General features: G+C 44.0%; 1 protein-coding gene across 1 annotated transcript; it reads left to right on the top strand.

The window, feature by feature from the left end:
- The first annotated feature begins 25,280 nt into the window (after positions 1–25,280).
- On the top strand, positions 25,281–46,148 carry MYLIP (myosin regulatory light chain interacting protein). Its single transcript, XM_080939450.1, has 7 exons — positions 25,281–25,509; positions 26,655–26,845; positions 38,329–38,514; positions 39,887–40,084; positions 40,597–40,773; positions 42,550–42,970; positions 44,564–46,148. The coding sequence occupies exons 1-7, from the start codon at positions 25,423–25,425 to the stop codon at positions 44,651–44,653; spliced, it is 1,350 nt and encodes a 449-aa protein (XP_080795576.1). The 5' UTR covers positions 25,281–25,422; the 3' UTR covers positions 44,654–46,148.
- Positions 46,149–72,089: the final 25,941 nt, after the last annotated feature.

Genomic DNA, 72,089 nt, shown 5'->3' with positions numbered 1-72,089 from the left:
TAGCCATCAGTCCCTCACCGGAGATGCCAGACACTCCTGTGCCCCACCCCCAAGCTGTATGTACTTCTGCCCCAGCTTCCTGTGGTCTCAGGAGCTGGTATAGTCTAGGGAGGATGGAGGAGTGAGCGCAGGACTTCACCCACACAGCCTTAGGAAGTCATCCTTCATGCTGGCTCTGATGGTTTGGTGATTCAGCTGTTTTGAGCATATCCGTAATCTTAAGTGACCTCAATAAACAATTTGGTTCACTAAGCCAGACTTGGATGGGATCACTGGTCTATCCTTGGTGTCCTAAATAGAGTTCATGTTTGCCCAGGAAAACTGCTAATTATAATAATTACTCGCCTAACAGCTACTCTCGGTCGGAAGTTGTGGTACAAGAATGCAGATGCCAGAAGTGCGCCTTACTTATTTCTGTTTCTCTTTTCTGTGCTGTGGGTGGGAAGTAGCAGCCTGGATAGCCAGTCATCCCTCTCTGACCTCCATTCACAGATACTCGCCAGGCATCTAGAATAGCAAGTAACAAGCCACTTGTTACTCAGAAAGCATGCTCTGACTTCCAGTGTCTCCCTGTGTGTTTGGCCTCAGCTCTGTGGGGCAGGAGGTCAAAGAGTCTGGTCCCACTGTGATGCAGTTTTGAGATCAGATGCTGGCAGTGTTCTTCAGCAGCATTTTACACCACATCATCTGGTGAGCCTTCCAGCTCTTCTCAAAAAACAATAAAAGGCTTCGTTTGATTGCTGGCATTTGAAAATAATACCACCTGACAAGCGAGTCTCTCCTCCATTCCAGCCAGTTCATTTAAGTATCTGTAGGTGCTAATTTCTTTAATTAAATAAGAACCATATGGATGGTGACAAGGATAGAATCCAGATGAATTCTTTACGGCCCAGTAAAGGAAATCCAGTGAGAAGACACAGATACCTGATAGGATTGAGGAAGCCTCTGTGACAAGGATCAAGGCTCTTCCTGCCAGGCCCAGTTGCCTTCTGGATAAACACAGGTTAATGAAGTTGTGCATGAGGGCAGTTATTTGCAGAAAGGCACTGTTGTGTTAGAAAGCGGCTCATATCCAGACAGATCACACCCAACCAGCATAGCTCCACAAGAGGAGAGTTCATTGGGGGAAAGCAGGGCAGAGAAGAGGAAGAATGAGGGTGAAGAAGAGGAAGAGGAGAAGGAGAAGAAGGAGGAGGCAAGGAGTCTGGGGTCTCTGCCTTTTATTTGCGTCATGATGTAATTGCACACACTACCTACCCCACACAGCACAGGTAAGGTGGAATGTGTGCTGGTTGCCATGGCAACAGTCATGCAGGTCCTTGACACCTAGGGGTGACATCATCGTTGAATTCAGAGGCTCTAGACCTCTTCTCATACCAACAGGTACCAGCCTGATTTTTATCCATGGTAGGAAGACTAGGTGTGACCTTGATTCCAACTTGAAACCATAGCTTTGCTAGACTATGCTCGCTAAAGACTAACTTGCATCCTGTCTGTAGAGCTGGGAGCAGTAGGCCTCCTGCTAAGCTGCTATGGTCAAACTCATATGGACAAATGAAATGAATGCACGAGACAAGTTGGAGGTCACTACCCATTTGTGTAGCCTTTACTGTGGAAACAAGGAAAAATTTGCCCTGTTCAGACTCCAAGGACAGGGCAAGGTGGAGGTTCCCCTTAGGTCTGGTTTGGTGAAACTCAGTGAGTTTATTAAGGTTACTTAAAAGAGCACAGGTTAAACAAGGAAGTAGAGCTGGGAAGAGGTGGCTCAGTGGTCAAGAGCACTGGCTGCTCTTGGGAAAACTGAATGTAGTGCCCAGCACACGCGTGTTGGCTCACGACTATCTGTAACTCCATTCCGGTGAGTCTGGTACCCTCTTCTGACCTTTGAGGGTACCAGATAAGCACATGGTACACAGACATAATGACAGCATAACATAGAATAAAAATATTTTATATTTATAATTTTTTAAAAGAGGGAGAGAACTTAAAACCTTTTAAAATTTTCTTACTGTGTTATTTTAGTTTCCAGTAAGCCAGCCTTCTATTCGCTGGTCTTACTACTTGAGAAATGATCTGAGCTTCAGTTTCTGGGTAATTCTGTCCTGAGACGTCTCCCTGAAGTCTTGGTACTATGAATATGACACACATTGAAGATGTCTGCTTTAGCCAAGTCTGGCTTTCTGGGCCTAGGGATTCCCATCACCCAGCCTCACACAACTCCAGGAAGCTTCTAGGTTCATGCCCTGGAGGATGTGCGCATCCCTTCTTTGGGTCTTAAGCAAACACAATCGCTGATAACAACTATTTACTTTCAACCCCACCATACCTAAATACGGCACAGTAAAAATATTTAACATGTATGTTTGTTACAGTATCTGTTATACCAGACTTCAAGTTGTATTGAGCATCTGTCACAAGTCACATGCGTTTTCCATATAAAGGGAATTTAGTAACATGCCTGTTGTGTACCATGCATTCAAGATGGGCTTTCCTGTCTCGGTCAAACCTGTCTGGAAGCATCCTCACAGATGTGCTCAGACATATGTTTCTTAGGTGATTCTAAACCCAGTCAAGTTGACAATGAGACCAACCATGATACTTTTGAAGTAACATGAATTTAAACCCTGACAGTTGCATTACTTACCTGTTATAGAAATGTTGACGTAGTCCTTGTATAGTTGGAGGACTATGCTAGGGCGTGGGTATTTATAAAAGAGGAGAGGAAGGACCAGACTAAGGCAATGGGGGAGGACAGAGAAGAGAAAGAGAGGAGAAGGGGAGAGGAGGTGGAAGGAAAGGAGAGGAGAGATAAAGACAGCTAAAGGCTTTCTCAAGGGTGCACTCTCTGGTAGGCACTCACTCTGTGTAGATGTGGCTTCCATCCTATTTCCCTCAGAAGCCCATCCTAACATGACCAGGATCCAAAAACCATGGGAAGTTCTCTCCGTGTCTTCTCACCAGTCTGGGCTGCATTAAACATGGAAACTGTTGGTGTGGATGGCTAAGGTCACAATGTAAAACTGTGATTCTGACGTGTAAAAAAAGGAAACATTTTCTTTAATTGGTCTTCCCTTGAGCTCTGAAAATGATTCTTTTTTTTTTTTTTTCAACTGAAAAGTGACAAATCCTTTTAGCGCCTCTTGCAGAAAACTACTGAACGTGGCGGGCCCGAGAGCGCTATCTTTAGACAGGCCGGCGTGCACGGCTGGCCTTTGGCTAGATGCTGAGAGTTTGGAAGTGGTGACAAGAACAGTTCCCCGTGCCTAAGCTGTTAATGCAAACAATATGGTCGCTGCCAAACACCTGCCTTCCTTCTGGGGGTCTGAAAGGTTTGTCTGTGCCAGAGAGAGGTGCCTGTGTGACCAGACTTCTGTACACACTTTGGGTCCCCCCCCCCAAGTGCTTAATGAGCTTCCCTGATGAGCAACACTAAAATTGTGGCCGTACTCACTGAAGGAGGAATCAAATGTTTCCTATGTGATTATAGCAGGAAGGGTTCCGTAGGAGCAGGACTTCTGGTTTCTTTGTTTGGTGTGAGTTGTGCTCAGTGCCCTCCTGCAATAGCAAAGGTCCCTGGACCAAAGGTGGCCCTGGAAATTCCAGACGTGCTCATCATTACTCAGGAGCTCCCATGTGCCAAGCACGTCCTGAGGAGTTTTGCATATATCCGCAAACAAAGCCAAGTTCCCGACACATAGACCAGTATTCTCTGGAGGACAGGAAGGAACCAGGTAACACAAACAAGTCAGTTATGTAGTGTGACTGATGGTGAGGAGGCTTTTGGAGAAAATAAATCAGACAAGGGGGTATAGAGTGCTGTGTTGGGAGCTCCACATTTTACACAAGGGGTTCTTTGCTTGTTGCTGTGATACTATACTCTGACTTCAGCAACTTCAGGGCCAGTGAGACAGCCCAACAGTAAAAACCCTTTCTGGCAAGTTTGACACTCACATTTGATCCCCAGGATACACATGACAGAAAAAATAGAACAGATGTCCACAGATTACAAGTGTGTCCTGGCACATAACACACACACAGAGAGAGAGAGAGAGAGAGAGAGAGAGAGAGAGAGAGAGAGAGAGAGAGAGAGAGAGAGAGAGAGAGAAGAGGAGGGGAGGGGAGGAGAGTAGAGAGGAGAGAAAGAATAAATAAAATGTGATTTAAAAAATCAAATTAAGAAAAGATTTATTTTAAATCACAGGTTCCGTCCGTCTTGGTGAGTAAGGCAGAAAAATGGAAGTCTGAAGCAGCTGTCACATCAAATTCACGTCAGGAAACAAAAAGACGAAAAGCATGGTGCTGAGTGGTACTCTCCCTGAGCTGAGGTCTTGGAATGAGTAACGAGGAAAAAGAAGAAAAAATGAACTGAGTCTTAGCACTGGTCTCTTCCCAACACTGACTACTGTGGGCCAACTGAAGAAGGAGGGAGAGACAGGAGTTTGGTTTTAAATATGCTGAGATGCTTAATAGCATCACGAAAACATACAGTCAACAGTTTCATCCCAGAAGAAAACGGGCACAAAGAGGTTGGATGGTTTGCCGGAGACCACGTATGTGAGTTTCAGATGTCTTGATCTAGAATGGAAAGAGGTATTCAAAGAAGGATGGAGTTGTTTAATACAAACAGCATAACTGTGACTCTGAGCAAGGATTAGCAATCGACGCTAAAACTAATGGGTGAGACTTTGCTTTTCTATATGTCATCTTAGTGGGGACGACTCTACTGGTCTCTGGTCTGGCTAGAAATGGCCGAAGTGTTACAGTTCTCAGAAGGGAAGCCCACTCAGGGCAGGTAGCAAGGGTCCCAGGCCACACCCACTATCATGGCAGCACCAGTGACAGCAGCAGGGGCAGTGGCGATGGTAGGCTTCCGGGGTGGCTATGGCAGAGGCAGCAGGAGCCGGGCCTGCCAGGCAGGTACAAAGTCCAGCAATGAATGCTTCAGGAGAGAAAACTCTTCCCCAAACTGTTACAGCTCGGTAAAACACTGTTCTCAGATGATTCTTGGAGAAATAACTTGTATACTTTATTCCATGTGGATAGGGACTTTATAAATATTGAGGAGCAGGACGGGATCCAGGGGTAGATGCTCCTGGTTGACTCAGAGATGCTAGTGATGTTCTATTTGCATGGAGAAGGGCTTTGGGTATTTTCCCTATGTGACTGATTGTCATGGTCCTCACAGTGGGGTGTCGTGGTTACATGTTGCATAGCAGATACAGTTAGGCAGGACTTTGCCCCACCCCTACCGTTCTCAACTCTGAGTTTCACAAGGTTTGGGTTCACTCAGCCTTACCAGTCCTTCTGTCCGGCAGCATGGCTCACTTGCTCAACATCTGTACAGTCTCAAAGTCTCTTTCTGCAAAGTACTTAGTAGTAATAAAGAGGAAAATAGATTTACGGTGGAGAAGACAGCTAGATACTACTATCTCAACCAATTGACTTGAGTTACCATCACCTACAGTGGTATAAACTAACATTCTCTCTTCTGATTCAGTACACTGAGGATGCATTGTATCCCTGCCATCATGGACCATGAATATGAATACACATTAATCATTAATTAAGACATAGTCTATAAAACAAACAAATCATCTAGACTTTTCAAAAGCACCAAGGGTGTGTGTGTGTGTGTGTGTGTGTGTTCCACATTATAAGATGCTAAAGAGATTTGGCAGTGTGTGATCTTGGAATGGACCCTGGACCAAATTGATTTCTTCCTCTCTTTGACCTTACTTTGTCATAAAGGACGTCACTGAGGGAATTGGCCAAGTCTGAATAAGGTCTGTAGATTAGTAAATAAATAGTATTTTATCAGCACTTATTTATGTTCCAATAGATTATTGTGTTGCTATTTTAAAACAATGACCCATTGCTGCAAATGCACCCTGAAATAGTTAGGAATAAGGCAAATAATCTGCAATGTAATCCCATGTGGTATAAAAAATACCACATGGCGGAAACATAATTGTGATAAAATGTTAATGATTGAAGCATTTGAATGCAAGGTGCACGGAACAACTTCTACACATCCTGCTTTTTTGTATTATTCTTACAGCTTGCTGCATATCTGAGTTTTCTCAAAATGCTACAGACACAACCTGTGTTTATTGTAGGGAAAAAAAAACACAAAAAATAAACACATAAAGTTCGCCATGGGGGAAGAAAACACATAAAATCAACCACAGTAATTATCTTTCAGAGTTCAGCCAGACAGTGGCAAATACATTCACATTGTCATGCAACTGATTTCTTGAATATTTTCATCTTACATTAAATGAGAACTCTTTACCTAATTACGGTCTATGTTCTATATCTATAAGTTTGATATATTTAAAGACCAGATGGAGGTGAGGCCTAATGTGTTTCTTTCTGGTGTGTGTGTGTGTGTGTGTGTGTGTGTGTGTGTGTGCATGTGTGTGTTGCATGTGAGAGTACAGTAGACCCACCAGTTGGAAGAACATCTCTATCGCTCTCCATATCGTTCTCTAGAGTCAAGGTCTCTCATTAAGCCTAAAGCTTGAGATTTTGAGCTAGACTGGCTGTCAGCAAGCTCTCAGGGCCTACCTGTTCTAGCCTCCAGGGTTGTTTCTGCATATGCCATGATTTTATTTTTCTTTGTGGCTGAATACAATTCCATTGTGTCTGTGTCCCATGCTTTCTTCATCCTATCATGGTGTCTTAGTTAGGGCTTTACTGCTGTGAACAGACACCATGACCAAGACAACTCTTATAAGGACAACATTTATTGGGGCTGGCCTACAGGTTCAGAGGGTCAGTTCAGAATCATCAAGGCAGGGAGCCTGGCAGCATCCAGGCAGGCATGGTACAGGAGGAGCTGAAAGTTCTACATCTTCATCTGAAGGATGCTAGCAGAATACTGGCTTCCAAGCAGCTAGAATGAGGGTTTTAAGTCCACACCCACAGTGACACACCTACTCCAACAAGGCCACACCCATTCCAACAGGACCACACCTTCTCATAGTGCCACTCCCTGGTGCAAGCATATACAAACCATCACACATGTGCTGATGGACATCTAACGTAGTTCCACCTATTAGCTACTGTAAATACTGCAGCAATAAACAAACATGGTTGTGCATGTATCTTTGGGCACACATGACCGGAAGCAGTACACTGGGTTACCTGTAGCTCAATTTTTAGTTTTACAAGGAATCTCCTTTCTGGTTTCCATCATTGTTGTGCTCATTTATAATCTCCCCAGAAGTGAATACACATTCTTCTTTGCCCATGTCCTCTACAATATGTGTTGACATTTTTTTTCTTATTAATAGCCATTCTGACTAGCATGGAGTAGACTCAAGTCATTTTCCTGATGGCCGAGAACACTGGGCACGTTTTAAAAACGTTATTGTCTATTTGTGTTTGAGAACCATCTATTCTTTCTTTAGTCCACTGGTTGGAAATTGATACTTTTGGGATTTGGTTTTTGCAGTTCTTCTGTGTGCTAGATATTAATAGCATTTCTGACTTTTTTTTTTTTTTTTTTTTTTTTTTTTTGCCTGCCTGTTCTGTAGGTTGCTTCTTTACTCTGTGCAGAAAACTTCTGCTTTTGTGGAACAGCATTTGCTGGTTCTTTGGGTTATTTCCTGAAGGATTAGAGTCTTTTCCAAAAAGTTTGTATTTATATGCATATCATGAAGTGTTTCCCCCTACCAATTCCAGTATCTCAAGTCTTACATTAAGGTCTTTGAAACATTTTTAATTGATTTGTGTGCAGACTAAGAGGTATGTATCTAATTCCATTTTCTATGTATGGATGCCCAATTTGCCTAACATAATTTGTTGAATGGGCTATCTTTTTTACAATTTACATTTAGACAACTTTGTCAAAAGTGAAGTAACTGTAGTTATGTAAGTCCCCCCCTCCCACACCCCTCTGGGGATCTATACTCTATATATAGATTGGTCTATATATAGAGTAATAATTGGTCTAAGTATCTGTTTGTGTGGCAGTGCCATCTGCCTTTTTCACCATGGTTCTCTGGGCTCACTTGAGGTCACACATGGACTCTCCAACATTGTCCTTTCTACTTTCAACTGTTTTAGTCATTTGGGTCTTTTGTGCTTCAATATAAATTTAAGGATTGTTTCCCCTTCTTCCTGATTATGCAAGGAATGTCATTAGAATTTGCTGGGGGATTGCATTGAATCTGCAGGTTATTTTGGATAATAGAACCATTTTGGTGGAACTGGTTCTGCCATCAGTAAGTGCTTAGAGCCTTTGCCATTCTACTGTGACATCTTTAGGGACTGCAAACTCAGTTGCAACCTCACGGCCTGTCCGAGTTACAGAGTAAGGACAGCTCAGGGACAGTGCTTGCCCAGGTGTGGAGGCTCTAATTTCAATTCCTGGTACAACAATCATACACAGATAGACACATATGCACACACACACACACACACACACACACACACACACACACACACACATACACAGTGGAGGTAAAAAATTGAAAACCATAGCTGCAAGTATAGTTTACAAAGCCTTAGATACAATGTAATGGTCATTGGTTGTTCCGTTCAACCCCAAGTTCTAAAGAATATTGACTGCCATGATACTGAATGGACAACCTATAAAACAAACAAACAAACAAACAAAGCAGGCTGTCACTAAGAAGGGAAGGCCCTGCTGTTGGCTAATAGGTTCTATTCAAAAAGTTGGTAGAAAACAGGGCAGCTCCTTTAACCCCATGTGACCCTGACAATTGACCAAATGCTGTATTTCCTCTTGTGACTTTAGACTGGATGTCAGCACACCCTGTAGAAAGCTCAGGACAATGCATAATCAAAGTCTCAATCAGGAGGGTGGAGGCCTAAACAGGAACCATCACTGTTCATAAGATAAAAAGATGAAATATATAACCACACAGTTTAAGACTGAACTTTATCTTAAAATCAGATCTGTGTGCTTGAGAGATTAGTTTGGCGCTGTTTGATAATGTGGGGGAGGTGCTTTTTTTCCCTTTTGCTTGTTTGTTTTTTAAGATTAAAAAGGCTACCTAAATCCATGGGTCTGAAATGGCTCATTGTGTTAGTACTTAGATAGTAAAACCTAATGCCATTAGAAAGACCCCTCATTAGGGCTGCCATCTTCCTTGCTCATCTCCAGGCCTCTCAGTTGAGCTTTGCATCCTCTTCATATCTGTATGCGTTCTTCTGCTGGCCCCTACCTTGTTCCAAGATAATTGATCACCACCCTTTGACAGTTTGTGGAGGTGATGGAAAGTGAAGGGTGATAGATTCAGGACCTGGGTCCTTTAATTTTGGGAACAAGGAGCATACGAGCAACTCTCTACAGTGCTGTGCATTTGACGTAATTGTATTATTAAAAGTCTCCATTTAGTCAGTTTAACTTATACTTTTGTTTTAGTCCTGAATCTTATGAATTCAAATTTTAGATCTCTCTAACTTACAGTTAACGGAGAGGTAAAGCATCAGATGGAGAAGTGTGGTTTAGGGGTTCAGGACAGGAAGAGGAGGCATGTCTGGAGGTGTGTGGCACTCAGAGGCAGCCATGTTCGGAAGCGGAAGCTGATGTCATGAACCCTTCTCTGTGAACAGGCCGCATGCCCGCTGTCATGGCAAGAAGATGGGAGACAAGCCTTGGTATAGAAGGAATTAGGATTTAATTCATCAGGAAAAAGAGGTCCACACAAACTGTTCATAACCTCTTCTAGGAAATACTAAATAAAGCGAGTGCTTCCTGGCTCATCCTCAGTATAACCCAAACCAGATAAGAATGTCAGAAAAGCCGGTGGTCACTTGGCTTTATCTGTGTCTGTGAGTCTGTTTTATTTGTTTTGAATTTTGTGGTTGTTGTTCTTGATACCCACTCTCCCCTTTAAATCATCAAAACAAGTTTTCATGTCACATTGATGTATACCTATAATTCCAGCTGAGTTGGGTGAGAAATTGCAAGTTAGAAAATACATTGAGCTACACCATCCTGCCTGGGGAAAAAAAAATAAAGTCACAAGGGACAGCAACGAAACCCCTTATTCATGTCTTCTATGATGTCATCCTCTATGATGTAATCCCTCCCTGTTTGCTTGAGCTGGTGGCAAGAGAGAGGCAGGTTCTTCCTGTCGTGGCCTTCCATGTTGCTATGCAGCTGAGCAGAGCTGGCAAAAAGGCTTTGCCTTTCCATGTGGTTCTTTGTAACTGTAAAATATTCCTTTTAATTTGAGCATCCAGTGTAGTTTCACATCATAAACATTGTAACATATATTTATAGACTAGAGAGAAAGTTTGGGAAAGCATGCAGTTTATATTTTTAGGGTTTTTCTCATTATAATTGCTCTTTATCAACTATTCCTTCCAGCTGGGCACAGTGGCACATGCCTGTAATCCCAGCTCTAAGAAGGGTATAGCTAGAAACCAAGGTACGCAGTTAGACCCTACCTCTAAAACACATACACACACATACATACATACACACACATATGCAAACATATACACACATATTTACATATATACACACACACACACATAGACATAAATAGACATACATATGCACATATCACTCACACACACTTATACATGTACATATTCATACATATACAGACACATTCATTCGTATACATATATACACACATACATAGGTATAAATACAGATATGCACATATATGTGAATATACACACATGCATATACACACACACATATATGCACATATGTACACATATACACATGAATATATATATATATATATTTTACTCTTGCAAGTGAAATGAGATCTTTTGAAGACCTTATCACTATAGTAACAACTGAATGAATATTAACCACTATTTATGATATTTATAAAAAGATAAAATATAATAACAAGCACTCACATTAGCATGTCAAAAGAATAACTTCCAAACTGCAATCCACATAAATATCACATAAACAAGTTTAATTACAAGAGACTTGCAGCTAAGATGTCAAAAACATTCTTAAGCTAATCACCCCAGGTTCATTTAGACAGAAAATGGGGCTAAAAATACTTAATATTATCCAAAGGATAATTTTAAATATAAACCCATGAAAAATTAACAACATTATATGGAAATAATATAATACAAAAGTTGAATACAGCCCCATACTGGTTGTTAAACCTGTAACCATGTTCAAAATGCATGGGACAAAGGTACTAAAAACAGTGCCATGTTTTAGAGGCAGGACACTCAACAGCAGTATGGAACGAATTATATGGCTTTAAAAAGACCAATCCATAGATTTTTGGGCTGCTGTGTAGTGAATAATTTTAAGTTATAGCCTTCTCCTATATTACAAACTTTGATCTTCTGATCCTTAATAGAAAATCATGTCCTCCACTGCATGCTAAACAGAATCTGTCACACATGTGGATGACACAGTCTGCTACCTGTGTTAGTTCTAATAACCCAATGTATACAAAAGATAGACAATTTTCCACTTTACAAGTGATAACATTGAGCTTCTGGTTGATACTTGTGGCTGACACCTTGCCGGGCCAGCACTGGCTTCTCATGTATAGTCTTTTGCCTTGTGGTTATACTGGAGTTTTAACCCACAACTTGATGCAAGTTAGATAAATGCTCTACCACCGAGCTACAGCTCCTCGTCTTCAGAAGACCACCTATAAGTTCATAAATGCATTTTTGGACCCCTTGAGCTTAAGTTTGGGAACTTACAGTGATCAAATTTTCATTGGTCTTAAGATCAGAGTAGGAACTCTTGAGGCTGTAAACAAAATGTCCTCCTGTTTAATCTCACACCTAAATGTTTAGAGAAAGCACTATTCCATTTCCCTCTTGAAGCATCTCAAACATCGTCATGTTAAAAGTGTGCTTCCTTTGCTTATGGAGAAAGACACATCCTTCTGGTTAAAGGGGGGAAAAATGTCTTTGGCTTGACAGAACTTGTTCTGGTTCAATTTGTTCCTGTCTGGCTACCTCAAAAAAGCACACTGACAACATGGGAGAAGGCTAAGAAAAGTTTTGTTTTACTGTTTGCCTGGGGCAGGAGGATGGCACTATTCTAATTAGCCACGTTCAGAGGAAGTTCTTAGAAAAACAAGAAAAAGGCATTTAGTGAAATTTCAAGTCAACTAGAATTCTTAGTCCAATTCCGGTAATCTTCTTGTCCATCTAAAAGTACCTGCTCTACGTGATTTAGGGAGCTCACCTGAATACTTAATTAGCACCTTAGCTTGATGGAGCGGGAAGAGTAGTGTTCATCCTCATCTTTTGAAGTGGAGCTAATGAAACTGCCTTCTACTCACACTAGAGTGCCATGTCAAAGTTGAATCCCATTGGCTAGTCTAAAATAGCTTGTCAAATAACACTCAAGAAATAACACACTTAATATTTTTCCCAGATATATCTAATATATAATATTATCTTAGGCCCATTAAAATAAATTTGTGATATTTAAAAAGCAAATCAAGTGGTTCTCTACCTCTACCCTGTCTCTCAGGGAGGCCAAGCGAACTACACACCTCCATTTTTTTTTTTTTTTTTAATTTGCTATAAATGTCTATGGCCCTAAACAATCTCAGCCAACACTTGGGTCCATTCCCTCCAGGGTTATTCTCATGCACAGATCTGGTGTGAGTTTTACATTTCCTTAATAATGTTCCCGTGGCTCTTAAATTTGAATCAGAGGGCAGAAAGAAGAAATTGCAATATGGCTCTGGGGCACCTCGAAGGTTCTCTCAGCTTGCTGTTCTCTTTCTGTGTGATTTGGGGTGAGCCTGGAGGAAGCTGAGCCCTTGTTGATGCTCCCCCGGGTCTGCAGGAGGATCTGGCTCTTGAGTGACATGTGGGGATAAAGGCTGTGTAGTTCGCAGTAAGCACCGGAAAGAGTAACTGGGTGTCTTGGTCAGAGTTACTACTGCTGTGATGAAGTATCATGGCCAAAAGCAACTTGGGGAGGGAAGAGTTTATTTTGCTCACATCAAAAGTCGTGATGGGGGCTGGAGAGATGGCTCAGTGGTTAAGAGCACTGGCTGCTCTTCCAGAGGTCCTGAGTTCAAATCCCAGCAACCGCATGGTGGCTCACAACCATCTGTAATGAGATCTGACACCCTCTTCTGGTGTGTCTGAGGACAGCTACAGTGCACTTAAATATAATAAGCAAATAAATCTTTTTTTAAAAAGTAGTGAGGGGAGGAACTCAAGCAGGGCAGGAACCTGGAGGCAGGGGCTGAGACTGTGGTTATTGGGGATAAAGTGGTGCTGGTTACTGCCTTGCTTGCCATATTTTGCTTGGCCTGCTTTTCTATAGAACCCAGGAGCACCAGCCTAGTGCTGACATCACCCACAGTGGTCTGACCCCTCCCCCACTGATCACTAAGAAGATGCCTCATGGCCAGATCTATGGAGGCAGTTTCTCAGTTGAAGCTCTCTCCTCTCCAATGACTGTAGCTTGTGTCAAGTTTACATCAAACCAGCCAGGACCCTGAGTGAAGGAGTTTGAAAGCATCCGCACACAAGGCTTGTCTCCTTAGTGGTTCTCCCTGCCACTCAGTCAGAAGGACACTTACTTCATTTTCCATTGCCATAGAGGGCAATGGGACTGCAAATGGAGTACAAACAGGGACCAGGGCTGACCAGACCCCCACACTAGAGAGGGCAGGCAGGCTGACCGTTTAACCAGGACATCTCAAGCTGTTCCCATGTATTAGCCCCCTTTCTATGTGATTGGGGGAGAGGAGGTGTGGGGGGGGAGAGACTGGGACGGGGGTTTCGAGCACATGAATGTACAGGTACACTTGTCTGTGTGTGTGCACATGTAGCAGCCAGAGTAGGATGTCATCTATTCTTCCTTTTCACTTGAGATACTCTCTCACTGAGCTGGGAGTGCACCATTATGACTACAGTGGCTGGCCAGGGAGCTTCTAGAAGGGTCACCCAACTCTGCATCCGAGCGCTGGAGTTAGAAGCTTGCATGATCACACCTAGATTTTTACATGGCTGTTGGGGAATTTGAACTCAAGTCGTCATGATCACAGAACAAATGCTCTTAGTCACTGAGCTACCTTCCCGGTCTCCCCCTTTTAAATTATTTTTAATATTTATTTACTTGAGGAGGGAGAGGGAGAAAGAGCATGTGGGCATTGTGCATGTCACATGACACACGTGGAGGTGATAGCTTTCTCCTTTTCCCTTTCAGAGGACTAAACATAGATTGTAAGGTCTGACTCATTTCAAAGTCCCTTGCTGCCCAAGAAAATTTTACGTGACTCGTGTCTGGCTATACAAATAAAACATTTAGTGGTAATAAATCATAAGTAATTTCTTCTTAGGATAATTCTTTGGTACACATATAATTTTGTCATTTATTTACAATGAATACAAATCTGCATGCTAATGAGTGGTTATGTCTGTTTATTTTTAAATAAAGAACTAAATCTTGGCTGGATATTTGATACTAGAAGACATAAAGCGTATTCAGTTCTGCAGAGTTGGTGGGTATTTTGGTTTAATTGTCATTAATGCTGAGAACACCACTTCACATAAAGAAACGTTGTTACAAAAGGCAATAGTATAAGACCACTTCAGAATTTGTTGGAATTCTGTCCTAATCCCAAACCAAAATTCATTTGCCCACTTCCTTCTTAGGAAAGTCAAGTCATTCACTCAAACAGAAATTGTGAAAATCAAACATGGTAACTTAATTTGATCCAAAAGGATGCTAGTTTGATACTTACATAAGAGAGAGAAAAAAGGAAAATTCTTTGATTTCCTTAATAAAAAAATAATAATAAATTTTTAAAAAAACCATTGTGTTTCTACGAGAGCAGGAAGAGTTTCGTGGACAGTAAAAATGCTGCAGTTGATAACAGACAATAGTCTGGAATCTGAGATGTGCAGGTACACTGGAACTGCGCATGTCGGAATGAGGGATGCAGAAACGCATGTGTTGTATGTTCAGAACTAGCTGACTAACTGCAGTGAAGTCTTGAGAGCTAAGGACCTTTCCTTGCTTTCTCTGCTTCGATGTGGGCTCTCAGCTTCCTGTTCCAGCCACTGACCCCTGCCACACCTCCCTCGTCATGAGAGTCCCATCCCTCAGGAACTGAGAGCCCAAATCAACTCTTTCTTCCATGAGTTGCCTTGGTCTTATTTTCTCACGGCAACAGAGAAGAAAATAACACAGAAACCCAGGACTGCACTCCCAGAAATCCCTTGGATTCTCTGTGTATTGGACTTTGCGTTACCTTTTGGTTCCTGTACATTCATAAACTTTTACTCCTGCCAAATATTTTCACAGCTTTCATACTCAGTTATGAGACCCTCTGTGGGGACACAACCCTTAGTTTGAAAAGCTGTGTGTGTGTGGGGTGGGGGGATGGGAATGGGTCGGGAAATAAGCTGTGATGGAAATAGGAAATAGAGAAGCAGGTTAGAGGCATTGATGGGTTCTAGGGACCAAGGAAGGGAGTGGCAAAGGGCAGATTCTCTGGTTTGATTCATATAGAGTCATCTAGAAGGTGTATGTATGCAGCTTTGAAAAACTTGCAACCCTAAGGAGTGCTCAGCTGGTGGGGAACGGTCAGCCCCAGCAAATAGACTATCCAACCACTGGGATGTAATGGGAAGGGGAGGGTGTTACAGCAACTAAAGGCACCGGTGTTCTTCTCCGTATGATGTCAGAATACAGTTCCGGTTAGGCAAGACACATATATGACCATTAATTTACTTGCCCCCCCCCAAAAAAAAACCAGCAGAAGACTTATGAGGAACCTCAAAAAAAGGCCTCTTTTTAAAACTTGTATTTATTCTTTTGCAGTCTCATACAGACACAATATACTTTGATACTTCCCCCATTGCCCTGTATTATCTCTCCCCTCCCCCTCCTATTAAATGCCTTCTTTTCACCAATCTCTCTCCTACTTTAATACCTCCCTCCCCACTCCCACCCTGCTGTAGCTGTATTTAATTAGTATTGCTTGCATCAACAGGAGTTTGAGAGGAGATTATTTACTTGAACAAGGGTAATTTTCCAGTGGCTACACCACGGAGGAATATGGTTTCTCCTCTCCCAGTAACCATTAACTGCCTACGACTTCTTAAGAAGGCTCAGGGTCCCCTGGGCTCTTATCTGTGATGGAATGTTATGGGCTCTGTCTTGATCAGGTAGCCACTGCTGCTGTGTGCAGTGTGACCCAGAGTCATCCCTCTCCCTGTATCCCTCTGAGCCTTAGAAGGGGAGAACTAGATGTCCCATTGTTACTTATGCTCAGTGCTCTAACCAGTTAGAATGGGGATCTACATTAACCATTGCACAGGGCAAACAGGAGTGTCTTAGACTAAGGCCGAGAGCTTCTCTAGTGTATGGGTGTGACCAAGGGTATTTAGAAGGCACTTTGACACCGTGTTTACTAGGGCGAGCATCAGCAGTATGTTACTCCCACAGGAGGAGGTTTGCTTCTTTTAATTAGCCTGTTTGCTTCTGTTGTTTGTTTGAATGGACGTGTTACAAGGCTGTGTCTGTCCTGGCTTAAGAGGATTACTCTATAATTCAGAGAGAGACCACAGAAATGAACGTTTCAAATGCTAAGGCCACAAAAAGCAATGGATGAATTGCCCCAGGTTAAGGGATGCTATTCAATAGGGGTGTTGGTTGGTTGGTTGGTTGGTTTGTTTCCTTTTGAAACAGAAGACATTAATGGGTCCATTGGTGGAAAATTAATAACTAAATGTGGATAGATAAATGTTGTACCAATGTTGATTCCTTGGTTATGTTAATTATTTAGGATTCTATAGAAAGTCTCTTACTTTTAGATTTATAAATTAATACTACCGTTGAAGCATTTAGGGTCAAAGGTGGCTTCATGCCTAAAATCTAAACATTTCAGAAAAAAATTAACATGATAAAATGTTCATAGTCGAGATCACCAATGTGAAACTACATAATCCTTTGTGCTATTATTTTCTATGTTGATTTAAAATTTAATAGTGGAGGCTTGGCATTTATTTCAGTGACAGAACTCTTGAAAATGTTTGATGCCCTGGGTTCAGCCCTAAAGCACTGCAAAACATAGTGATCATTAGATCCAGAGTCTTAGTCAGGGTCATTATTGCTGTGATGTAATACCAGGACTGAAAGCAACTTGGAGAGGAAAGGGTTTATTTGGCTTATACTTCCATAGCACTGTTTATCACTGAAGGAAGTCAGGACAGGAATTCAAACAGAGCAGGAACCTGGAGGCAGGAGCGGATGCAGAGACCATGGAGAGGTGTTGCCTATAGGCTTGTTTTCCATGGCTTGCTCAGCCTGCTTTCTTATAGAACCCAGGATTGCCAGCCCAGGGTGTCACCACTCACAATAGACTATGTCCTCCCTGACCAATCATTAACAAAGAAAACACCCTATAGGCTTGTGTCAAGTTGACATAAAACTAGGCACACACTAGGTATGGTGCCAACTACCTTTAATTTCAGCACTTTGGTGCAGAAGCTGGACAGTTGCCTTGTGTTCAAGGCCAGCTTGATTTACATAGTGAGTTCCAGGCCATCCAGAGCTCCACAGTGAAACTCTGTCTCAAATATGCAAAAATTAAGGCTCTTGGAGTAGCTTCTAAATAAAGTGCTTGCTGCCCAAACATAAAGACCTGAGGTTGATCCCCAGAACCTCAGAAAAAATGCAGATATGATGTCATGACCTTGTAGCTTCAGCCCTAAGAAACAGAGACAGGTGGATTATAGGGGCTCCATTGGCAGCCAGCCTAGTCAAATCGGCAAGCTCCAGGTAAAAGAGAGAGACTCTCAAAACACAAAGTGGACTGTGTCTGAGGAATGACACCTGAGGGTGATCTCTGGTCTCCCCCCCACACACACATGCACGCACAAGTACACAGGTGCACCCACCCACATGGACACACACAGACACACACATGTATGTGCACACACACATTCGAAGGCATACACACACATAGACAGACACAATATACTTACACACATATACTCATACACACATATACACACTCAGACACACACACATACTCATATACACTCACATACACACATGCACTCACACACACACTCTCTCAGGTATATGTACACACAGGCATACATTAACTTGTACAAAATTGAAAAACTAAAAAAATAAAAGTAAACATTAAAAGACAGCATTTTTAGTGTTTCTATTTAAGGTTATTTTGTTAATATCACATGAGATTTAAGCAAATGCTTAACATTCCTTTTTTAAGTATGTGTAGTTTTCATTTTATGTTTGTTTTCATTTTAATGACATATACAAAATCTCTAATTCAAAAATATAATTTTACATGTTTATGGGGTAATCTTATTGATCTCATAATATGTCACTTCGAGTGGCAAACCCTGTCAGTCATCCTGCAATAAGATTTGTCCCAGAAGAGAACTGGATGTCCCTTCAGAGAGCTGACAACCAGGGTTCACAACACATGTGAGCAGTTTAGAGGGAAACCATGGTCTCACCACAGTCTATGTGCTCAGTATCTTGCCTGAGTTTTCTTTCTATATCTTGCCTGTGTGCACCATTTTAGACTTGCAGCTTTTCAAGGAAACATTCGCAGCTTGATGAGATCTTAAAAAAAAAAAATTGAAGCTGCTTAAAAACAACTACAATCTGAAAAAGACTTTGAGTTGTCTAAAGTGGGACTAAGAACTGGGAGAAGGATTTTATTATTCTTCAAAGTACCCAGAAATGTTGACTTGCTTAATTTATATAGCCCATGATCCGAAAATCTAAAAACTGCCCCAAGCAATCTGTCAGTGATAAATCTAAGCATCTTTTCCTTGTGACAAGAAGACTGATGGTGACCCAACTGTCATCCTGTTTCCATGAGTATGTATTTGTCCTAATCCTTTATAGTTCAGCTAATTATAGCTTCACATTATAAGACCTTCCATCTAATTCAGGCTCCAAGATAAACAGATTTGCTATTTGTCTTCCTTGTATGTATCTAATCCAGCTGATGAGTTATTAATAATTTTTCCCCAAAGATAGTAATATATATTTGAACTTGCCACTAGATAAGAAATGCAGGAAGATAAAAAACTGAATAAATGTGTACAAATTTGCTGCCTTCCGGGTCAAAATTAAACACCAGATGAGAAAGAAAAGGTAAAAGCTCCTGAGTTAGTTGGGCTTTCTCATCTTGCTCTAGAATTTTGCTTTAGGTTGCCAAGCATGGCAGCTCACACTTGTAATTCTGGCACTTGAGAGGTGGGGGCAGAGAGCTCAAGAATTTGGAGGTCATATTCAGCTACATAGCAAGTTCAGGGCAGCCTGGGACCACAGGAGACAGTCAAAAACAAAAACCAAAGAAGGGGGGGCAGGAAGGGAGGGGCAGGATGAGGAAGTGGGGGGAGAGACAGATTCTCCTGGAGTTACTTCTGTTCTGGCCTGAACCTTCAGATTTTCTATTTACTTTAAAACTCATGGGGGCCCTGAAGCCAGTTTTCACTTACTCTCTGCACATAAAAGACCAATTAGCTAGTTGGCTGTTTTTAACCAAAGACAAAGGGCTAACCAAGTGTAACAAGGCAGGTATGTATCTGCTGCTGTTAGACTATGCTTTGCCCTGCTAAGAGTCCCATGACGGAAGCTTGTTCTTCGTGGAGGTTTGAATTTGTAGAACTTTCGGCAGCAGAGTCTGTTGAAAGGTGGTTATGTCTTGGGGGCACCATCTTCAGATGGGATAATGCAGGTCTAGTAGGATTGGATCCATTCCCTTGAGAATGGGTTGTTATAAACAGAGTTCTGCTATGATACATCATTCGCTTGCACAAATGTGCTGAGAGAATCGCTATAAACATCACCTATCAATAAAAAAGCTGATGGCCAATGAGCTGAGCAGAAAACTGGAGGTGGGACACTGGCAGGAAGAGAGAGGATTCTGGGAAAGTCCCGGGGAGATCTATGGGAGATGAGCTGGAAGACAGACATGAGAGACAGACCGGGGAAGCAGAGTAAACCAGCAGGCAGATGAATTCAGAGAGGCACTAAGAGAGACTCTGAGGAGACAAGAAGGAATAATCTGGACCTGGAGGAGAGGTCACTAAGCAAGTGGTAGACATAAAATATGTTAAATAGGTTAAGAACTAGTCAGGGAATGAGCCAAAGCTTATGGTTTAATCATTTAATAATAACTAATTAGTCTCAAAGTTGTCATTTTGGGAGCTGGGGCTGAGAAAGGAAAACTTGCAATTTTTTTAAAAAACGCAAATGCTCCATTTTCATTTCTCCTTCTATTTCTCTACCCCACTGTGCATCCAGAGGGCTCTCATCCTGATGTGTGATGTACTTGGCAAAACGTACTTTAGACCCTTCAACCACCAGAATCACTAACCAAATAATCCTCTATGTTTTATAAGCTACCCACCCTCAAATAGTCTGTGATAGTCCCACAAAATGCCCTGGAATATTTTTTGCTCAACAAAATGCTGTGAACAGTCTCTCAAAGCTATAAGCATCACTCAGCTGAATGACACATTCCAAACATGAACGAGATCACAAATGTGGCCTTTCAGGGCATTTTAATTGTCAGGGGACAAATAGAAGTCGTATTTGATTTTTAGGATGGAGGGGATTAGAGGATTGGTTTAGCCACTAAGAACATGTATTACTTTTTGCAGAGGACCCAGTTCAGTTCCCAACACCCATATTAGGCAGTTTACAACCACATGTAACTGCAGATCCAGAGCATCTGGTGCCCTCTTCTGGCAACTATGTGCCCACACACACACACACACACACACACACACACACACACACACACTTAAAAATAATTAAGTATTTAGAAACTGATATAACTGTGTGTGTGTGTTACACACGCCACATCATACAGGTGGAGGTCAGAGGACAACTTGCAGCTAGTTCTCACCTTCTGCAATGTAGGTCCCAGGGATTGAACTCAAGTTATCGGGCCTGGCAGCAAGCCCCTTACCTACACGGAGCCATCTCAGTGGCCCCACAGAGACTAGAGTACAGTATGTGCAGATGGAAACATCATCTTACCAATTCTAAGCAGAGCATCCTGATAAAATGACATCTTCATTTTCTTCTGTGCACTCTTCTCTTTCAAGTAATCTGTCAGAAGTCACTCTCCTGGTAACTGGAAAGAGGGGAAAAATCATTTAAGTGGCTGTCCAATTAAGACAATGCTACTTCAGATCACCCAGTTTTTATTTAATACAGGAATTCTTCCTCTGTCCCTTTTCCCCCTTGAACCAGCCAGCTCAGGAAATGAGATGCCATGCTTTGATGGTAGGCATGGATCAAATTAAACCATTGAGTTTCGCAAGGCTAATATTTCAAATTAGAGATTTCAGCTCACTCAACTTGTTCTAACACACTTAGGCCCGATGAAGCGTGACTTATGTGAATAATTAGCTCGAATAATGTGTGAAGTCGAAGGAGCAGCTCTTGAAGTAGTAGATAACTGTTCTTCCATCGATGCTCTTAAAAGAGGAGAGGTAGAGACGGGTGTGGCAGGTGATGGGGACACTTCTCCCAAGGGCCTCACCTGGGACCCAGCGCAGGGTTTCTGCAGTCCCACATGCAATGAGTGGAATATGGTGAGCAGGAACAGGTCCCCAGCCCCGTGGAGCAGGCCACATGCTCAGCCAGGAGAATCCGTATGGGCATAACCATTGCTTTTCATTACATGAATTCGTGTATTACTCTTGCAACCTGGCATAGGAGACAGAAAAAGAAGAACCTATGTTTGGGTCTGCTGGAGCAGCCAGAACCATAGCAAACTCGTCAGTTCTTTTTGGTTTGGGTTTTGTTTTCACTTTTAATAATCTACATTCACGCAGGCCATATTTTTACTGTGCTAGCTAAATGTAAAGCTTTACTCTTTTGGTTGGGGGTGGGGCACAGGGTCTCCCTCTGAAGCCCAGATTGACCTAAATTTATGGCAGCCTCCCTAATTCAGGCTCCTGGGTGCTGAAATCATAAGCAGGAGCATCATGCCCTACTTGAGAGCAAAGGAAAGCAGACAGCCAGGGTGTCTTCCCTGGCTTCAATCCTGACTCGATACGACTCACTTCTCAACCTCCGGACCTGGATATTCTGAGTCTCTTGTTTTGGAGCTAGATTAGGCTGGGGCTTGAAACTGGCTCCAGACGCTCTGTAGCTTTAACAGATGGTGAAGTCTTCTAAGAAGCAATTCTGCAGTGGGTTTTCTTTTCCCTAACCGAGTATTTTAAACATAATGTGCTTTCTCACGCAGCCTTCCCAGCTCCTTAAGCAGCCTCTGTCTTATCACAAGGAAGAGATGGCAGGAGGGAAGGGACAGACGGGCAGCCTCCTACTCTACAGTTACCAGGAGGGACCTGAATCCTTTCCTTCCCAGACATCAGAAGTCCTTAACATGCCTCCTGGTTTTAACTTTTGTTTGCTTGTTTGCTTGTTTATGTCTCTCTCTCTCTCTCTCTCTCTCTCTCTCTTTCTCTCTCTGTGTGTGTGTGTGTGTGTGTGTGTGTCTGTGTGTTTGCTCACATGCATGTGGAGAACAGGGGTTGACAGATGCCAATAACACTCTTTACTGAACTTTTTAGTTTTGTTTTTCAGAAAGCCGAGTCTCTTACTAAGCCTGAAGCTCAGGGATTGGCTGGACTATGTGGCCAGTGAACGCCTGGGGTCCTCCTTTCTTCTCTTCCCATCCCTGGGATTAGGTGTACACACCACCCTGCCTTTTGGTGGGTGTTAGGGATCTGAACTTAGGTCTTCGGGCTTCCACAGCGAGCTCTTTATACATTTGTTTTTCTTAGACAGAGACCTACTGTGTAGCCCAGGCTGGTCTCAAACTCATGATCTACTTGTCTCAGAGGCCTCCCAAGTGCTGGGATTCCAGGCCTGTGTGCATATGTACCACAACACTCAGCTCGCAGTTTTAATTATTTGGTTGGTTAATTAATTTTTATTTATTTAAATTTACTTTTATTTAATTGAGGTCTAGTCTTTAGCTAAGGCTGTCCTCAAACTACAGTGACCTGTAGTTTCTGATTCTTCTTCCTCTAGCCCTCCACCCCCAAGTGCTGCTAGGATTGCTGGCCTGGTGGCACACTGTTGCCAGTCTCCAGTTCATACTAGCCAAGCGCTTTATCAGCTGAGTTACAATGCCAGTTCTTGATCACTTTTGTTAAGGCCACTTCTTTTCATATTTTTATTGTTATATCTTAGTGTCCATGTATGTAACATGTGGCAGTCCAACGACCCATGGGAGTTGCTTCTCTCTTTCTACTATATGGGTCATGGGGTCAAATTCAGACAACCAGGCTGGGTGGCAGGTGCTTTACCCACAGAGCTCTTTCACCAGCCCTTATCTGGGGATACTTGGCTTTAAAATGATTAGCTCTTTACCGGGGCTCCCACAGAAGGAACTCAATGGGTATGGGTTAGAGAAAGACCTGTGTCAGTCTTAATCATCCAACTGTTCTGTAAGTAACTGATGCTTGTTACATTTTTCTTAATTGAAAAAAATTAACCTGGCATTTTCTACACTTCTACAAATAACTTAGCTGCTCATATTAAAAATATAAATATAGAATAATTTCCATGAAAAAAGCCATTAAAAAAAATCACTGGCAAAACCCAAAGTAAGAGTTTTAAAGATAGTTGCTCCACAAAAATAGAAATGTTTCTGTTTTTGTCTTGTTTTTATTTATTTTGTTTATTTTTGTTCTTCCTCCGCTCCTTTCTACTCCCAGTTTCTAGGAACCACCCCCCAAAAGCTGGCCCCTAAGCTCCCCCTTGCTTAAGCTGGTTAAGTTTCAGACTTTCAAAAAATATTGACCAATACAACCAATTTCCATCTTGCCCCCTCTCCTGGTGCTGAAATTTCCAGGGATGAGTGCAGATGAGGTGGCGATAATCTAAATGTTATCTCCCAGACAGATACACATGTTGGATCTGCTGCCTGGAAGGAAAAGAATGAGCAGCAGATGGACGGAGGAATGCAAGCATACACTGGTTCTGCCCGGAAGGAAAAGAATGAGCAGCAGACGGACGGACGAATGCAAGCATACACTGGTTCTGCAGTGTAGGAAGTGCAACACGTGTTCATGAAACACAACGCCATGAGCTTGCACAGTTCTCTCCGAGAGGGCTCTAGTAAGAATCCCAATCCTTCTCTGATCCTTTCCCCCTCGTCAGAAATAAATATCACTGAGCCCAAGTACATCTTGAGCTAGACAGCAAGACATCGTCTTAAATACACAGCAAACAAACGGGACAGAATTAGGGTCGTTGGCAGGCAGGGATGGCTAGATTGCTCCACAGCGATGCTCGGGGAAGGTCTAAAAAATAGCCAGTCTCTGTTCTACTGTGAGGACATTGATTGAGCTTCAGAGAGATGAAGTTCTCCAAGGATCTAAGGCTGAAACCCACATCTCCTGACGTATCTTATAAACCAAAAAAAGATAATATAAGGCCAAGAGAAACAGGCAGTAAAAACATGAAGATTGCATACCTTTAACTACTAACCTATTGTACTGTGATACCCCCGCCAGCTAGGTCCTGAGATGAGCCTGTTACATTTAAGATGGGGCAACATCTGGCTGTCTTAGAGAAAGGACAGGGAATGAATGTATCGAGTGTATAACGAACGATTTTGATGAGAGATAGGATGGGTAACATAACTTGGTGTTTCAATTTAGCAGAACACACGCATAGAAACCCTTGGCACGCGTAAACGTAAAAATGGTGTTTGGATCAAGTTACTGGCTTATTATGAGGTCAACTGCAAAAACTTTTCTACTCAGTGTTCTTTTGGCAACCCGCGGTGGCAAATCCCAGCGGGATAACCTTAACTTTAGGCTCTGGCTTGCTCGCTTCTCTCTAGGCTTTCACAAGCCACCTGGGTTTTAGAGTAACCCCACGAAGGAACTCTGAGAACCGAGCATCCCAGGAGCGTTTGATCACAGTTCTCTCAAACCGGGACAGAAAGGCGTCCCTTGGAGCTGCGGGCCACAGCGGGCTGGGAGGAGCGTCGCCCAGTGGCAGAGACCGAGACGGTACCGGGGGTTGGGGAGAAGATGGGCTCCCACCTCCCGCAGCTCCACAGGCGGTGTCGGGAGGCGGGGCTTCAGCCTATTGAGACTAAGTATTGGCTGCAGGAGCTGGGGAGGAGGGGCAAGCACGCCGTGATTGGCGGAGGCCGAGGCCGGAGGGGCGGGGCTTCTATAAAAGACGCGTGCCTGTAGCGGCGCAGGCAGTGGGGCTGTCGGAGCGGTGCGGCCGTGTAGCTCCCGGGAACTGGCTGTCGTGGGGGTGGCGGGGACGCGAGTGGCGGCTGCGTGGGGTGCAGGGCGGGTGGCCGCACGGCTGCACCTTCCTCGCGGAGCCCGGAGCCGACTTGGAGCAATTGCAGGGAGGCGACAGCCCCGGCGCACACCCGAGAAGAAGCGGCCGTGGCAGTGGTGGCGGCGGCCCCAGCCATGCTGTGCTATGTGACGAGGCCGGACGCGGTGCTGATGGAGGTGGAGGTGGAGGCAAAAGCCAACGGCGAGGACTGTCTCAACCAGGTGAGGGCTGTGATCGGAAAGGGAATCCCTGCTTGTCCCCTGGAAGCCTCGGGGCTCGGGGATGCTCCTCGGGAGCCGGGCGACGTTGCAGCGGAGGCCGGCGGAGCGCTCCCGGGACGTCAGGCTCCAGCCTCCTCCTCCCTGCGAGCGTGTGTGTGTGTGTGGGGGGGGGGTGTTGAGGACGTTTACAGTTGTGGGATCCCGGGCCTGGAGACCAGGACACTGCCGGGAACCTCTATCCTGTCCCCTAGCCTGGCACTTTTCTCTAAAGAAGGTGGTCCGGCACACCTGCCGCAGGTGTGAGTGTGTGATGCTTCCCATGGAGTCCTTGCAAAGCCCGGCAGCGCCACCCGCGTCCCAGGATGAGGTGGCTGCAAACGGTCGCTGGCCCCGGGGTTCCCTAGCTGACCAGATGGGCCCGTGTCTCAAACAGCTTCTCAGAAAGACTGTTCACCTGACACTCCAGGCTTGCTAGGGGTCCAGAGTACTCTGAGTAATTTGCGAGGGGGTGGGGGTGGGGTGGCGGTTCAGTAGGCTCTTTACCGGTGTGTTTTCTTAAGAGTGACTAAGGCTCTTAATAGTGCGCGCAGAATGGATCTGGCAGACCCATTGTGACCCCTTGAAACATTGCCTTCGAGACCTGTAGACCTGAGCTGTTTGGAAAGCTGCGTGCGAAGCTTTAGCTGACACTTGTGGCATGCTTCCTCAATGCGTTTGTGTTTTTGGGATCCAGATGGTTAAAACTGTCCAGATAATAAGCTGCCAACTCAGCTGTGCAGATGGTGCTGGCGGAGGGAATTCCAGCGATTGGAAGAAAGAATAAAATACCCTGTGGGTTCTTCTTCCTCAGCCTTTGGGAAGTCTGTTTGGGGGGGGGGGGCTTTCTTTCACGTGCAATTGGTCAGACCCTGGAAATAGTCAAGCAAGGCCACGCCTCCATTGGAGGGCTGTATTTTGGCTTCACTCCTACCTTAAAACCTTGTGGTGTTTTTTTTTTTTTTTTTTTTTTTTTTTTTTTTTTGGAGGAGGGGGTTACCACTGGCGTTACAAGGTAGAACTTCGGAAAAGTAGGTGCCAGTCTTTCACTTAGATGGAGCCCTTGGGTTTACACTGCTCATGTCCCATACCTTTGGTTTCTTTTTTAGGTGTGCAGGCGATTGGGAATCATAGAAGTTGATTATTTTGGGCTGCAGTTCACGGGTAGCAAAGGTGAAAGCTTATGGCTGAATCTGAGAAACCGGATCTCCCAGCAGATGGATGGGCTAGCACCTTACCGGCTTAAACTGAGGGTCAAGTTCTTTGTGGAGCCCCATCTCATCTTACAGGAGCAGACCAGGTAAATCGAGGCAGAAATAAACCAATGTCAAGTACACCTCTGATTCCATTTAGGGGTAACTATCGTGCCCTTCTGGAGATGTTCTCTGGCAAATTTGACTTGGTGCAGAAGTTCAGAAAAACCTTACATTATTTTTCAAAGCACAGTTGGCCTGGGTGGATATTTCAACACTTCTTCCCCCAACCCCCTTCCACCCCCCTCCCCTCGTCTGTATAATATTAGTGGGAGAGCAGGGTTGACTTCTTACAAACAAAAAGAAAACCCCGACACCAACTTCCTGACAGCTTCATCTAATGGCCGCTAGTAACCCCGCCTCGGCAGTGTTACTACAGGTCACTGGAGACTGGTCTAACTGAAAGCAGGAAACTGTTCCTCTTGAGTTACTTAAACTTGGTCAATCTTCAGCCTAGTGTCAGATTACAGTGAGTAGCAGGAGTGTTATGTCTGGACTCCTGCAGATTTTTAAACTTTTTAAAAGTTTCACAAAAACTTAATAAAAGAACTCTTTGAAGGCCACTGTAAACTGGATTCCAGCCTACAGATATAGTAAACATGATTGTTGGGCATGAGGTTTGTTTTGTTTTGTTCTTTTTCTCCTTGTTAAACTAAGGGCCACCAGCCATGATAGACAACTGAAGCTTGTGGGTGTGGTCTCCTTTTTCAAACGACCAAAATACACACACACACACACACACACACACACACACTTCACACACACACATAAAACACACATTCCCCCACACACATATCACACACATCATACACACATCAAACACACACACACATCACACATACATCATACACACATCACACACACATCATACACACATCACACACACATCTTACACACATCTCACACATCTCTCTCTCTCTCTCTCTCTCTCTCTCTCTCACACACACACACACACACACACACACACACACACATGTTTTTCTCTGACCTATAATACTTTCTCAAAGATGAACCAAAATAGGAAGGTGATGTTTAATATTTATTACTGAAATGCAAGAGACTACAGTGGCATGTCAAAAGAAGGAAAATGATTGCTTTTAAAACCACAGCAAACGTTGGATCCCAGCACTGATGTTTTCCACCCTCCTGTGGCTTGGAAATGTGCCACGCATGTGAAAAATGTGATCCTGTAGACATCGACTCCTAATGGGGAACAGGCTCCTCGGAGAGATTCTAACATGCCAGTTTTTGTTTATTTACTAAACAAACGATGGAAATGTTTTTAAAAATGACATGCCTCTGGATTTGGAATGCCCACTTTGCCTTGTTGTGGCATTTTAAAGGCTGAGAGAGATTTTTGTTTATGAAGGAAATTGACATAATAAATTTTTACTGTTTCTGAAAATACCTTATGGATAATCATGTAATGGAATGCTTACAGATGCTGCACTGTCCTTGTTAACCGTAAGATGCTCTCTCCTTTTTAAACATTCACTCTGCATCTGTGTGTACTTGTGTACATGTGGAGGTAAGAGGGTAATTTTCAGAAGCTAGTCCTTTTCTTCTACTGTATGGGACCTGGACACTGAACTCTGGTTGTTAGGCTCAGCGGCAAACATCTTACCCTCCGAGCCATATCATTGGTCCATAGACAAACGGACAGAGAGACCAACTGATGTGGTTTGTGAAAACTTCATCAGTTCAGTAAATGAGAAAAATGCATGACACAGCATTGTGTGTGTGTGTGTGTGTGTGTGTGTGTGTGTGTGTGTGTGTGTGTGTGTAGCAGTCACATTTTGATGCTTCAGTTATTTCAGAGCTTCCAGGTGCAACCCAATTCTAGTGACACAAATTTATTTTTGAAATCTCTCAAAAGTTGAGGAAGCAAATAACTTCATTTAAACAGTGGAAGGAAAGTAGCACATAAATTGTATTGGGAACGTGTTGATGCTTCATGACTTTATGACTATGAGGTGGTTTCTACTGCAGTGCGCTCTCCTGTAATTGGGTCAATACCTATGATCACATCTCCTTTATTCATATAAGAAAGAGACGTTTGTGAATTAGTACTTGAATTGAGTTTCCTACATTGGCTTTTCCATCATTGATTCAGTTGTCTTTGACTCTTGGGATTTATATCTAATGGCATTCAAAGTATGTGCCTTTCTGGCTCAACTAGGTTATTTCAGTTGATTTTCACCCCTTTTAAGAGATCCCATGGGCTGGTTAGTGTAAGCTGGGCTGGGTAGTAGGTTTGTGATCCCAGCTGCATGGGAGATAGAGGGACAGAGATTCCGAAGCCTGTCCTGCTTGGGGTACAGTGTGAGTCCAAGTCTAATCTTGTGTCAAAATCAAACAGAGACTTGAGAACACAGTGATGCTTGCTTAACTTGTCCACATCTCCTCTTCTGAATAAAGAAGCAGAGGGCAGCAGGCAGGGGGGAACAGGGGAAGGTTTCCAGTTATATTTATTTTGCAGTTTTGTGGGATTATTCAAAATATAAAGCATTTTAGGAAAATACCCAAGTTTGGTGGCCAGCCTGCTTTAACATCTTCATAAAGCAATAACTGTTTTGTGTTTGTACTCTTTGACTGGGATGTCAAAGTTGTGCTAGGTCCATTGTTAATTATTTATTTTATGTATGTGGGTGTTTGCCTGCATGGAACTAAAGAACAAAACTATTGGCCCCAGGGAGTCGGGAGGCCTGACAGGGTGAGCTGCGTTGGGTACAGGGTACATCTTCTTGGAGACTGAGGAGAAAGAGCTGAGGATCTATCAGAGGGCAGACTTGGGGGGGGGGGATAATGACTGGACTGTAAAAATAAAGATAATTCAAAAACAAAACAAAACAGAAAAAAATAACAAAACTATTTTTCTTTAATGTTATATTAGCAAAACAAATGAAAAGAAAGAAAAGACACACAAACACACACAACCAAGCCTGTTGACAAACTTTTTGATGTTCATTGTTGGCCATAAAATATTCATGTTAAATGCTGTGATTCTACACCAGATATGTTTATGTAGTGAGTGATCAGAGCTTTGACAATTAAGTTTGAAGAGATAGCTTCATTGAGGCAAGCCATGAGGGTACATTTACTGTATGAGTCTATCTGGGCACTTCATTAAGAGGAGATCGCTGGGCACAGTTGCCCTCTGCAGACCACTAAACAGTGAGCTCATAGCAAAGCAGACTTAATGTGCAGGGGTGGTTAATATGCTAGTTAGTATCAGACCAAGCAAGCTACCAAGAGGGTTGTAAGCAAGAAGGCCTAGGTACCAAAGGGGGCCCCGAGGATCCAGGAAGATGGCATCTTTCTGAAAAGGAACGCTGGCTTGGTTCAAATGTTATATAGATTGGGAGATCGGCTAATCTGCTCTGGGGCTCAATCTTCCACTTGGAGCCCCTACTTGATTAATCCATTTGCTCTTGAATGGAGGGCCTGAGTCTAGCTCAACCCGCTGGCATAGATTCTAGATGAAGACAGTAGGTATTTTCAGCAGATGTTTGCCATGCTGTGGATTGAAATGAAAAGCAAGTACGGAGCTGGAGATGAGTCCGTGAATTAGAACCTGTTGCTTCTGCAGAGGACCCAGATTTGATTCCCAGCAACCACATGGTGGCTCACAACCACCTATAGCTCAATTTCCAGGGATCCAACTCCCCTTTCTGGCTCTGAGGGCGTGGACATGCACATAAGATAAACAAATAAAATCTCAAAATGAAAACAAAGCAAGCTCATGAAGCCAAAGCCACAGACAAACCCAAAGCAAATGGGTTGTGGTCATTTCAAACCAACCCTGGACCAGTCAGACTGGTCCTAGACAGGTTCTAGAAGTCAGGTTCAAAGTCTTGCTTAACATCAGTTTGGGTGAAGGTTGCTTACATAATTTACCTCTGCGTGATTAAGGGTGCATTCTGCATGCTATTGTATTGCGGCCAGTGTGTGTCTGTTATGAAGGTTCATGTTGATATTACAGAGGTCCATTCGTGTTCTTTACACTGTATGTGGAATATAGCAGAATCAGCCTTCCTCCCCAATTCCATCTCTCCCCTCCACTCCCTGATCTGTTTTTATTTGCCAAAATACTAAATAGAACCCAGGAAAGTTAAAGAAACAAGCAAAAAAGTAAAATCATACATATATACTATTTCCAAAGGAATTATAAATTAAATTTCTGAATCCTACTTAAAGTTTTTCTCTATGCTACGTCTAAGTGCTTGCCTTGCTACATGCTGTTTGTTTTGAGAATCTGAGCACCTTCGGCCCATACAAAGAGCATTTCTTAGAAATGGTATTTCAGGCATTCATTTTGTGTGTGCAAGTATGTTAGAAGCATGTGATGTGTGTAGTATGTGAGTGTGCATGTGCATGCAGAGGCCAGAGATTGACAGCTTGCTCACAGAGACACCTATTTCCATTCTTTAGAAGTACAGACTTCTGTGTCTTCAAGTTACAGTAGTCCCCTGTCACAGGCTGTGGTCTCTCTTGGGGCTGGAAGCCTCCTTGTGGTGATCCTTACTTGTAGTAATAATTACTTTAGGGCCCAAGGAGAAACATCTTCTAAAGTGATTCCATTTGGGGCTTGAAAAAGATCCCTGTAAGCCCAGGTAGAGACCTGACTTAGTAACTCTCTGATCGTCATCTGCCTCTGACAGGTTTTTGAGCTGTAACCCTCCCTCCATGAAGTAGGCCTAATGGTCTGACCTAGCTGAAGCTTTCTCTGTTGGCATTCTGAACCTCAGCCCTGGTGTTATTTTCTCAGCCTCCTGAGACGTTTCAAACATCGAGGACAGTTGAGGGTTTTTTATCATGAACACCCACGTAGTGCTCCCCCAGAACCTACTATTCTAATTAAACTACTATAAGTTTAATATGCCTACTTTGTTAGATAGTTAATCATTTATTGGTCCCTCCAACCATCCATCAACCGGTTCCTTGATTCATTTTTAAACAAGTCACGTAGAAGCAACCTTCCTCCTAAATACTTCGGTATGCTTATCATTAAGTAGAAACTGCTTGCATATGCTTCTTTTTCCTTTTTTAGTTAAATTTTCCATAGGATAAGACATATGAACCCTAATTATATCTCTTATTGAGATTCGATCGGTGCGTGTTTAAACAACACCTCTGCTGAGGGTGAGGACAGCAGGAGTCTCATCTTTCTACAGCCTGCACACGCTGCCCACTCTCACCACTGACTACCATCCGCCTGCGCAGGCTGCTACACAGGGAGTCTTCCAGTAGGCTCTGCTTCGTGTCTGCCTTCTTTTATCCATCCTAAATTTTATAGAGGCCCACGCATGCTCTTGTATGTGCAGATGGGGTTTTCGCCAGTTATTTCTTTTGCTTCCTATTTGTTTTGCTTTGCTGTGTGCTGGGTATCGAGCGGGGCCTTGGACAGTCTAGGTCAACACTCTGAGCTACATACAGCCTGCTCTGTTTCTCTCTACTACTGGGTAGTATTCTGTGCTGTTTGTTGATCCACAGTCCTGCTGGTGTGCACCCGGGGCCCATGAATAAAGCTGCTAGGAACATTCCAATAGAAGCTTCTTTTTTCTTTTTGTAGACACATGTGTTTTCATTTTCCTTGAGTAAATACCCAAGAATACACTAGCCGGGTCCTATGGTTGTTTAGTTGTCTAAGTTACTGCCAGACCCCCCCCCCACCCCACGGCATCTGTACCGTTCCATTCTCCCGCTGCCACAGAGAAGGTAAGGAAGCGAGGGTCTCGCGTTCCTGCAAGCCTTCTGGTGGATACGTGGTGGTAGAGTGTTGTGTTTTTAATTTTCATTTCTCTGATGATTAATGGCATCTGTCAGATTTTCATGTGCTTACTGGCCTCTCCTGCAGCTCCTTTGGTGAAATGTCCAAGTCCCCCATTTTGATCTTTTGCCTTCACTCCTGAGCAGCCCACATTCCTTATGCATCCTAGATACCAGTTCATTGTACAATCTGAGTTTTATAAATATGTTTCCTCTATGCCTTGCCTGCTCTCCTCATGCCTTTTTGTGAGTATAAGTTTTTCATTTTGGTGAGGCCTGGTTTATCCTTTATTTTTGCTTTCCCTTTCTGGAGTTTACTCCGTATGTTCTAAAAAGCCTCTACCTAGGCACGAAGGTACTCTTAGGTTTAGTTCTTAAGCTGGTGGGGTTTTAACATTTACATGTAGGACTATACGCCATCCTGAACTCATTTTGTTTTACGAGAATGTTACAAGACTTAAATCAAAACAACAACAACAAAAAAAAACCCTCTCATAGCAATTCCTGTTTCCATTTGGCCATTTTTAAATATAACTTGGCAGTCAGAGTTTGGTTTAAAATAAACCGATGCAGTTAAGTGACTCATTGGAGGGAGATGGGATGCTTGATTGTAATGGGGTCTGCCTGAGGCGAGTGGCCGTCCAGACAATGCTTCCCAGGCATATCCTCCAGGGAATTATTATTCGGTTATTGGCAACCATGTTTTTGAGAATAACTACTTAGCCATTCTAAAGTCGTGCTAGATTTACAGCTTACATTTTGAACGTGAGGCTGAATCCACGTTATTTTTACATTTGTTCTCAATAGCTCTTCAAAATGGTGTAACTGGCTAGATTAGGGAGGCTGTGGCCAACAGTTGCCATTTTAGTTACCTGTTCATTGCCATGACCAAGGCAACTTAGTAAAGAACACATTTAGTTTGGGGGTTCACAATTCCACAGTTCCATGAACCTCACAAGCAGGAGCATGGCAGCAGGCACGGCGCTGAAACATTGGCCAATAACTTAACCTCAAAGCCTATTCCCAGGGAGGCATCTCCTCCTAATCCTTCCCAAACAGGTTTTACAACTGAGGACCAGACATAGGAGCCGGTGGGGGACATTCTCATTTGAAGCATCCCAGTAATCTAAACAGCAGCTTCCACTTGGCTTCTGGAAAGTTCTGTTGTGAATACTAGAGGATTTTCCTGTGAGATTGCAGGTCTTTAGACATGAGTCTTCTGATCACAGGCTTTACAGATAAATGGTTCTTGTTGTTCCTTAGCACCATAAGAAGGCATGACTTTTGTTCTTTTGTATATTTTTTTTTAAAAAATTTAACCATACGGGTATGAGTATTTGCCAGCATATATGTATATAAGTATATATGTGCACCACATGCATGCTTAGTGCCCACAGATCTCTAAACTCTGGTTCCCTGTAAGAGCAACAAGAGCTCTTAACTGCTAAGCCATCTCATCTCTAGCCCCTGTAAAGGCATGGATCTGAATAGAGAAATTAATTGTTAGAGGCTTTTGAAGCAAAACTATATTAAGAGTATGTGCTTTGTGTCCATTCAAGAGAGCTTAGTGGGTAAAGGTGCTTGCTTCCAACCTGGTCTGAGTTCAGTCTGAGGCCAGCATGGTGGAAGGAGAAAACTGATCCACAGGTTGCCCTTTGACCTCCAAAAATGGCACTGCAGCATGCACCCACAAGTATACAATAAGTCGATATGTAATTGTAATTTTAAAAGACTTTTTTTTTCAAAATTAAAATTTGACATCTCAAAGTTCACCCTATTTTTAAATTTTATTTTACTTTGTGTATGGGTGCTTTGCCTACATGTATGTATCTGGGCATCACACGCGTGTCATTGCCCATGGATACTGTAAGATGGCATCAGATCCCCTAGATCTGGAGTTACAAGTGGTTGTGGGCCTCCTTGTGTGTGCTGGGAATTGAACCTGGGTCCTCTGAAAGAGCTGTGAGTGCTCTTAAGTCTACTTTTTATAGCGTATGTGAATTCATTTGTACCAATGCTTGACTTAGCTAGAAGAATGCACCCTGGGCCGCACACGTGGTTCATAGTCTAGGAAGATAGCCTTTTTCTTAGTAACTGGGTAAAACTTTAATAGTTAGTTGCTAAGTGTTACCCTAGGGATGCGTAGAGTGTGTAGTATTAGCTTATGTCCATAGCATTTGCTTTAAGACAAAGTAGGTATTTTTCAAAGCCTTTCTTTTCTGTGTGGTTCCATGTTATAAATGATATGAAACTGGATGGGTTATCCACTTGTGAGATAATACTTTAAAAAAAATTCTCTACAGGCCTGACTTCTTTGACTTCACCTACTTGTTTTGGTTTTATTGGTAACCTTTGGTCACTTTCATTAAAAAAAAAAAAAGAAAAGAGTAAGGGGGCAAAATTCAGGAGGGAAGATAGTTACAACCAGATAGTTAAGGTGGGAAGCTAATGAGTTCTCAACTTGAAGCCCCTCAAATCCTGAGCTCTCCCTGAATTCCCAGTTGGAACCAGGTCTTTGAGCACTGATAGACCTTCTGGTAGCTCATCAGGGCTGGTGATGTTGGCTAACTCTGCTCCATCATACTGGTGCCTGGACCCGTGTCACCCAGAAACCTACCTGTGGCTAAAGTCTTTGATAAGACCTGTTCCTTTCCTACAAAGACTGTATGTTCCATCACAAACAGTAACAAGAAAAACCAACAGCGATTAGACATGTCCATCCCATAAGCCAAGTGTAGGGCAGGGCACAGACCACTCTTTATTTACTTGGAAGTCATGAAAGCTTCAACATGCAGAAAGAGGCCTGCAGTGAGGAGGAGGAAGCGGAGGAGGGGGAAGAAGAGGAGGAGGGGAGGAGGAGGGGGAGGAAGAGGAGGAGTGCCTGTGCTTGCTGGATAATACTAAACACAGTTCAGCCTCAACTGGCTGGAGACCTCCCGTGTGCCCCACCCCCTTGCCTTTGCTCCGGATCTCAGCCACTCCTGGGGAAGGGTGGGCATTGCTCTAGGCTCTTAGCCACCTGTTTACGTTGGGTTACGGTTTCTTTGCTTTGCTCTTGGCAGCTGTCCCTCCAGAAGTAGGCGTAGAGAATTTGGAAAAGGAACTTGAATAAATTTGAAAAGTCGTCTTTGGCAGCTCCCAGTACTGTTTAATAAAGCAGGAAGCAGTTTCAAGCTTGATGCTAGGAAAATAAGTCGACGGAGACCTTTACACTCACAGTGGTTAAATTGAGAAGGCTCAGTTTGTGGTGCTAATCTTAAAATCTTTTGGCATGTGGTTTCTTCTTGAATATAAGCATAGATTTCGGCATTGGGGCCCAGAAAACATATTTGAATAGACATATGTCAAAATTCCATTTTCCCTGTGAGCAACACCGGCATTTTTGAGAATTTTTAGATCTGCATCTTCCTCCTCCTCCTCTTCTCCTCCTCCCTTCTCTTCGTCCCCCCTTTTAAGACAGGGCCTCACTGTAGACCAGTCTAGCCTGGAACTCGGAATTCTACCTGCTTCTGCTTCCAGAGTGTTGGGATTAAGGGTGTGGCCCACCACAAGGGTTATCTGCATAACTATTTTAAAAGCATTTTTCTTTTCCTGTCCATTTTTTTTTTTTTTTTGCCCTAGCAGGGCCCCTTTCTCAGTGTAGCAGTATAGAAGAAATACTCTAAAGACTACCAGATGTCTACGTTAATAAAAACTGTGTCTGTTCTCTCTGAAGGTCACTATGCATTGTACAGTTTCTTCTTGGGGGCTTGGAGTATAGAAAAACTTGAAACCTTTAAGCATGTTTCATCATTTAAACCTTTATCATCGCTGAAAATGCAAAAAGATTTAGTGGACTGTTTCTTAGATTAGAAAGACAAATGTCTCTTGCCAGCCTGGCAGTTTGAGATTCTCAACACAGTCCCTTGCAGTTGTCACCTCTCTTGTCCTAAGTCCTCTCCTTACCTTTCTCCTGCCAGCCCCTTGAGTCACAAACTCAGGTGTGCAGCAAAAGCAGAGTTGACAACCGGGACAGCGAGGCGCTGAGCTTACCTGGGGTTCAGAGCCTCCCCAATAGCTGGGATTCATTATCTATCGTGTCTTTAAGTACATGGGAGAGACTACCACAAGTCACCTAAGAGACAAAGTTTATCGCCAAGTCTCTGTGGCGACTCAGATAACCTCTTCAGGATTTTGGACCATAAAAACAATATCTGAATTTTCCCAGGGATTTCTGTGGCATGCATACCCGTAGTGAATGTAGAATGAAATGCCGTGTGCACTAAGGGTAGGCTCAAATAGAGCAAACCTGGGGCTGGAATATAAAATAAACACAGATGCATGTTGTTTTTCTCAGATTTATGGAACTCTCTGATGTTAGAGGCAATTAAGTCAGCCCAGGTGCAACTATCAAAAGAAACTAGATGTTGTAACTTGTTATATAATGTAACTAGGGCTGTATGCAAGGCAGATCAAAAGGTGACTAAGCGAAAGGACAGGAGAGAAGGCCATCAGGACAGGTTGCTGCAAAGCTGGATCTTCCCGGAAGAGGGATGGTTCCTATCCAGAGCACAGCAACAGGAGGTGTGGCTGGAGTCAGCCACTGGGGAAGCCTGGGTTTCACCCACCACCAGGCATCTCTGTGAAGCACGTTGAGCAGAAAGATGGAGCTTTTTTTACAGAAAGCAATGACAGCAAGCAGTGTGGAAGGTGGGCTGGCAGATTCTGGGGGGCGGGAGTCACAAAACCTCTTGCCACTTCTAAGCTGTGAGTAGGACCAAGGAGGCCCAGGTAGCAAGAATAGACTGGGTCTAGAGAGCTTTGAGAAGTGGGCCAGAGAGAAGGCTCAGTGAGAACTGCTTGTCTGGTAAACACACGGACCTGAGTTCAGTCCCTAACACCCATTAAAAAAATGCCACTCATACAGTTGCCAGCCAGGCTAGCCTAATTGGTTCTGTCTAGGCTGTGAAATACCCTGTCAGAGGAGGTAGGTGGCATTTCTGAGGACGGTACCTGAGCTTGTCTCTGTCATGCTGAAGAACATCTGGCTGCTGAAGTCTCTGGTGGGTGGACATCAGAGTAGGATTCTGAGAATTCAGGAGACATCTTTTTTTTTTTTTTTTTTTTTTTTTTTTTTTTTGTCTCTGAAGATCAGAATCTACTACACTAGGTTTTCCAGCTGAGAAGAGTAGTTGTGTATGCGTATAATCTGCAGAGGCAAGAGGGTCTGGGGTTGAATACCAGCCTCAGCTGCATTGCAAGTTCGAGGCTAGCCTGTCTCAAAACAAAACAAAACAAAAAAGAAAGAAAGAAACCAACAAAAATCTGATTTTAATTTTCCTTTAAAACATAATGCTAACTTGCTCTGTTTCTACTACTAAAGTTTTTATGACATCTTATTTCCTGACTTGAAGATGGAGCATGCCATGCTGCTCACGTAGAAGTCAGAAGACTACCTGGGGGAGTCTCCTTGCACTGTGAGGGCCCAGGGAATAGAACCCGAGGTCCTCAGCCCTGAGCCACCCCTCTATGCCTGCTCTCTTTAAAGAAGGAAGGAAGGAAGGAAGGAAGGAAGGAAGGAAGGAAGGAAGGAAGGAAGTGCTTGATTGTGAAATTGCAAAGGTAGCTGAGCTTGTTCCGTTGTCTTCTGCAGCACTGGGGATAAAACCCAGGGCCCTGCACACACTGTGCAATTGCTCTATCCTCGAGCCACACCCCAGCCCAGCAGGCTGCCTCAGATACTGTTATCCCAAGCCTCAGCCACTCTCTCCTTCTCTTGCAGGCATATCTTTTTCTTGCACATCAAAGAGTCTCTCTTGGCGGGCCACCTCCAGTGTTCCCCAGAGCAGGCAGTGGAACTTAGCGCCCTCCTGGCCCAGACCAAATTCGGAGACTACAACCAGAACACTGCCCAATACAGCTACGAGGACCTGTGTGAGAAAGAGCTCTCCAGCTCCACTTTGAACAGGTGAGGCTGCCAGAGGCTAGCATGCTTGTTCACACCCACCAGCTTGCTAAGAATCAGGAAGCTGGCCCCACAGTGTAGTGATGGAGTTTGGGAGGCAGAGCCCAGACCGTTGACAGGTTTATCCATTCATTTTCAGAAGATTCATGTGCCTTTTACCTAAGAAACTTACCAACGCAAAACTGCCCACAGATAAACGCCCTTATATGAAATGCCATAAATACCAAGGATCTCAAAAGTGCCTGACCTTTTAAATATGCAAATCTCCTACAATAAACGTCTAGCGTGTTTATTGGTGTCTGCTTCCTCTAGGCAAGACTTACAGCAAGTGGCCTAACTTAAGTGGCTGGCTCAGTTACCTGTTCCTGTGTAACAAGCTAACCCCCAACTCAGAAGCTTGAAACAACGGGCATTATCTGAGGATGCCTGGGCGGGGACACAGTTGTGGCTTGGAGGCAGACCAAGCCCCAAAGATTAGTCTCACCTAAAAGGAGGGAGGCCCCTGGGCCCAGGTGACTTTTATAGCTTCTTGGCCAGCCTCCTTCTTTTGCCCCCTACCTCAGCTCTCCCATTGTACGGTAGCTGGTTCACCCAGTGTGAACGATCCAAGAGGAAGAGAGAAGAGCCAGAAAAGAAATCAGACTCCCATGACTCAGTCTCAGAAGTGAGTGTCATGCCAGATCTTCCACCATTCTTGTTCATTAGAAGCCAGACATTAATTCAGACCCCACCCCAGGAAAGGCTACCTGGGCACCTTTGGGGGGCAGATGACCAAGGACCACAGGAGAGACAGCCTTGCCACAACAGAGACTATGGAGCTATGCTTTCTTCAGTTGCAAATAATCAAATCAGTCTCCCATGGTGCTAGCCTGTCAGGAAACTTGTGAAGCCCGTGTAGATGAATGTATGAAGGGACCTCGCCGACATCTGTGTCTAATGTGTATGCTTCAAGATTGTCCATGATCATTTCAGTATTACCAAATGATGGGCTCTTGATATTTGTTGAGATCTTTTTAAAAGTGTGTGTGTGAGTGTGTGTGTATGTGTGTGTGTGTGTGTGTGTGTGTGAGAGAGAGAGAGAGAGCTGGTGAGAGTGAGCTCTTTCCTTTGACCTTGTGTGTTCCAGATACCAAACTCAAGCTTGGAGCAAGCACCCTTACCGAGCGATCTCACTGGCCCCCATAGCTGAGATCTCAAACTGTGTCTTAGAAGTATTTTACAGTAAATTCGATTAGTAAACTAAATAGGAAAATGTCATTTGGTGCCTTTGTGATTCATAAATGACCATATCCCTATAATCCACTCGTGAGAATTCCAGGCTTTAAGGAATGCATCAATGGATTTGTCTAATCGTGTTCTGTTGGGTGTCCCACAGCATTGTCGCAAAGCATAAGGATCTGGAGGGCACCAGCCAGGCCTCTGCAGAATACCAAGTCCTGCAGATTGTGTCGGCCATGGAGAACTACGGCATAGAGTGGCATGCCGTGAGGGATAGCGAAGGACAGAGACTCCTCATAGGGGTTGGACCTGAAGGCATCTCAATCTGTAAAGAGGACTTTAGCCCTATTAACAGGTAACCCACCTCTTCAGTATGCATTCATATATGCACGCATAGATGTGTGCATACACCCATACACTCCTAAGCATGCATACCTACCCTGAAAATAGAAAATGAGCAGAAATTCACCAGACGACCTCAATGAATAAAGTGATTCGTTTTCTACCTTATTTATTAATCGCATTCAGGTCTTAACTAATTATTATTTCTCAAGTGCTCTTAAAGGACACTAGTGTGCCAAAATGATTATTTTTTTCATCAGCTGCTCAGTCCATAAATACCCTTGTCTGCTTCTGCATACATGCACACACATACATGTGTACAAGCACGCATGAGGTTATTCCAGTACTTGTTTCCACACCATGACTGCTGGTCCCCACTCAGCACAAGTAGTTAGCCTCATGGCAGAACTCCCCCGGCTGGGTGTCTGGTTCCCCACCTGGTCATGGGCTGCCTACAGAAGCGTGTCAGCACCACGCTGAGCTCTCCCTTCTGAACTTGCTCACGTTTCTATTCCTGCCTTTCAGGATAGCTTATCCCGTGGTGCAGATGGCCACCCAGTCAGGGAAGAACGTCTACTTGACCGTCACCAAGGAGTCGGGCAACAGCATCGTGCTCCTGTTTAAAATGATCAGCACCAGAGCAGCCAGTGGGCTCTACCGAGCCATCACCGAAACCCATGCATTCTACAGGCACGTACCACCGTGTGTCTCCTAAGCTTAGTGTGTTTGGGTGACTGGCAGGTTTCTGTGATTTCTCCTAGCTTTGAGTCCACGGGTTTTGTACAGAATAGAAGAAAATAGTTACTCTGAATACCTCAATTTGCAGAGCTAGTAGAGCCCTTAGCAGCACAGAATTACGAGTGCCTGTGCGTCTCTCACCGTCTCCTGCTTATCTCTCACCCTATTCCCTTCCAAGCCACCTCCCAACATGACCCCAGTGGTTGGACCTGCTCTGCCAACACGGCATCGGTTCCCAGAACAGTGGCACAGGTCTCCCCCTGCTGAGGAAGGCTGTGTCCTGAGCTCTTCCACCTTACACACTCCAGATACTTTTAAAATTGAATTCAATTTCACTTGGTGGCTTTTGAGACCAAATCTCACTGTGTGTCCAGAGCTCACCTGGAATTCACTGTATACTTCATGCTGGCTTCAAGCTTAACTGCCTTGGCTTCCAGACTGCTGGGATTGCCCACATGAACCACCACCCCTGGCCACGGTGGAGAGTTTTAAATAACACTGTAGCCTCTGGAGAGTATTTTTCAAGCTGAGTTGTGATTAGGCTCATACTTCGAAAAAATTAAAGCCAAAAATGTAGTTGGTAGGAAGCCTTCAAATGTTTTGTGTTAAAAATATAGGCTACAGAGCAGAACAGAAAATGTGTAGACATGCTGAACATGAAAGCCTCGGCTTCAAAGAACAAATGTCTCTTCGCTTTCACAAGCTGCTGGGTGGCAGCTCACAGCCCCGGGGAGCTGGGATGTCTCATCTCCGTATTTACCGCTGCTTCCTTGAAAGTATTTGGAGACCCCCTGGGAAGCACAGGGGTAAAGTCATTGGATTACTAAGCATGGAAAATGGAAAGTTACTCTCAGACATGCACAAAAGAGCATTGACTGTCTTGGTGAGGGATTTGGCTAATGGAATGCTTGCCTAACATGCATGAAGCCACACATGAACTGAGCGTGGTGTGCATGTCTAAGATCCCAGCAGCACTCAGGAGGTGGAAACAGGAGGATCATGACGTTCCAAGTCATCCTTGGCAGCATCATTCAAGAACAGCCTGTGTCACATGAGACCTTATGTCAAGTGGGGGCGGGGGAGGAAGCTAGTTATGGTAGTCTATGTGTTTGGGGGGTAGGGAGCTAGTTATGGTAGTCTATGTGTTTGGGGGGTAGGGAGCTAGTTATGGTAGTCTATGTGTTTGGGGGGTAGGGAGCTAGTTATGGTAGTCTATGTGTTTGTGGGGTAGGGAGCTAGTTATGGTAGTCTATGTGTTTGGGGGCAGGGAGCTAGTTATGGTAGTCTATGTGTTTAATCAGCACTCAAGAGACAGAGGCAGGTGGGTCTTTATGAGTTAAAAGCCTCTGTGTTCTTCATGGTGAGTTTTGGGACCTACATAGTGAGATCTTGTCTCAACAATGACAATAATATTGAATATCTCTTAAGCCCGGTATGGTGGCTTAACTGTAATCCTGACAGGCTGAAAGACCATAAGTTTCAGGCCAGCCTGGGGCACATTATCTCAAGAAGCAAGTACGTGGGGAGATAGGTGGATGGTAGAGACAGATAGACGATGGAAGATAGTAGATAATAGAAGATAGACTGACGGATGGAGGATCTAGATAATCAAGAGAGACGAGATAGAGCTAAATGTCATTGATATACCATTTTTATTGATAGCAGCGTCCGATAGTCTGAATTGCTGCACTTCCTAGGCTTTCAGCACTAAGTCGGGTGTTCACTCTTGCTTACGTTCAGGTGTGACACAGTCACCAGCGCCGTCATGATGCAGTACAGTCGTGACTTGAAGGGCCACTTGGCATCTCTATTTCTGAATGAAAACATTAATCTTGGTAAGAAATATGTCTTCGATATTAAAAGAACATCCAAAGAGGTGTATGACCATGCCAGGAGGGCTCTGTACAACGCCGGCGTTGTGGACCTTGTCTCCCGAAGTGACCAGAGCCCTCCCAGCTCGCCGCTGAAGTCCTGCGACAGCAGCATGAGCTGCAGCAGCTGCGAGGGCCTCAGCTGCCAGCAGACCAGAGTGCTGCAGGAGAAGCTGCGCAAGCTGAAGGAAGCCATGTTGTGCATGCTGTGCTGCGAGGAGGAGATCAACTCGACCTTCTGCCCCTGTGGCCACACTGTGTGCTGTGAGAGCTGCGCAGCCCAGCTGCAGGTAAGGAGTCTCATACCCTCCTGTCTGTTCAGGGTCTGATAGGTCAATACACACCGTGCAGAGCACCCACCTCTGCATGGAGAGGCCTCTGCATTCAGTGACTTACATCACTGTGCCCTGTAGAAACGTGAGGTCAGCACACTCTCGCCACCATTTCGTTTTGGATACGAGGTCCAGACGGATGAATTAATGCATCTTGAACATGAACCAAGAATTGGAATCCAGGCTTGCTTCTTTTTGTTGTTGTTGTTGTTGTTGCTTTCTGGTTTCTGGTACCTTTTACTAGGAATATCTGTATTTTTTTTTTTTTTGCCCAAAATTCAAGCTAAAGAATGCATAAATTTTTAGGTTGTTATTGGTGACTTATTTACCATATTTGTGGTTAATTTATCTTTTCCTTTATATAGCTGCACTTATACATGCACATGTGTATACATGTGTGTGTATGTATGTGTGTATGTATGTGTGTATATGTATATGTGTGTATGTATATGTGTGTATGTGTATGTGAATATGTGTGAATGCATGTGCTTGTGTATGTGTGTGTATGTGTGTGTGTGTCTTTGTGTGTGTGTGCGCATATGTGTATACATGCACTATGGTGCACATGTGGAGGTCAGACAACAATTTGCAGAAATCAATTCTTTCCTTCCACCATGTGGTGCTGGGAATCAAACTTGGGTCGTCAGGCTTGGTGGCAAGCATCCTTACCCACTGAGCAATCTGACCAGCTCCTTAATTTCATTTTATCACTGTTGACACCTTTAGAGGTCTCCTCTATTGGCTGTTACTTACTAGCAAGTCAAACTAATTTTCATATGAAAAATAAAAGCAACTCATATACACCATGTCTCCTTGTACCTTATATTTCCTCATACAGTAAATTTTTGCTTGGTTTCACCTCTCAAAAGTTTCTGCTAAATATCACTGTGGGTGTATGTAAACCCAGCCTTGCATGTCATCTCATAAGTTACAATTGCAGAGCAAGCGTTAGGATTGAACAGTGAGCTCAAGACACCTGTGCCTTCTCGGAACACAGCCTGTGCTGAGGCCATGAGGGGCTCCCCTTCCGAGGCCTGGGCTTATCTTTTCCTGCCCACATATTCTGACCCTCTCACCTGTTTCCCTAATTGCCAGTGAAGGGTGTGTGCTAGCCAAAAAGCTACTGGAGGCTTGTTGCTCCTGGCCACCAGGGCATCTAGCTACTGATATTGACCCCAAGATAGTTGAGCCAAGTTCATATCTCCAACATGATGGCCAGAGGTGCAGTGTCCTCCTCTTGTATTCATGACTCCAGCCTGGGAAGAAGGATGACTGCTGGTCTCTGAGTCACACACACACACACACACACACACACACACACACAGAGGCATGCACAGTTTGACAGAAAATGCAGTTTTCTTCAGTTGATGTCTTTTCCTAACACTCACCGTCAATCCTTATAAAGTATAAGTATTTAAGCCTGCTGCAGAGCACCTGGAAACTTAGAACCGGGTCGCAATGGCATCTTATTTAGAAAACTGACTGTTGGGGCACCAAGGCTGAACTCCCAGGTCTCACAAATATCCTAACCAGCAATGGCTTCTTTTTCAGTCATGTCCAGTCTGCAGATCACGCGTGGAACATGTCCAGCATGTCTACCTGCCCACCCACACCAGTCTTCTCAATCTGACTGTCATCTAAATGCGTCCTGCACTTATTGGACATACCATGTCCCCACAAGTCAGACTGTCATCTAATGCATCCTGTGCCTACTTGGACACACCATGTCCCCACAAGCTGGAGCATTGTAAACTATAAGAATAATAACCTTGTGAAGAAATATTTCAACACCCATCTGCCATGAGACATTCTCAGAAACAAGGAAGAAGGGAAAGATGAGAATGCACGTCTTCCGTGAGTAGAAGCAGCAGCCCCCGTGGTAACCAGGAAGAGCTCTGGGACATGGACACATTCCATGGACTTTGGGTTTTTTTTTTTAATGAACAAGTAAAGGAGTAGATAAAATTGTCTCTGTCAGTCAAGTGACAACATGGCCCAACAGTGGGCACCTTTTAGGAAAGGATGTCATATGTCTCCTTTACTTTTCCCGAGGCAGCAGATTTTCTAAGAGTTTTAAGGATCTCCTTGGTTCTTTTTGTACAGTCATGAAGCTCTGAACATTTTTAATAGGAGTTTGTTTTTTGTTTTCTTAAGGAAATAGTCCTCATTATAAAGTCATTTCTCTCTTTATAACTTGGTCAACAACTGGAAAGCTGGCAGATCGAAAAGCAATCCTGTGGCCTCTCAAGGGCTGACAGCAGTGTTGTCAGATTGGGACCCAGTCTGGCTGAGAGCCAGCAGGTAACTCGCCGTGGGTGACTTCCTTCCTAGCTCCCCTGTTTCCCTCACTCCGCACCCCATGCCTTTCACTGATAAAAATGCTACAAGTTTGGTTAAAAGACATACGTGGCATAGTCAAGCACTCCCTGAGCTTTGGAGACTGGAAAGGGAGAGGGGCTTCCTTGGAAGGGAAAAGCTGAGAGAGAGAGAGAGAGAGAGAGAGAGAGAGAGAGAGAGAGAGAGAGAAGAGAACCAGAGAGCCTCCCGGCATGCTAGAGTGGTTCTTCACCTCCGCTAAGCACTCACTCCAGTGGCACCCATGGGTGTCGCCTTGCTTGAAGATCAAACTTTCGACAGCCTTATAGGTTCCTGGGTGGTGTCTCCTTTCTGTGTCTGTTTTATTTCCCTTTGTGTTTTCTGAAGTCAGTGCTTCCATATTCATTGCGCTGTCCCCCCACCCCCGAGTCTTCCAGAGGTGGGGTCCTTCACTGTTTCCATACTTTTAATCATATCTTCACCCCCACTTGGGCATTTTGGAAGCTAGTGAGCTAGGGGGGTTTCTAGGGTGTCAGGAAACCTAGCTGACCTCATCGGGTGCAATACTAGCTAAGTTAAAGCTAGAAACCTACACTGTCACTTTACTGAGATTTCTGAGTCTACGTTTCATATTGCCTTAATGTAGCAGTAATGTGTTTATGCATTTGTTTCTTTGCACAGACATTTTTGTCAGATATTAAAACTCTACTTTTTTATGGCACATATTAGCATATAAGCCTTTATTCCAAGAGGTATTTATTTTTTCACTTGTAAAAAAAATAATGTTTCCACATTAAAAAAAAAAATCAACTCTGTTATATCCCAGAGGAGTTCTGTCTTTTATATTCAGGATAATAAAGACTTTAAAGCAAACTGGGCATTGTGTTTGCATGGTCATTGTTGTTCACGCTGTTTTGCAGCTGAGTGAGCTCTCACCTCAAGGTTGGGAGATTTGAGATTTTAAGATATCTTCACTGAGAGGATTTGCCTAGTTCTCCTCTCATCTGACTTTGGACATACAAGGACTGAAGGTAGGTGACCATGAATCTGTGACAGACATGGTGGATGAAAAGGTAGCTCAGGGAGGAGGAAAGCGAGGTGGCTCGCCCAGTGAAAGTGTTTGCTACACAAGTCAGATGCCCTGAGTCCTCCGATCCCTGGAACCCACGTAAAGATGAAGGGAAGCAGCCAACTAGTAAAAAAAAAAAAAAAAAAAAAAAAAAAAACCTATAACCAATACCTTTAAAATTGGCAGGTAGACCCCACACAGCCTCCCACAGGAATCAGTTCACTGATTCAACGTGTTCATCAGATACTAACTAAATGGTTAATGAGCCCCAGAACTTTAAAAGGAAATAAAATGTCAAAACCACAAGTTATCACACACCTGAAGCAGCAGAGTATGAGTGTCTTTGATTTACCGTGTCTGGGTGGTGCCCCTGGCATGCACCAGTGCTTCTGTATGGACATTAAATGGTGTTCAGATCTGTAGGCAGGGTAGTCTCAGGATGGTGACCAGGATGGACGGGTGGATGAGTAATGGGTCAACAAATAGCATTTCTTGTACTCCATGGGCCAGGGACCTAAGCTTAGCAACCTGAATGAAAGCCCACGTATCACTCGGCATTCTGGAAGCACAAAGGATGACACACTGTAAACACAGGAGATACAGATTACCTCTGCATAGGGCCCAGGGTAAACACGCTTCAGAGGGACCTTTGAGCAAGATTTTCATTCTGTAGTTGGGGGCACGTGGTCCCTGTCAAGGCTATGGTGCAGCTGGTGGGTCTAGCCCATGCTCATATGTCAACGCAGTGCTAAGAACTTAGGCCGTGAAGGAGTGTGTGGCATGGGAAACTGAATGAAACCTTGAGCTCCAGACTTGACTTTGGTACTCCACTGCCTTACAGAGCCAGGGACTAGTACAGGAAGCCAGTACAATAACTAATGCACGAGACAGAGGAGAACAGAGAGAACTCATTGTTGAGTCCATATTGACATGAAGAAAACAAGGAAAGTGGGCCAGGGAAACGGCTCAGTGGGCAAAGACAAACTGGAAGATGGGTAGAACGATGGCTCAGCAGTTAAGACCACTGGCTGCTCTTGCAGGGGACCTTGGTCCGATTCCCCAGACCCACAACTGCTTGGAACCCTATTACCAGGGGATCTGATGCCCTCTTCTGGTCACTACAAGCACCAGACATGCTTGTGAGACACAGACATACGTGCAGGCAAAATAGCCATACACGTACATTTATTTATTTATTTTAAAAAAGAGGTGAATAGGAAAAATTCTGTAAAGTTGCCCTCTGACCTCCACACACTACAAGGAGCGTGTACACACACACAAACAAATAATGAACGAACAAAACAATAATGAGTTTTTAAAAGCATAAGACAAACTCGATGAGGTGTATCATAAAGATTGGGAACAACTAGAAGATCAATAGGAGGAAGGGGTTAGTGACTCGCTACTGTGACCAAAATACCTGACAGGAAGCAACCTGGGAAAGGAAGGGTTAATTTGACTCACACTTTTAAGAGGAGATGCATATACTCCACTGAGAAGGAAAAAGTATGGTGGTTGGCACATGAGGTTGCTTGTTGCATTGTGCCTGCCATGAGAAAGCAGACATTGGACAGGAAATGGGCTAGACTCTAGAACCCCAAAGCCTGATTCCAGAGACCCACTCTTCTTAGCAGGGCTCCTCTCCCTGAGATTTCACAATCCTCCAATCCAGCGTCACCAGCCAAATGTTCAGATACACAAACCTGTGGGGGACTGTTCACATCCAAACCACAGTAGGAGGGATCCACAGGAACAGAAAGGTATTTGCTTTGGATCCTGGAAAGTTAACATATGTGTTACTTGGAAACACCTGGAACCAGCTGGAAACCAGGGTCAGGACTTCTGGGGTCAGGACTTCTGGGGTTGAGAAAGAAAGAAGCACTTTGTGTTAAAGCAGCCTGTACCCCAGAGGAGGCAGGGCTGAAACATGCTCTTGGAAGTTGTTTCTTTTTTTTAAAAAAAATAACCATTTCTTTTTCCCTTGGCCCTTCAAGATAAACCTGAAAGATGAAAGCCAAGCATCTCTGCCTTCCTTTGTGCCTGTCTCCTCTTACGTCAGCTAAAAAGACAGAGACAGAAATGAATGTCCTTAATCTTTCCCCCAGAAGTCACCTTGGATTCCCAGCATAACAGAAGACCACTGGACAGAGGGGCCACTCCCAAAGATGAGGGTGATCATCCATGAAAGCCAGGCTGTACCCTAGAACAAGCTTGTAGGGACCATTTGATGGCTTTAAGCAATGACAGCCATAAGGAAGGACTTCTTCAAAACACCTCCCTAAAATAAGACTGAGACAAAGGCTGACTGATACATTGATTGGATGTTTGATTACGCACACCCCTTGTTCTCCTGCCTCAATTTCTCCTCAGTCTAAATCCAAATGCAGTACTGAGTGAAGAGAGATAGAGAGAGAGGGAGGGAGGTATGGAAGAAGAGGGAGAGAGGGAGGGAGAGAAAGAGAGAGAAAAAATATGGTGGAGAAAAAAGTTTATTATAGAAATGTGGGAGAGCATAACCAGAGGCAGACACATCTGGGAGAGTCTCGGTGGTCATGACCCTGAACCACGTGGGGATGGGGAAGGGAAAGGGAGAGAGGGGAGTCAAGTATAGCAGCCTGGAGGCCAAAGGTGCAGAAGAAGAGAAGGGGTGGTAACCAAAATGTCTGGATTGTCTAGGGAAGAGCCTCTGGGAGAAGGCCAGCCCAGCCCCTGGGCTGGAAAGTTCAGGGTAGAGGACTTAGTATGTTAGCTGTATGCTGTAACAGGTAGGGACTGAGGGGTGCTGGGAGAACCTGAAGGTCGGGTCCAATTTGCTAAGTTAAATAGGCACCTCAGTCATTTCTCTTGGGGCCTGAAACTTAACTGGTACCCCAAAGTCGTCCTTAGGGTCACCAGGCTCCTTTAATTGTTCTTCCTCCCAATGTGATCACACTGAGTAAATCTGTTTTCACCTTATTGACATATTAGAGCACAGAGCCAAGCCTATACAACTGCACTATAGGCCCAGAAGTGTTCTGGTTCTGTGGTTCAGATGGGATCATGTGGGTCAACAAAGAGAGAGAAAGAGACATGTACTCCAGGACCTTTAAAATCCAACTGGGTGATGACTCTCTGGGCTGCCCAGCCAATGATCCACTTTACAACAATTGAGGAAAAACGCTTTCATCCTTTCCCTGAGGGTTATAGAAATAAGTAGAAAGTAAACCGTGTTTCCCCACCTCCTCCTAGCACACACCAGTCTTATAATAATCCTGTCACAGGACGAGGGACCCAGAGCCAAGACCAGTTCATTCTGGAAGCTGTCCCCTTACCATCCACTGAAAATGAGGAAATCATGGGAGGGCACATGTGGATAAAACCTGGACGATCTTCCACAACAGCTTGGGAAAGAAATACTGTGTAGAATGAGTTTGTTGAGATTCCTGAACCCAGGCGCTGAGATAAAGTGTGGTGTACTTTCTCTTGCAACCCAAGGGGCTGCAAAGGATGACTGTGGGTTTGCAGCACCAAAGGAACCAAGAGGACTGTCTGTACTTGTTTCCAATAAACTGTGCCAGCATGGATTAGTTGCTAATTAATGACAAGTCTCACTGCGACATTCTTCATACATGTGTGGGACGTAACTTGGTCACGTTCACGTCTCTTCCTTCCTACTGTTCTCTTCCCTTGGTGCTTTTCCTCTGTCCCAAACTGTCACCTCCACCTTCAGATTTTCAGTTCAACCTACATTCTACACATATATATCATAGGTTATATGTGTGTGCATATATATATATATTGCTTAATCTCTTAATCTCACAGTTTATTGTAGTGGCCGTTCATTTTGTTTTGTGTGTGTGTGTGTGTGTGTGTGTGTGTGTGTGTATGTGTATGTGTGTGTGTGTGTCTGTGTATGTGTGTGTGTGTGTGTGTGTGTGTGTGTGTGTGTGTTTTGACACAGGATCTCATGTAGACAAGCTCCCAGGCTGACTTGAAACTTCTGGTCCTCCTACCTTTACCTTCTAAATACTGGTTTCACAGGTGTCACACCCAGTTTATGAGATGTTTTGCTGCTGTATAAAAGATCCTGATTGGAGTTTGAGCAGGATCATTGAAGAAAAAGAAGATGCCCCCCTCCCCCCCGTATTTCTGTGTTTCTTACTGGGAGTATATCGCATGCCTTCTCACGGAAATCCTAAAACATTTGCAAACTCTTTCTATTCATATCCATTTGAATGAATTTTTTTATTCTAAAAACTGTGAGTTATTAAAGAGTTCTCCCGTTGCCTGTTCCATGCAAATCACAGATTAAACACATCTGCCAGTTCCTTAAAGCAGTGAGTTCAAAGGCAAACATCTGTTCTTACAGCTCACAGCAGCGGCAACAGGAAGAAAAGCTTGGCAGGGGCAAACCCTCCCATCAAGCCTATTCTTGAGCTAAGAAGAAAGTCCATATGTGTGTTTATGAAACAAAACACTAATCAATAGCACTGAGACCCAAAGCCATGCACATGCTCCTGGGCTCGTCCCCAAAAGAATTCGAGCGAGTGGCAGAAAGTGTTCACAAGAAGTTAAAGCCTTTGTCCAGAAGGAAGCTCAGAATCTGAGTGACAGGAAAGGCAGACAAAGCCTGAGAACAGGGAAGTGCCCAGAGGTCAAGAGCAAGAACACAAAAAACCTGACAAAGGCAGAGAGATGCCTAGGCCGCTCCCAAGGAACCTCCAAGGCTGGAATAAAGACTTCAAGTTTGACTCGATGCATGCCTAGACACTACTGCAAGATGTTGGCTCTTTATTTACCATTGTGCATTTGATCCGTTCTTTAATGAGAGCACTGCTTTGTTAGCTCAGCAAATATTCATTAAGAATGAGGCTATTAGAACTGGAGTAGTATTTCAACTGGGGGCAATGGCTCCCCCTCCTCTTCTCTCTCCCCCTCCCTCTTTCCCTCCCTCTCCCTCTCTCCTTTCCTCTCCTGCTCTCCTCCTCCCCTCCCCTTCCTCATCTCCCTTCCTTTCTCTCTTTCCCCTCCCCTCTCCCCCTCCTCCTTTCTCTTCATCTCTCTCTCTCCCTCCAACTCCCTTCTCTCTGTGTTTGTAAAGTGTGTTCCCCCCCCCCCCAAGATGTTAGCAATGTCTGAAGATTTTTTTTTTTAGTTGTCACATCGGAAATCTATCCTGGCTTTGTGAACCTGCCAATTGTCCCAACCTGGTCAGAGTACTTGCTGTGGGTCCTGATAACCTGAGTCCCCCGGGACTCACATGGTAGAAGGGAGAACCAAGTCCTGTACACTTTGTTCCACACAGAGAGTAAAGAAAACGTAAGGATATTTTTAAAACAGCATTTTCTTGCCTAAAACGTCAATATTCCTGCTGCTGTAAAGCCTTTGGTTGGAGAGAAGAAATGTCTTAAACGAAGTCCTCGTCCTTCGTGGGACACCAAGCAGAGCTCAGACTGCAAATCAGTTTTTCCAACCCACTTAGCTCCACAGCTGAAGCAAGTCGTAGGCACTAGGGAAGACAGAAGAAAGTGTCATTGGCTTTGTGTCTTTGGTGAGACAGTTTTCTAGGAGTCAGGTTATCAGGGGTTCTTAAAAGATGAATCAGCTCCCCTGGTGGGAGAGGTGGGTGGAAGAGATGTGTTAAATGGCGGTGTGGGTGTGGCATAGTTGGAGACCAGCAGACAGGTGGGCATATCTGGGACATTGGCTACGCAGCTGGATGCTCAGGGGTTAATAGTGACATAAAGGACGAAGTGAACCAGGACATTCCAGTCCTATCAACTCCTACTCCTGGCCTCACCCGTAGGAAAGCTGCAGTGACACTGGAAATGCAGCTTGGTTGGCAGAGGACTTAACTAGTACATACGAAGACCAGGGTTCGGTTGACGGTGCTGTACCAGCCGACCGTGGTGGCACACGAATGTAATCCTTAGTATTCAAGAGGTAGAGGCAGAAAGCCCAGATCTAGGTTAGCCACATAGGGGCCTGGCTGGGCTATGTGAAAGCCTGTCTTTAAAAAAGGTAACAAGGTTTTAAAAACTGTCTCTAAAGGGCCATTTATTGAAGACAGGATCTCTTACAGACACAAGAGCCGGAACCGTGAAGAGTTTAAACCTAGCAGGAAGATGTTAGGTCTCCGGGGCCTGCCCGACATCTCTGCTTCCTGACAACCTCCATCACCTCCACTGCAATGTGCTTTCTCACTTCCTCCCGCCATGCCATGCTACTTAGCCAAAGCTCCAGAGCAGCAGGGTCAGCAACCCGGCCTGAAAACTCTGAAACCATGAGCCCAGATTGACTTCTCTCTTTCCCAGTTGGTTCCTCCCACCCCCCACCCCCCGCAGTTGTTTCGGCAAAGAGAAGTTGAATGTCTTGAGTCCAAAACAGTCGTGAAATGAGATCAAGAAATATATGGGTTCCTGTGATTCTTTCCACTGCCCTCTTGCCCAGGGATCTGACTGTATCCTAGGCTCCAGTAAGTGTGTGCCCTCTGAGGTTTTAGCAAAAGGCAATAGGGAAATGATCCCTAACTAAATGTTTGCCCTAGAGATGGAAGCCTTCAGGCAATCATCCCTCGTTGAAAAGTTCATCTCCACAGTTCTTCATGTGATGAAAATGGCATGGAAAAAAAATGCAGCACAGCTTATTAGTAACAACTTACCCATTTTTCCCCCTAAACGGTTAGAACACACTGCTTTTTCCCACTCTTGACATCAGCATTCCGTTATTAAAGCTGTCTAGTTTCCAGTGTTAAATCCTCAAGGGATTCTCCCCATGAATTTAACATGACTGAAGAAAACTTGCTTGGGGGGTATAGAACCTGGCTGCAAATTATCTGAGATAAGATTCTTAATGAGGAGAGCAAAATGAATCATAGCGTTCTAGTGGTTTCAAATGTGCTGTCTCGGTCTTCCTTCACCCCACCCCCATCCCCCGGTGTCGTGATTATTCATAATGGAAATGGGACAGCTTTCGAACACAATTCCATACAACAAATGTCCTTTGTGTTTAACACAGGAAAAGGGCTGCTGCTGCAAGCCAGAAGAATGTGTGTGTCACTGTTTTGAGGAGAGCGAGCTTCTAAAGAGGTCATTGTGCTGGAGAGATGGCCCAGCAGCTTTAAGGAATGGAGTTTGGATCCCAGCACCCATACACCAAGCCAGGTATCCCTGAAAATATTTGTGACCCCAACTCCCAGGGTGGAGGTGGAGAAAGGAGGATTGCTGGGTCTTACCGGCTTCTAGTCGAGCAGAGACAAACGTCTTAAGTGCAGGAAGATGCTCCTATGTCCCAGGACTAGACCGCTTTGGAAAAGAACACCTGATGTCATCTTCTGACCTCTGCTTTTGTGCCGGCATGCACAACTTCCACAAATGTGCTTACTTTCATGAAGACATAGATACAAGTAAATAAATAAAAGCACCAATAAACAATTTTTAAAGGATGGCGACGGTAGAGAAGTCACTGAACGGTTGAGAGAATGTCCTGCTTTTGTACAGAACCCCCTCTAACTCCAGCTTCAAGCAATTTGGGACCCTCTTGGCCTCTCCCAGGGCCTGTACTCATATGCATGCACAAACTTGAGTGGTAAGTGTGTGCAACCACATGTGAAATAAAATAAAACATTTTTTAAAAACTGTCTTCCTAAGCTGGAGATGATAATATATACCCATAATCGCAACACTCCAGAGGCAAAAATAAGAACTTGTCTGCAAGTTAATGACAGCTCAGTTCATGTAGTACATTCTAAGCCAACCAGAGCCATATAATAAGACACTGTCATCAGAAAACAAACCAGACCATCAGAATAACTAACTTCATAAGAGGTAAACAGCAGATAGGTCACCGCTGGAGTTGTAACCTTATGGCTCCAGCTCCAAAAGATCTAACACCCTCTTCTTTTCTCCACAAACATCCACACACATTGATACATATAAATAAATAAGTAAATAATAAATTTCTCCCTGAGACCTGTGGACTCTGTTCATAGGGAACCCTACATACTGCACTGAATTCTAAAACAAAGGTTTCTTTTTCTTCACATCACTTTCATGTTTGGCAGTTTATTTTCCTTCTGAGAAGCAGCAGTTCAGCTCTGCCCCGGTTCCCTTCTGATTCTGTAACAAAACATCTGAGACCAGAAAAGTTATAAAGAACTGAAGTCTAGGAGTCCAAAGTCCCATCACTAAGCACCAACATCTACTCATCAAAAGCAAGGCAAGGGCATTTCACAGAAAGCCAGAGGACAGTTCCTTGGTCAACATGAGGGACACACCCTTATAACTTCATTCGATCCCAGTGACCTTCCAAAGTCCAAATCTCCAAATGCTACTCCCACATGAATCTAGACAGCACAACCCCAGCACAGGAAGTCCTCAGAGACATGTCCAACCCATAATAGTTGTCCACAGAGGTCAGTGTGGGCTCTTCACTCAACTGAAGTAATAAAAGGGGAGGAGCTATGACTCTATAAAGACCCTTAGTTCACTGCCTTTGACCTTGAACTTCAGAGGCCCAGGCGTAAAGAAAAAAAAATCCTGCTCGATGAAGCCCTCTAGGGCCACTGAGGCAGCTTGTTACCTTGAGTTATTTGAGCAGTAAGATAAAGCTGCCTGCTTGCTAACAAACTCCAAAGACCCTTCTTGCATTGGGGCCAGGAGGTGTCAGCTCTCGGGCCAGCCCCTGCTGGCCCTGCTGCAGGTGTCTCTCCACACCCTAAGAAGGCTTCCCACCCACTGCCGGCTCTGCCATCTGCAAAAACATCTGCTCTGCTTCGGCCCAATAAAGCAATCTCGCCTCCTTGTTTGGTTTGCTTACAAGAAGAGACTGCATCTTACTTATTTCCTTCCTAATTAGATTTAGCAATTTGGTTACCTGGTAACCTGGAGTTCTTCTGTTAAAGTCCACTGCCCAAGAAAGCAGAAGCAGGGACCATCTGGAGGCAGAAAGGAGATCTCCAAGGGAAGACGATGACCCAGGGGAAGGAGGGGGACAAGAGAGCTAAAAGTGACAGAGATTGAGAAGAGACCCATGCCACGTGCAGTGAGCAATTGCCTTGGCTCTCTTGGTATGCCTGGAGTCCTAGCATGCACCCGTAATCCCAGCACCTAAGAGTCGGAGACAGGAGGATCAGAAGTTGAGGCCCATCCTCAGCTACACAGTGAATTTGGAACTCCCCTGGCCTTGCAACATCCACCCTTTCTCAAAGCAAACAAACAAGCAAGCAAACAGAAAATGGAATTCAGGAAGTGCTTGTTAATCACGTTTCGGCGTGGGAAGATAACCCAAATTTCTCTCTAAAGAAAACTCTGAAATTAGGACATCTATGTCTGTACATCAGAGAGAACTGCTCTTTTATTCAAATATAAAGACAAGGTAACGGGGAATAAAAATAACTCTGACAGGGAATGAGGCACACACCGGTTATCCAGTACTAGGCAGGAAGATTGAGTTCAAGACTAGCCTCAGCTCCCTAGTGAGCTGAAGGTCAGCTGAGTCTTTATGAGACCCTGTCTCAAAAATCTAAAGCCAACCACTACAATTACTGTCTGAAGAAAAAGAAAAACAGAATTCATCTTTACCCCATCAAGTCTACCACATTATAGTGGGGCAACAGCTCCAGGTACAGAACTGTAATTTCTCCTGCTTGCAGGGATCCACTCTGGCACAGTGCCCTCCAATGGGACAGTGTTCAGAGATTGCAAATGTTTAATAGGCTTTGGTTGGATGACTAGACAAATGATGTGTGGAGACCTCAATGCCCCGGAGTGTCTTGCTCTGTGCTCCCTTCACTCAGAGTAGCTGGCAAGGAGATTCAAGGAGGTGCTTGGCACTAGCTCCCAGCATTGCAGCAGAGGAGTGCCAGCCACTTGGGTAAGGCTGTGCATGTCTAGTGTGCTCTGAATGGATGTGAATTTAACTGCCAATTACGCAGCTGCGGGGCTGTAAAGCAGGCGGACTCTGTGGAAGATGAGACTTTTACAGGAAAACGTTAGGTTAATGGGCAACCCTAATTGCTAAATCTAATTAAGAAGGAAATCGGTTAAATTAAGAACCGTTCATGGAAGAGAGGCAAACAGGAAGCTGATGGACGAAAACGTTTTATTCTTCATTTGTTTTCACATCAGCTTCCCCTGAGAAAGAGGCAAGCTAACCAGACTTTAAGGGGGATGTTTTACTGGACCCAAAGCTCTGGTCCCAAGATGTCCAGAAGGCTCAGAAGAAAGAAATCCGTGGTCTGGTCAGCCAGCGTCTCTTTGGCTTATCTTCAGAAGGAGCTGACATGTCGCCTCACCAAAGATCTTAAGGATGATCTGAGAGCTCAGGCTTTTAGACTTGAATCTCTGCCAACCATCTTCCGATTTGGAGGGCTGGCCCTCCTAATTGAGCAGAGGCCGGCTCGGCCTGCTGAGACGCCAAGTCGGCACCATGCAGGCCACCTCGATAGCCAAACCAGTCATGGGCAAGCTTTTCTGTCTCTTCGTCTGAAAGGATGGGTTCCTCATCTGCATCTGCAGTTTGTAATGCATTCACACCATCTTCTACGGCACCCCTAAGGACTGTTGAGTGTTTCCTCTCTTCTTGAGAAAACCAACAGTGCAAATTAAAATAGAACAACTCGCCCAAAGACAATCTATAGCATCCCAACAGGATGTGGACTGTAACCAGTCAAGAAGGTACATATATCTAGGAGCATACGCCGAGATGGAAGAGTGTAACCTTAGCATCTGCTCTGTGAGAAATCTAGGTGGGCACTGTCATTGGGCATGTGAATTAAGGCATTGCATATGTTGTTTAATCTTGGACCTCTGATTCTGAAGGGGCCACCGAGTCAAAGCTCAGTGGGTACAATATGCTTGGAGCCCATGTTAGTAGCTGAGTCTGAGCCCCAGAAACTATAGTGTGAAGAGGTAACTGACTCCTAAACGTTGTCTCCAGATCTCCACACAATCTCAGTTCTCTCATACACACATCGATGGTGATGATGATGATGACAGTAATAGAAATAGAAAAAGTATAAACACAATATTTATTCACAATTTTTTTTTTTGCTGAAGACTAAAGGAGATGGTGACCATCATACGTGCAGTATATTCTAATTTAATAACCACCCTGTAAGCACTACACTAATTTATTAACCAACTGTCAGGTGCCCTCCAGATCACTAGCCCACACCTTCAGAAACAAAGGGAGTTTTTCTCAGTCCCAGAACAACTGACTCTTGAGGCTGTTGTAACCGCCGTGCTGGCTACCCACCGTGTCACCCCTAAGGAGCACCGTTCAGAGTTCATGCCTCAAGGATCTGCAATCGATTGCCTATCACGGTTTCCTATCCCAACGATATCCTAATAGGTAGAAACTCAGCAGTACAGTGGAGGGACAGCTTTTCCTACTTTGCACAAAGGCAAATGCTGGCCCTGGGCACCAGAGACAAGCATTGGCGCCAGCTCCCTGAAAGAAAGCCACATGGTTTGGATACTGCTGTTCAGCTGCAGGCAGGCTCATTCAAGGGACTGGAGACACTGTGGTATTGTAGAACGGGATGAACTGCCACTCTTTCTGGACACTCCATTGATTCATAATATGAGTTGCTGTGCTGGCTGTCCTAACAATTAATATGTTTTTTTTTTTTTTTTTTTTTTTTTTTTTTTTGAGGCAGAGTCTCTCTCCTGTATCCCCAAATGGCCTCACACTGGCTAGGTAACAGAGCTTCCAATAATCAAGCTTTGACTCCATTGTATCCCCTACTGTGTTCAAAGAGAGCCTGTCAGGTTCATGCAAGTCGTGCGCACACGTCCTCCAAATAGTTTGTGAGCAACATGTACCTGCTAAAGTCGGATTCTGAAGGCTGTCAACCGGTTCTGGCTGGAATGAAATCCGCAGCTTCTGCTTCCCTCCCTGCAATGCAAGCACGGCCTGATAACAGGGACAGAGGACAAAAACTCCCAGCCTTGTGAGCTGAAGTACTAGCCGTGTGTAAAGAACCAGAGTCCGGGGCCTTGGGAATGACTGAGTCCATGAGGTTAGTCACAGTGTAGTGATCAAAAACCAGAGTCAATTGGCCACTTGAACAAGGTGTCCTGGAAGTCATGAGGACCAGATCATGGCTAGAGTATGTTTCTCACTTCTTCAAAACCCACTAGTATGTTGTCTGTGTCTCCCTATATGAAATTTTAGATTGCCTGCTCACCAACTTTTGTTGCCTCCTAAGAGGAAAGGGCACAAGATACCACATTACACACATACACACTGCCTACACACCACACACACACTACACACACAAACACACACACTACACACACCACACACACACACACATACTACACACACACACTACACACAACTCTGCCACATTTACCACAGCATTAAATTCTTGCTAACTGATTGTAGACATGGTCACCAGGTATCCCTAGGTAGCCCAGGCTGGCCACAGATTAGTGATGATCCTCACACACCACACCCAATGGCCTTTGACTTTCCTAGTAGGTTTTTTCCATCCTGGTTGTTATCGCAATGATCCTGTGCAATTGACAAAGTCCACAGAACTGGATCCCATAAAGAGTTAGTTTAACTGAATATAAAGTAAGAGAGAAGTAATGAGAGGCTGAGTGTGGTCTGGAGACAGAGCAATAGCTTCACATATAGAAGGCCCTGGATTCAATCTCTTGAATCCCAAATGACAGACAGACAGCCAGGCAGGCAGACAGACCATTGGTGCCTACACAATGTTCTCTCACTATCTTTTCATTCCTAACAACAAGATTTTTCTAACAACACACTTTTTTTCAACTTAAGAAAGCATGTCCTGCTGATTATGGTGCACAGCTATTTACTGAAATCCCTCCTTCACTCTACAGCCCCAAAGCTTAAGGCATCCTCTGCCCCTGGTGCCTTGCAGACAGCATGCTACAAAGACTATTCACACATCAAGTGGCCAGTGTTGACCGGAACTCAGCCTTCCATTCTTCTCTCACTGAAAGGCCTACTAGAATAATTTGCTGAGTTACTCAGTAACTTAAACTGTTTGGAATTCAGTGAAATTTAACTTTTACAGCCCTTGTCAGAAGGAACACAGGTAACATGTGTGGGGTTGGGTTTTTTCCCATATGGGAAAGAACATCCAGTCTGTTAGCATCTTGAGATGCCTTTGGTACCAGCTGAATAGCTATAATGTGGATTAATTAGTTCTAGTCTATTGCTTCATCTTCTGCTCACCCCCAGCTCCTGCACATTTCATTGTCATGTGGAAATTATCACAATAAGCAGGGCATGTTGGTGCATGCCTTGTGTGTCCCAGTCAGTACCTGGAAGGTGAGAGCCAAAGGCTGGCAAATTGAAGGCCAACCTGGTCTAAAGAGAAACCTCTAGGCCAGCCAGGACTTCAGATGAGAGTGTCTCAAATAGCAAAACCAGGAGACTGGATAGAGCTTAGCTGGTGGAATGCTTGCCTATGTGCCTAAAGACATGAGCTCTATCTCTGAAGTTGTGCAAACTGGTAAACTGGAACATGCCTGTAACTCCAGCACTGCAGAGGTAGAAGCCAGGAGGCTCAGAAACTCAAGGTCTTCAGCTAGCCCATGGCTGACTAATGTTGGTTGCTAATGTGACATACCTGGAGAAAAATGCCCTCCATTAAAGAATCACCTCCATCATGTTGGCTTCTCAGAATGCAACTGTCTAAAATAGCCATCTGAGCAAACCAGAGGAAGCAAGCCAGCAGCATTCTTCTGTGTTTATACTTTTGTTTTTGCCTCCCAGATCCTGCCCTCAGTTCCTTTAATGATGAACTATAACCCGTAAGCCAAAACTAACTCTTCCTTTCCCAGGTTGCTCTTTGTTCTGTGTTTAGCACAGTAACAGAAAGCAAAGTAGGAGAGCCTACACAGTCCAGCTCTAGCTAGGCTAGCCTGTGCTACAGGCGACATTTTAATATTATATGATTATATATATATATATATATATATATATATATATATATATATATATATATATATATATATATATCAGGGAGAGTAGAGTTTGTGTAAAAGTTCTCTAAAGGTCTGCTCAGCACAATGTTTGCTGTCGCAATAAGATGACAGCCAGCTGGCCCAGAATTTGTCACTTCTGGAGTTGATCCTAGGTCTTCACCCATGGCTACTTCAAATCACATCTCAGGCAGTCACTTGTTGTCACCTGGGGGTCAAGCACTGGTCAGGAGCCTCAGGATAAATTAGTGAACAAAACTCACACTCCAGTGTAGAAGACACAGGAATGTCATAAATCTCAAGCTCAGGGACACATTGTTCCGTTTAGATGAATAAGGGTGGCTTGGATGTTGTGATGCCATTCGAACCAAGTCCTTACTTTATTTTGTCATTTTTATTTTTTTTTCATTTTTTTTGAGGCAGAGAGTCATGAAAACCAGGCTTCCCACCTTCCACAAAAACAAAAGTTGTTACATAGCCAAGGGTGACCTGGCCCTCCTGATTCCACCTCCCACATTCTGGGGTTACACGAGTATTCCACTGATGCAGCTCAGTGGTGCACACTGAGATGGTCTAATCAGAGATGCCTTTGAGATGCATGTTGCAGTGCACCTACCCCTGTAATCCTGGCTTTATGGCATTCAAAGATAGCCTACATTAGATAGCAAGACTCTGTCTCAAAAATTATCTAAAGCCTTTTTACTTTTATATAGTCTTCAGCTACTTGCTTCCTTTGTTCTGTAATAAAGGGCTTCTTAAACATTTTCTGACACACAAGACATTTTTACTTGACCACAGTTACATAGATATATGAAATAGGTATACAGATGAGTTACTGATAATAAATGTATTTTAGAACAGTTTGGGGTATATGTATAATTTTGCCATTTATTAAAGATGAAATCAAGTCAGCATACTGATATGCATGTGATAATTTTTACATAAAGAATTAAATCTTGGCTGAATATTTGATTCTGTAGAGAGTCAGGTTATCTTCAATATTTCCGAGTTGATCAATATTTTGATTTTATTGTCATCAGTGCTGAGAATACTGCTTTACATAAATACTTACACAAACATATACAACGTGAAGGAAACACGGTAGGGACATTTCAGAATTTGTTAGAAATTCTCTCCTAAACCAAGCCAGAATCCGTGGAATTTTTTTTTAAATGAAATTCAAGTCAGCAACTCAAGCCTCAACTCTAAAAATCAAACATTCTGGACTATCAAGATATCTCAGTGGTAAATGCACCTGCCAATCAAAGCAATGACAAGAGTTCGATCCCTGGAACGCACCTAATAAAGAGTAAGACTGACTTCCCCATATTGTCCCCTCCCCTCAGTCAGGACTTTCTACTGCTACACAAGATGAATAAATAAATGATTGTTCGAAATCTGGCATTGGAGCACAATCCAATCCAAAGAGAATTAGGCACTGACCTGCTGAGGAACGATGGTGAGAAAGATTTAGGTCGGTGTTTCAAAGTTAAAACTTTGTGTTTCTGTGAGGAGCGGAAAACTTCATGTGCACAGTAAAAGCATTGCAACACCAAACACACAATAGACTATGCGCCATGCCATTAGTGGCCTTGTGATCGTGTGTGTGGTAAAGTGAGCAGTCTGGGGGTTCAGAACCAGGGCTGCAGTGACCGTGTGCCATGTAGCACGGAGCTGCCATGGCCGCAAGCACCCTACATTCATACATATTTGTCTATGATTAGTTTTTGGTTGATGCACATTTGGAGACTTTTGCTGTTGCCAGTTAATATGTTGCCCTCCCTGACATTCAGCTATGTAACCCCATATGGGGTGAAACTTCACAGTTTAAGAAGATGGACTCTACGGAACATAAGAAATCTCTCAGGCTGAAGAGATGGCTCAGTGGTTAGGAGCACTGACTGCTCTTCCAGAGGTCCTGAGTTCAATTCCCAGCAACCGCACGGTGGCTCACAACCATCCACAATGGGATCTGATGCCCTCTTCTGGTGTATCTGAAGATAGCTACAGTGTATGTAATAAATAAAATAAATAAATATTCAAAAAAATATCCCTCTAGCAGCAATTAGACTTCCTGACAATTACCTTCTTTCTTTTTATATGAGAAACCTAGGAGTTCAGTCCTGCTTTATCAGGTGCATCTGTTGGATTACTTTATTATGTAAATTTCTGAAAGGGAAGTGGCAACAATTCTCTTATGTCCATAAATTATGAAATGGGACTCAGCCTTCTTGAGGAAGAGCAAAATAGCTAAAGATGTATATTCTATTTGCTTTGAATATCAAAAAGTATCATATATATATGTATATATATATATATATATATATGGCAATTGTGGCCCACCCACCCTCTTAAGAAACGTTTAGCAATGCAAGAGAAATAGATCTGATTAGGAGAAACAGTTGCTAAAGCATCTGTCTGTTCAGGAAGAAAGGAGGATGGATGCTATCCTCAGTAGTCAAAGACCTTGGGAACTTGCTTTAATTTGGGGGTGACGTTACTAAACTTCACAGCACCCGTGGCTGCCTCTTCCAAGTCTCACTATGTTACCTCTTAGCTAACAGTTAACAGTCTAAGCTAGATGACCTCATCTCATACTGAATCCTGACTGTAAACCCACAGAGAAGTGAAATGCTGTTCTTAATCTAGTACACATGTAAAGGGAGAAAATTCCTCTCCAGAGAAAGGAAAGCATGCAGGCCTCTTCCACACTTCCTGTCTGTAAGGCAATAAGGCAGCTTCCGGGAAGGCGATCTCCAGAGCTGCCATGTGAACACTAACCCATGCACTTTGGAGAAACAAAGACAAAGGGCTTTGTACTCAAGCTCCTTGCCTGAGCTAAACCTCGCGCTCGTGATAATCGCTGTGTTCTTTGTAGATGTTTCAAAAGAGCATTGAGTCAAAGTTGGCCTTTGGAAAACAATCTGGATAATAACTGCCTGTAATTGTATAAATGTTTAGATTACCACTGGGTTTTAATTGAATTGAACAAGAGAACAAGAAGAGCAAAAGCTTGCACATCTTTACCGGAGGCTTCTTCAGGCATTGCCTTCCTAGTAACCTCGGAACCTGGCGGCTACGCAGGAAACACAGTAAGGGCTGGACATTGTATGAATGGGTTAGTAAAGGATGCCTAAGAATGGTGCTGCATTTGACCCTGGTACAACCTTTTTCCCTTTCTAAGTCTGTCAAGCATTATTTTTGAAGTGTATTTCAAAAGCGTCATTAATATGGAAAAGTAATGAGCAGCAACAGTGATTAGCACAGTCCCTCATCTACCTCTGTGCCAGCCTCCGAAATAAATTCATGGTCTGTGGCCCTGCAGAGGCTCGGAGAACAAAGCCAGCTGGGATAAAAGCTAGGGCTTCCTAAACCGAGTTCAACTCAGAGCCAGGCTGAAGTTTTATTGGCCCCGAGGCCAACGCTGCAGTCTCTGTCCTGTGGGATCTTTCCCCTGGTGACTGCAGGCTTGTTTGGTCACTCTCCAGTTCTCAAGGTCAGACACCATCACCTCATCCACAGAACCCTCCCAAAGTCTCAAAATCAAAACTGTCTTATGTGCATCGGATGCAACCAGAGATGACCATCTTAGTTGAATTAAGCCAGTGTCAGACAGACAAATATATCTTTTCTCTCATTCTTGGTTTCCAGATTTTGTTGTCACATAAAGCCACATATTTGTATTTAAATAAAATCAGAAGCTGGAAGGGGGTGAGTATGAGAGAGTGGAAGAGTGGGGGAGGGGATGCCCAACATATACTCATGTGAAGAAAATCTTTAAAAACAAAAGGACTTTCAAAAACATTTAACCTTACCAGGTATGGTGACATAAACCCAGCACTTAGGAGGCAGAAACAGTTAGATATGTGTGAGGCAAGCAACTTTACCCATTTTACCAACCCTTATTTACTTTTTCTTGTCTACTTGTATTATTTCTAATCCAGTATTAAATAGTAGGTGTTCATGTACTGTTCTCTGTTTTAACACAAAGTCTCCAATATTATCAAGTTAACTGAGAAGGTAAGTCTTATTCTACAGTGTACACACACACACACACACTCACACACACTCACTCATACACACACACTTACACACCCACCCCCAAACACTCACTCATACACACATATACACACTCACACACACACACTCACACATATCCACACACACTCACTCATATACACACACACTCATACAAATTCACACACACTCACTCATACACACACACACATACACACACACACACACACACACACACACACACACACACACGTTGCATACTACCCTTTTAGTCAGTAATAGACCACATAAAAGATGATGGCAGTGCCATGTCTCCAAGGTGTGTGACAGACTATACCGCTATCTAGCATATGCTATGATGTTTACACAATAATAAAATTAGCTAATTCATTTCTTGCAACATGCCATATTATGAAATGACATATGGCAGTATACATAATCATGTATTTATTGGTAATAAAGTTTATGTGCAGTGATCAGTAGTTCTCCATCTATGGACTCAACAAACTATAGATAAAAATGTATTCAGGGTCCAGGTCAGCCACCAATGCCTGCCTACCAGTTCAGCTCACCTGCTTTATTAGGAGGATAAAGAAGGTTTAGTCTTTTAGCTGGAGATGGGAACAGAAGCGCTGAGCTGACGGAGCCTTTTGGTGAAGAAATCTCTGGAATCATGTAAATAGTACAGCCAAGGTTACCATCATCTGTGCGTTTTTTGTCCAGGTTAGAAAGCACAGGGTCCTTTAGATATTGAACTTGACAAGAGCTGTGAACATTATCACTTAAATCATTTTTTACCCTTAGGGGTTACTTAACATAATTGATCTTCTTGAATTTTTTATGCTTATAAATGAACTACATTGAAGACCATTAGGGAGGCTTTGTAATCTCTCCAGTATCTAATCGTCACCTGGCATCTCTTTCCCAGACTCTAGATAGTCTCATCTGCAATTTTTTTGGTGGAATTAGTGACTGACAATTATCACACAAGCCCTTTTTATTTAAAAAAAAAAAAAGAGGAGAAACTTATTACTACAGTATACAGTCTGAAACCAAGAGCAGGGAACTAATGGTGGGGGGGGACAAAAAATGAAATTAGAAGGATCTCATAAAACTGTGTGTGCAGTGATCACTTATAGGCTTGTGACTGTTCCCTAAATAACACCGCAGAATTGCAGTTTATGGACCAATTACAATAGACTAAAAGGCATGAGTAAGTTGGTTTAAAGTACACAGGAGTGTGCACTGGTGATATACCAACAGTATGCCACGTTATTTGAGGGACTGGAGGATGCATAAGGCTTTGACATCCAATTCTGCATAATTACTAACAACTGACAGTGCGAATATACATTGTTTACTTATTGTTACAGTTTTTAGCCTTTCCCTAAAGCCTTGTGAGTTGAAGATTTGGTACCCAGATGGTAGACTGCTTGAGAGATGAGCGGATCATGGAGCCTTTGACCTAGTCCATGGCTTCATCAACAGATGCTTTTGATAGGAGATGATGAAACTCTTGCAACTGGAGCCTCCTTCAAAGATGTAGGTCACTTGGGCTTGTCCCTTGAGGGGGGATGTGCTTTGCCCTGGGTCTCTTCTTCCTAGCTCCCGAGAGGGGATAGCCTTTTTCTCCTCTACTTTTTGGCCATTCTATTTGCATCTCCACCATCCTCTGAAGCAGTGGGCTCCAGTGACCAATGCCTGACATCTTCTTCTCTTGGCTGTGATCAAAAGCTTTCTGACACTGGCATTGTGAAGCATCTGACACAGGAGCCAAGTACGTTTTTATTCCACTTACATTTTTCTCTCAGGTGTTTGCCACATTGATAAAAAATGCCTAATGCATTTGCATGGTATAGAATAAAACAGAAAAGCACATGTCAACACAAAGAAGTGGCCATCAATTGACTTCGGCTGAGTGCTTTCGGTTTGAGTAGATGTGCCAGTGACTACACAGGCTCTCCTCAGCCCTCAATAATATGAAGGATTATATTAGTCTTCTGATAATGACCCTCTTGCTTTCTTACAATAGCGTCCACATGAGACATATTATTCTTGCATTGTGAGGGAGACAAGTGTATGTGTACGTGTGATGGAGCCGGAAGTCAACACTACATGTGGGGGCAGAAGTCGATATTGGATGCCGTTCTAAATCACTTTCTACCTTATTATTTTGAGATGAGAGTTTTTGGCCCTTTTTAGTGTGGTCGCATCCTCACTTCTGCGGTAGGATTCAAAAGCAGCGTTGGAGGACCATGAATCCAGGATAATACACAAACAAGAATCTGACTCCTTTAGTAACTGAAAGTTAAAAGAAGAAGAGGAGGAGGAGGAGAAGGAGGAGGAGGGGAGAAAAGAAAAAGAAGGAGAAGAAAAAGAAGAAGAAGAAGAAGAAGAAGAGGAGGAGGAGGAGGAGGAGGAGGAGGAGGAGGAGGAGGAGGAGGGGAAGAGGAAGAGAAGAAGAAATGGACACAAATTACGCCAGTGAAAAGGAAAGCAAGGTTTTCTTCTTTGACAACAAGGAAAGAACATTTACATACCGTTCACATTTATGACTTAAAATTATCCATCCTGATGAGGAATGTCCTATATCTCCCCGGATAGCAACTATAATTAAAATGATTCACACACACACCTTCCTTTCATCAGCTACTGTCAGGCTCGCCCTCAATGTCTAAAAAACGTTTCTGCTCGTGAAATAAACAGCAAAGGCGCTCACCGTGAATGGCAAGTGAGTACCGGGGCGGGGCTGCGCCTGCGCAGTTTGAATCTTGCCCTCCAAAGCTGGATCAGGCTTTGAAGAAGACAAAACAGCAATGACAACAAAACAAATCCAGAGAAGCTTAGATGAGAGAAAGTTTCCTCCTCAGAACCCTGAGAAAAACAGCCCTTGAGGCCTGCTAGCAAATCCCTAGCTAAGATGCCTCAACCCCACAGGTCCATAGAGGCAAAATTAGCCTACAATGAAAGAGATGCCCGGCAGTGCAGCGTGAGACCCAAGAGCAGCAGGTTACTGCAGACTAGCAAAGACACTGAGTAAAAACGAAGATTGGAGGGACTGACGTGATAACATTGGCCGTGACAAGCTGTCATACAAGCCCTGATGGAGACGTGGCCCGTGCAGGAGAGTTTCTGAACAGGCCTAACCAAAAAAAAAAAAAAAAAAAAAAAAAAAAAAAAAAAAAAAAAAAAAAAAAAAAATTCTAGAACTTAAAGATGATATTTATTTATTTATTTATTTATTTTATTCATTCATTCATTCATTCATTTATGGTCTAGGTTGGACTGCAACTCACTCTGTCGCCCAGGGAGGCCTCAAACTCGTGACAAATTTACCGCTTTATATTCTTGAGTTTTACAGAATTACAGAGTCGCAATGACCAACAGAAATCCATTTATGTGACTTTATATTTGTATTCATGTTTGTGTGTGTGTGTGTGTGTGTGTGTGTGTGTGTGTGCATACAAGCATGCACACATTCTTGAGTTTCATAGTACTAGGGATGGAACCCAGAGCCTCCTCGAACATGACACACAAGAATTCAACCACTCCACTGCCCAAAATGTTTATTTTTGAAAATACTAAAAACTTTAAAAGATCAGTGACACTTTTCCCTCAGGCAACAAGGAAAGTCAAAAATTACCAGTGGATTCCCTGTGCTTTTCAGACTCCCCTTTAATGTGAGCTGGAGCAGTTGGCCTTCCTGGGAGAGCATCCACAGTAATTTGGGTAAGGGAAGGTGTTTGGTGGAGAGAATGGAGAAAAACCCAACTGGAGAACAAAAGCCCGGGGTGGGTAAAGGAGCTGACCCTTGCAAGCCCTGGTTCGAAGAGTGCTGTTGTTTCTTTTCTTTTCTTTTTCATTTTTATGTTGGGGAGGTGTTGGGTCGGGTCCAGCTTGCCAACTAAGACAAACATAATCCAGATGTGACAGTGCACACTTGAAGTAGCTGGAACCCAGAAATCACGAAGCCGAGGCAGGAGGGACAGTTAGGGATACAGGATACGGACATTATGTAAAGAGGGGGGAGCGAGGGGAAGGGGAAGGGAAGGAAGGAAGGCCAGGAGGGGAAGGAAGGAAGGAAGAAAGAAAAGACGGTACGAAAGGACGGAAGGACAGGCGGATGGACAGATGAAATCTGGTCGTCGAGTCCAACATTTCCTAAGACCTGGACTTTTCTCGGCTTTTACTGTCCCATGAGTCCGCTAAGACCTGGGTTTTTCTCAGCTTTTACTGTCCCATGAGTCCGCTCCTCTAGGCTGGAGATAAATCTCTGCTGCTCCTCTGTAAGGGGCCTGGGATCCTCCACCCGTAAGTCATTCAGTCTTCTGCAGGATGGCAGCTAGGAAGAAGGAGCAGCTGCTCAGATGGTCTCAGAGGCGTAGAGGACAACCCTTCCTCTTCACCACCCCAGTGAGTGGCTCCTGCTCAGAAACCCTAAGGCCTTTCACCTACAGAGCGTGAGTGGGAACACACCAGCCTCCTGGCGCTGACCTAGATGTGATCAGTGGCCATTGTGGAGACAGACAGCTGCTGGGTCTGACTGTGGCAGGGTGCCCACTGGCTGGGCAGTGCAGCCCACTTGGCGTCTTCACCTTGGCTACAAAGTGGCCTTTTTACTCTTTAGTTCCTTGTGGTTTGCCTTTAGATCCCCTTCCCTTACCTCTGACCACATTTTCTCTGTGTTGACTGAAAACAAGACCGTTGGTGGCTGTGGCTTAATTCTGTTGAGTTGGTGGAAGAAATGAAAATTATTTCCAAAACGGTCTCCTCTCTCAAGTACCGAGGGAGAACCACCCAGTGCTGGCGAGCTGAGGATCATGGGGCAGATCACAAAGGGTGCTCTTCCATTGCTATGCAGGAGTCTGATTGGTCCACAAATACCCCCATATGGCCAATCTCTTTGGATACTGAGAGATATCCTGCTCTCTCCTCTCTCAATACTCTTCTTTCTCGATCATTCAGAAGCTACTACAAGATATTGTATACTTCCAGGCAGAACCACTTTGTCGGCAGCTCTGAAAGATTAGGACTCATTAAAAATATTCTGTGACCCAACCATCATGGTAATTCTTCCACCTGGTCATCTGTTACTGGATGGTGCATTTGATCCATTCCTTCAAAGATAAACTGAGAATTCTCCTGCCTCAGTCACCCCAGTAACTAGGCCTCTCTCAAGAATTGCTTTTTCTTTGTGTTATGTATTTTTTGTCATTTTAATAAGTGTCAAGGTAAAATCCATATAGGGCAATTGTATATTTCTCTATAAAGCTGCCCTTACTCCCCCTCCCCCTGCTTAATCTCTCCCTCCCCCCTTCCCACTTTCACATTTTGGAGCATTATTGTTTGCTTCTTTGTTTATTCATTGAAACTAGGATGATCTGGAATCACTCTCTGTCTCATACTGACCTCAAAATCAGCAATCCTCCTGCCTCAGTTCCTCAAGTTCTGGGATAACAAGTGTAAGCCACCCATGCCTAGCTTCTGGGAACTCTTTTTAATTTTTGTGTTATTTGACAAACGATGGCTGCATATATCCACAGGGAATAACATGGTACTTTGCTGCATGTATGTATCATGAGGACATCAAGACAACTGAAGGCTTTGCCACACTTTCTTAACATGTTAGCAAGAACATTTCATGTTAGGTTGTCTGAGTAACTTTGAAATATACAATAACTGTCATTATAAGCTTCCAGCTGTCAGTCAACTTTCCTCCCGCCCCTCCCTCCTCCCCACGCCTCATGCGTGGGGGTCATTTTCCATGTCATGCCCGTCTTTCTGGAGACCTTCAAGTCTGCAGGTGAGACCAAAGGATAGTAAGATACTCCCTTCAGACATCACTGTAGTTTGGAAAAAGACCGGAGACAGAGGTTTTAAAGGTGTGTTCAGGTACTTTTCCAAGGCCAAGGAGACAAATAGAGAAGCAACAGCAACAGGCAAATCTCTGTTAGATGTAGCTTCCCCAAGAATGTGCACTTGTTCATCTGTTCCCAAACATCTTGGGGAGCAAGTCTCTTTCCTGAGAGTGTATAAGGCTGCGCCCCCTTGGGCAAGTACAGGAAACTGAAACTTACTTGGTTCCATTTAAGCAAAGGCATGTTGGAGTCAAGCTTTGCTGAAATGATCAAAATATATCGTTTATATGGGTCTCATTAAAGCCGTAGCTTGGCTTTATGAAGCCTGTATGCCAGACCCCCATCAGGGCCGGGCTGTACTCAGCTGACAGAGTGCGTATCTAAGGTGTAAAGTCCTGGGTTGAATCTCCAGCACTGCACAAAGTAGGGCATGGTGACATATGCCTCCTGTCCCTACAATTGGAGGTAAAGATGAGAGCATCAGAAATTCAAAGTTATCCTCAAACACTTCCAGTATGGCCAGCCTGAGCTACATGGGTATCTAGCTCAAAAAAAAAAAAAAATTAAACATGCACACACACATACACACACACACACACACACACACACACGACATATTTTCTACTTTTCCTTATCAGAAAAGAGACAAGAACAAAACCGAGTGCTTAACTGAGTACTGTTTGATTGAGTACAGTCTGCGGTGTCCCTGTGTGCTTAAGTACCTTGCTGAGTGTCTATCTGAGCGCCTGTGGGTCCCTCCTGAGAAAAGTTGATGTCCTAAAGAATCCTTAAACAGAAACCTGAAACTGAGTTTTATCTAGGAACCCATTTGTCAGCCAAGAAATCTTACTGAAATAAGGTCCATAAGGGCCTCATCCAGAGACAGTAAGTAGGCATGCTGTGCTTTACTCTCAACTCCACCCCGTCCCAGGGCCCATGTCTTGGTTCCTAGCCTAGGCCATTCAGAATCCAGCCTCCTTCCCCACCACACCTGACTCCATGTTGCTTCTGGGCCACCATAGAGTGGGAGGCCTTGGGCATACGTTCCCACCATGAAGTCCTGCTCAGGACCAGCCCAAAGCCATGGGACCAAGTAACACCACCAGAAACTTGTGAACCCATAAGCTAAAATGAGTCTTTCCTCTTTAAAAGTCAGTGTAGTACTTTAGTCCAGAGTTAGTTTGTAACTGCAGAAGATGCCTGCTTTGTTGTGATGACACATGAAACCATGCACATGTAAATGCAGCACCGTGGAGGCTGGGGCAGGAGGATCACCAACTTCAAGGGCAGCCTGAGACCTAGGTTATATAGTTACACACATACACACTACAATACATGAACATACCACACGTACACACCACACACTACACATACACACATATTACACACACATGTACATTACACATACTCATATGCATCATACACATACCACATACACACCATACACACACGACACACATGCACACCATACATACATATGCACCTAAACACATGCACCACATGCACATCCTACACACACACATACATACACACAAACACACCATGTGCACATCCTACATACACACACACAACATACACATCATACACATACATGCCCATCATACACATACATGCACACATACAACATGTACATCCTACACACACATGTACACACACACAACATGCCTATCATACACATACATACACATCATACACATACATGCCCATCATACACATACATGCACACATACAACATGTATATCCTACACACACATGCACACACACACACACACCATGTGCACATCATACACACACAACATGCACATCATACACACACATGTACACACACAACATGCCTATCATACACATACATGCACACACACAACATGCCT

Source organism: Micromys minutus, assembly GCF_963924665.1.
Source record: "Micromys minutus genome assembly, chromosome: 1".
Taxonomy (NCBI): Eukaryota; Metazoa; Chordata; class Mammalia; order Rodentia; family Muridae; genus Micromys; species Micromys minutus.
This window is presented reverse-complemented; position numbering and strand designations above follow the sequence as displayed.

Bases quoted from the DNA above. Each gene is read 5' to 3' on its own strand.
- MYLIP (XM_080939450.1), top strand. From the start codon at position 25,423: ATGCTGTGCTATGTGACGAGGCCGGACGCGGTGCTGATGGAGGTGGAG. The intron at 25,510-26,654 runs GTGAGGGCTGTG...TTTCTTTTTTAG, and splicing joins GCGAGGACTGTCTCAACCAG to GTGTGCAGGCGATTGGGAAT. The intron at 42,971-44,563 runs GTAAGGAGTCTC...CTTCTTTTTCAG, and splicing joins GCTGCGCAGCCCAGCTGCAG to TCATGTCCAGTCTGCAGATC.